This window comes from Urtica dioica, chromosome 2 (assembly GCF_054948205.1).
Source record: "Urtica dioica subsp. dioica isolate 48M chromosome 2, U.dioica_male_clone48M_v1_H2, whole genome shotgun sequence".
Taxonomy (NCBI): Eukaryota; Viridiplantae; Streptophyta; class Magnoliopsida; order Rosales; family Urticaceae; genus Urtica; species Urtica dioica.
The window spans coordinates 52,255,246-52,327,334 of record NC_142757.1 but is presented as its reverse complement, the minus strand read 5'-3'; the positions used below and the strand labels follow the sequence as shown (position 1 = coordinate 52,327,334).

Genomic DNA, 72,089 nt, shown 5'->3' with positions numbered 1-72,089 from the left:
TTTCGATTTGTTGTTGTAATCATATAAGACCTTGCTTGTACTATTGACTACGTGATAGTGAAGTCGTTTCCACTGGCTATAAGTCCCCAGATGTAGGTGACGTTGCACCGAACTGGGTAATCATATTGTGTGTCTTTTCTTTATCGCACTTATTGTTGTTTATCCATTATCTGTGTCTAAGCAAGTTGTCAGACACGTTGTCTATACATTGTGTGCGTCATCTTGTCTTTCTAACTAAACAAAATTTCAGTAATCGACTGAGTATGCACTGTGGGATGTTTCTGTAAAATTTATTAGTGTTTAATTATAGTCAATAATCACACCCCACTTTCCGGGGCTTGACAGTTCTGTATTTTTTTTCTTCTTGTTGCTTATTTAATTTTAATTTTCTTTTAATTAAGAAACACTAGTTTTTTTAGTAGTCTTAGAAAATAATCTTTTAGTAGACACTGGAGGCTTGGGAGGTACATTTGAAGGGTCAGTGGTTCGCGAGAGGTGGGTCGAGCGGCTAGCCGTTAGCTGTTGAGTGACTAGTCGTTGGCCATTCAGTAGCTAACCGTTTTCCGTTGGGTGGCTAGCCGTTAGCCGTTGGGAAGGATGGCCTTGAGGTCACGAGGTAGCCCCGAGGTCGGCTAGGGGCCATCCGGGGGCTCAGGGACATGGCCCAGGAGACTTCGGCTAGGGGACTTTGTTGTAATTTTTGCCTTGAAAAATCATTTTTCACTTGTGAAAACGATGCCATTACACATGATATTATAGTAAACAAATTAAACCAACGTCATTCGAAAATGAATTCCTCAAATGAAAAAATAATTGCAATTCACCTCGGATCTCTATGTTCAATAGACGATCCAAAAGTGAGCAGAGCCATAATGAGGAAACATCTATTCAAACTCGTCACAAACAAAATACATTTCTAGTCCTTAGTACTAGATGGGTTGTGCGTAACTAGTGATTTTTTTCTCCTAGACCCCTAACAAGGTGCGGCTGCATAATACAAAATACAGTATATTTGTGCGGCTTATTTACCTAGTTTAAGCCTCTCCTCAATTTATTTTACACTTTTTACCCAAATTTATTTTTTTTTCTCTTATTTTTACTCTGAACATTTATAAATTAGTTCTCTTAACAAAATTCACTTTAACCCCCTTTAAATTTGGAGTCAAGTTCCGTCCCTGCTCCATCCCTATGATAATAGTGTCTCAATCCTTTTGTGATAACAACCTTAAGAGTCTGGAGATTGAGAGAAAAATATAATTACAAGAGTGGCAAAAGATAAAGTGTACGAATGAATAATCTTCTATTAGCTTTTCTCAGTGTTCAACGTGATATTACCAGTATAAGTGTATAATTAATATATATTGGTCCAGTCAAAATGCATATAATAATATAATACTCTCTACTCTACATATATAACACTCCAAACAAAAATTAATATATATATATATATATATATATATATACAATATATATAGAAATTGCTCTATTTGCCACCAATTTCATAACATTTTCCCATTTTCCATAAAAAGAATAATTTTTCCCAAAATGCCACCATCTATGTCAACAATGTTGACATCTATTTTTGCCATTCACTATGAGATGTCAACATTGTTGACATAGATGTCAACAATGTTGACATCTCGGTGGTATTTTGGGAAAAATTAGTCTTTTGGTGAAAAATGAGAAAATCTTATGAAATTGGTGGCAAATGGGACAATTTCTCATATATATATATATATATATATAATCAATTTCATTGATGATCTTTTTCCATATTTAATTGTCTCAGCCCCGCAAAGGGATTAGAACATGCAACATATTTGATATCACGGAGACAATAAGATCTTTTTGGTACTTTGCATGGGCCACTAATTAATGTCTCTATCAACGATTCAAAAATCAAAATGCCTGAATATCAAATCATATTCATAAAAGAATATTATTTTTGCTCAGATAAGATTTTTTCCGCCTTTCTATCCACGCTTGCTGGCTTTCTACTATCACTAGAAATAACTTTGTTAGTTTAAGGTAGTGAAAGCATCTCTAACCACGACAAATTTTATGAGAGCTTGGCTAGAAAATATTTTTAAAAACATTAACGTAAACAATCTATTAATTTAGATATTAAACCCAACATATAGAAGGTTTTAAAAAATTACAAAAAAAATTAACTCAAAAATTTAGGACCAGACACTTTAGACTGATCTAAAAAATCAAAATCGTTTTAAATTAGAATGGCGGTTTAAAAATCGGATGATCTATCAACCTAATAAAATATTAATGATTGGATTTGTGTGTCTTCTCTATCCTCAAAAAGTGAAGTAAATACTATTATAAATGACTTCCGTGGCACTACTTCATTTCTGTAAGGTCTCCACATGAGTGAGGTTATAGATTCAATCCCCCGAAATAATGATTTGTCTTCATTATTTGACAAGAACTAAATTAGCATTGTATGCCGGCCGTAAGTTTAGAAAGTTTCTTTGTAAGCTTAAAAGTTTCATGTAATATGAAGTTAAATGTTTCATGTAATCAAGGTATACATTATAAATGTAATATAGTAAAAATAAAACTGTCATAAATGAATATTTCTTACAAATCGTGTATTTAATACTCATTTTTTTGCTTATAATAATTTAAGGAAATAAGTAAATAATATACACTCGCATTTTATCCATGATTTCCTAGTATCTATAATTTTTTTAAAAAAAATTGACTTTTTAAGGGCATTTGATGTCGGCGGAGATTAAGCACACGATATCCACTTTAGAAGTGGTGTAAAATTACCGGTAGATCAAATTAAATACCACAAAAAAAACACTTATTACAATTATTAAAAAAAATTAAAATTACCCGCCTCATTCTAAAAATATGAGTATATTTTAAAATGTGAAATCCAACCATAATAACATTCTAATAAATTAATTGATTACAATTATATCAGTACCTTTGGACGTAATATTTGGTTGATTACTTGATTGTAAACAATTGTTCCTTTGTGTTGAAGCTATTTAAATACTTAAGATTGAAGGTGATAAAAAAAGAAAAAGAAATAAAGCGTGCATTAAAGTCAAAGGTCCTGATAATCGCCCTTTTGCATGCGCGCGCGCGCGCGGGGATATAATCAGATGCAAGCAAGCTGCTCAAAGAACGTTATTACGAAGTTCTGAATAATCTCTCTCTCTCTCTCTCTCTCTCTCTCTCTCTCTCTCTCTCTTAAAGGTGATTTGCACGCCTCGATCGCTTTCTCTTTATATATATAGAAAGATGCTTTGAAACTATATTTTTGTAACTTGTAACACGGCGCAAGGATTATATTTAATTACCACTAAGACACACTAATTAACCGTTAACGTTATATTCCTTTGTGTTTTAACAAGAAGAATGACCGTTAATTAAGTCAGTTATTCCTTTGTGTTTTAACAAGAAGAATAACCGTTAATTAAGTCAGTTAATAACTGACTCGATATTATCAATGCATAGTAAATAGATAGATCACACGACCCCAAGGATCTAGCGGGTGGAACTATCTCTTTTATGTGTTAATGTTAAAATGAAAATAGTAATAAAAAAAAAAAATTAGGTACGTACGTATGCACGGTATTGAAATTCCTAAAGGCTAAAATGAAGGACATACATAAATATTTTAAATATGTTGTTTTAATTGTATTGGTGCCTTGCCTATTAAATGCATGACACTAGACTTAAACGATTTGTTGTGCACTAGAATATTATTTTGAGTCATATGTTAAAAATGAAGAAAATAATTCAAATTAAGATTTGACGCATGTGTTATACTACGAGAAAACTAGGCACGAGCTTGACTGCATATTTTTTATATTTTAATTGTTGGGATTTAATTTTAATTGAGGATTGTACGTCTTCTCGACGACCTCCATTTCCAAGATGAGATTCGCGCTCAACTCTTGACCAAGTTGCACACTCCACCATCTTGCCTTATAACTCAACTCATCTAAACGCTCATCAATGTTTACACCGCAACTTTCTCCCTCATATATACTCTTGCGGAATCGAGTCAAAACCACCCATATCTCAAACTTCCTTGCCCGAACATCTTTGAAGCTAAGGCGAAGAAGGTCTCAAACTCGCCCGTGAGAGATAAGTATGTCACATCTACGTTCTCTTCAAGTGCCCTATGTCATTCAGCTCATCTTCCTCAACGTTCTCTCCGGTTACCGAATCGGGAGCTGTAGCCGATAGCTGAATAAGAATGTAGAACTTTAGCTATTTTGTTAAGAGAAATTGTGGAACACAACTATTTTAGTGTTTTTTTTATGACAATCATATAACTTCATTAATATTATCTTAAGCATCATATTTCTATAATTTATTTTAGTGTTTTATTTATGACAATCATATATCACTACTTTGTCTTAAAACTAATTAAACACCAATAAGGAGAGATTTTTTTTCTTATATATTATTTTTTATTATAAAATGATATCATTAATTTTATTTACTTTTAAGAAAAAATTATTGTTTGTATACTAACGAGGAGAAAGTTATTTTTATTTTGAATTTTTTTGAACTATAAAATTATATAATTAATATTTAAGTAGTTTTTAAAAAAAAAAAAAAAACTCTTATTTTTTCATTAAATCTGAAGTTGCCACATATTTTTTCATACAATTTAACGGCATAAGTACCTATGGTGCAACTAAAACAAAATAATTAAATATAGGGAAAATAACACATTTATACCATGTGTTTTAGTGAAATGTCGAGTTTAACCCTCGGTTTTCAAAAATGTCGAGTTCATACCCTCTGTTTAACTAAAATGACCAAATTATACCATCTGTTTAACTAAAATGACGAAATTATACCATGAAATAGACAACAGTGTCACGAATATTCTTTTTATTGACTTTTCATTGACGTTGACTATAATATTTATATATAAACACCAATTATCTTTATTCATTCGCGTCATATATGTAATTTATTTAAAAACTAAAAAATAAACAACAGTCTCTTAATCGTGAAGAACACAGAAAGAGGCAAATGGGTAAACATCGATAGTTGATAGTCATCAAAATCGCATATTCGAACAGAGAATCCAGGATTTAGAGTTACAATTCGAACACGGAATGAAGTCATTTCTTAGGAGGTATGAGTTTTATTATTTAATTTCAATTTAAGGCTATTTTTATTTCAAAATTGAGAATTTGGAAGTTAGGGCACTGATTTAGATTTGATTTGATTTTTCTTATATAAGAGTTAATATCAATGAAAGGGAGATTTGTGACGCTGTTATTCATTTCATGGTATAATTTCGTCATTTTAGTTAAACAGATGGTATAATTTCGTCATTTTAGTTAAACAGATGGTATGAACTCGACATTTTTGAAAACCGAGGGTTAAACTCGACATTTCACTAAAACACAAGGTATAAATGTGTTATTTTCCCTTAAATATATAAGTATGTGTTTGAGAAAACAGAAAGTTTTTTTTGCCGCTATTAACTCTAATTTCTTTAACTAAACATTAATATTAAATCCAAGCAGATTAAAACTAGCACATTCTATTCCACACCTAAATTTTGATTTAGACGTTTTGATTTTGAACCATATAAATAATAGTAACTACCCATCAAATCGATCAAGTTAAGAAGAAAAAAACATGTAGTTCAAACAGTCACTAGTTTAAACTTTAAAGTTAAAAAGTTGTGGATTCGAATCCCCTAAAAAAAAAAAAAGGAAAAAAAAAGAATCGTTGGTACGTCCTGAAAAAAACCTGTTTTGTGACTTTTGTCAAACGAAAACGTCAGTACGTCCCATACTCCCATGAGAAAGCAAGTACCACCAGTAGCTACCTACAGAAAAATCATTCACCTAATCGGAATCAAACTCTGCTTTTCTTTTTTCTTTATTTTTCTTTTACTTTTTCTTCGAACAATCAACGCAACGGCAACCACAAAATAAAATGCATGCAAAAAAAATAAATAACTTGTCAGCGTATCGAACACAATCTTTTAAACCAACCCCACCTTTTGACGTAAGTGTAGTACACTGTGTAGGGCTTTTACCGATTTGATTTATCAGCCTAATTTATAAGAACTACCTCAGAACCAACAAGCATACAAATATCTAACATTATTCAAAAGCTATTATTGTAGCTTTGGTATGCATTAAATAGAATGTGAATATTAGGAGATAGATAGATATATATATATATAGAAAGATATGGAGATATATTCCAGATAGGGTCCATAAGTATTGCGTTGCTTGATCTATGTGACTTCACAGCATCAATATCTACCTGCCAAATCTAACGATCAAAATCTAGTATCTTTTCAATAACTAACACGTTGGCAGGGATACTAGATGAAAATAAATGAATCAAATCAATTATCTAGATTTGAATGATATTAAACTCCGAAACCTAAGTTTCACTTTCAAATCATTAATGTCATTACATTGTCATTTAGAGACGAATTTATGCTAAAGAGAATAGTATAAGTGGGTTTGAGCGTACGTGTCTCGTTCTTCTCCTTATATTTTGTTTAATTAGTTTATATTTTCGTACTTCAAGTGTTGGACCAATAGTTAATCGATTATTTATGTGATAGTAACTTTCGAGTTCACGACTTCGTGCCGTTTATAAGTGACAATCGTCGACTATGTTGCCTACACGATTATTTAAGATGTTTCCATGCTTTCGTAACTAGTTTCTTTTTAACTCTTAATTATGCTCTGTGGTTTTTGCTCTTACTGTATGAGCTCGACGCATTTTTCTAATAATTAGAGCTTGGGTTTCTATTTTGAGAGCCTTTCTAGTCACAAAGTTCATTCTAAGAGTATGTTTATAATAACATTCACTATTTTTTTTTTTTTAGAAAATAAATGATCATATTTCATCGTAGATGGAGTATTTTTAGAACTTCAGAAGAAAATTCAAAATGATCATGGATACTCTATTTCATTACGTTCGGTACTCGTATGAAAAAAAAAATTGAAAAGAAAGAAAAATGAGATCTAGATAAATGATCATATGTTAAATTCTATATTAAACTACTTCTCTTTGCACCAAATGACAAACTGTAATGAATGTCACGTAATATTTAATATTTCGTTATAATGGTAAAAAAAAATCTATAAATAAAATATTACACAAAATAGGTAGTCTAAACTAAATAGAGTAATAACGTAGCCAAAGTTATAACTATTTTAAGGATACTTTCAATTTTTGTTACAATGTAATATCGGTTATTTTGCTGAAAGTATGAACTTCATCTATTTTACTAATCAATTAGTTACAAATTTTTGTTTTGTATAATTTTTTTCAATAATCAAGATCTCAATTTTTTTATAATAAAATAGTCAAACTTCTATATAGTATATTGACAATTGGAATTTTTGTATAGTATGCACTCCAACAAATTCTTATTAATCTTTAGAGAATTTGGTCACGAAGGAACATAATCATTCAGGAAAGAGCCATGTTATTCATCACGATTTTTTAAGTGTGTGAAAAACTGACGATCCATTCATCAATTGACATTTGGATATAAAACAAAACAATAAATTATTAAATAATGTACCATTGGAGTCGTTAAAAATCGTGAGTCTGGACAAAAAGCATTTCTGTTCAGGAAAACAAGGTGTTGTTCGCCGACGACACAGTGAATCGGGCTTTTCATTGATGTTCGCGTAATAAAGACCTACTCCAAGTACGCTGCTAGTCTACCAAGCGATCCGAGTTCTACAACAACAATCCTTTCTTTGCCACACAGTCGTTTGGACTAACGTTAACTTTGATGTGGTTGTCGATGGGCTTATTAGTTTAATTTATAGAGATTTTGTCGGTGTCCCCATTGGAACGACGAATTGGTTCCTCGACTAAAGCCTATATGATTGATCACTGGCTCCGTCTTTCACTATAACAAATTTAACTTTTTGCGTCTATTACATTTAAAATTAAAAAACTTGGGGGTATTTAAAATCGCGCAAATTTTCAAAACAATTTAGACGCAATTTTTTTAGTCTAATACTACTATTCCCACGTCTAAACACACACGAGCCTAAGGGTCCCTTTTGTTGTATTGTTTGTAACTTGGTATATTGGAAGTTGTGATGAAGCCCGAATTGCCAACGTGTCATCAATTTTTTTTTTATTATCATAGAGCCTTGCATGAGTCTATAATTTGATTTATTTTTAGTGATATTTTTCAGTGTTGTAATGATCTCTACAAAGTCGAGTATAATAATCCCTGAACTGTTAATAGGGCTGCTCATTTTTGTTGCAAAATTTTAGTACATAAGTGCATGTATTGCTCAAGTAATAAAGTGATTTAGAAGTAAGATTGTCGAACCCACAATGACTAAGGTATTACTTACAAACTACTTTTCAAGGTTAACAAATTGAATCCAAAAATAACGAGAGTTTAATTATTTGCTAAAATTAAAATAACAATCCGGCAAATAAGACAATTTTCAAATGCGAGAGAAACAGGAGTTACAACATCACCACAGACCAACTAACCACAAATCTCTTTCCAAGTCATTGATGATTCTAATCAATTATCAGCTATTAGCTTTCAGTCTTAAATCCAATTAGAATTTCCAAAAAAAATTGAGAACGGAATTTATCGGCTACATAAAAGTCTATGATTTTTCTATAGCCCTATATATCATGCTACGTCGATTTTTTTTAAACGCGGCACGCTCAAGAAATAGTTCATCGCACTAGTGACTCTTATGGATGAATCAAGATGGAAAGTCAAAATATGGTTGGGTGGCGCATCAAACACTTGGCGTCAAAACAGCTCAACTCATGTCAAAGTGACCTTGCGTCGCGTCATGAGTCCTTGCAGTGCAGCTCGACATGCTTGCCCCGCAATGATGCTTGATTAGGCCATAACTTCTTGTTTCGGTGTCCAATATTCAAAATTACATAGGTGTTGGTTTTTGTTTTTTGTTTTTTTTGTTTTTTGAAAGATAGTCTTACTCAAACTTGCGTGAAAAGCATCCGAATCATCTTGAGCTGTTGTGATCTCGCTCCATTTATAAGTTTCAAAAGCTATAATCTTAATAAAGACCTGAAAAATTAAGAAAACCTAAAAAAAAAAGATAAAAAACACCTAAAAATTAGATTGATTCAAACTTGAAAAATACGCCTATCATTTGTCTTATAAAGCATGAGCATGGTCTTTATTCTTGTACGAACAAGATTTGGTGGCCTGAATTTATCTATTGTATATGGGGCACTATTGTTGCGGAAGCCAATTACCGATGAATTTTTTTTTTTTCCAATCATGGGATTTTCTCTTGAGAGTTATAACAATGCTTCTTTTTTTTTTTTTTTTTTTTTTTTTTTAAATAAGGTATTTAGCTAGAATACCGTCATTATGTTTTTAAACATTAAGCTGTTGCAATCGTCTATTTCTACCACGCGGCTTTCATCAATAATAGATAGAAAGTTACCATCTTAAAATATGCTAGACGTGACATACTACTGTATTTATCATATATATGATGATTCATATATGAATATAATATATTATAAGTAAAAGTCAAAATCATCCGATAGTAGATATATAATTCAAATTGTCAATTATATTGCATAAAAGTGTATTTTATATTATTTCAGCAAAAACCAAAATACTCATTTTTTCTTTCTTTCTTTGGCATTTCTATAAATTGAAATTTCCATTATTACAAACGAGTAGGTACTAACGGCTACTATCGACTTTCCTGCATCAACACAAGTGACACCAATTTTGCCAACAAACTTGGTAGTTTTAAATTTTAATGCTAATACTGACCATATTTATCTAAAACTTTGGAGTTTGAAAATAAACCAAGGTGTGCCCTTGGGGTTGGGGACTCTGAGATCGGCTCACTAAAAGGTCGTTTGTACTATGTTTTCAATTCGTCGTCTAAGTGAGCATAGTTTACTTTAAACTTAACTGTAACTCATTTGATAAAGCTCAACTTTAGGATAACTCGCAACCAAAATTGTTTGTATGTTAGAATTCGACACACAAATCCTACCTAAAACAGAAAATAAAATTGCAAAAAACAAAACTAGCACACACAAATTTATAGTGGTTCATTTTCAATGTGAAAGCTACATCCACTTTATCGTTGCAGATTATCGCTAAAATCCAAATTCGCAAATTATCGTTGTAAGGTCTTCAGTCGTTACCTCGGCGTCAATTAGTCTCCACACCTCTAACATTGTAAACCTGTGAAATCACTCGTTGAAAACCTCGTGAACATGGTAGTCTATGACCTCCAATAAAATATATAAAAATAGGCAAACATTACGAGGTTTTTTATTTTATTCATTTGAACTCTAAACGAGCTCGAACGGGTCTGCTAAACGAATCGAACTAAATAGAACTCGATTAGTTGAGGAGCAAGCCAAAAATCAGTTCGACTTGGTTCATTTACAGCCCGATATATATATATATATATATATATATATATATATATATATATATATATATATAACACGCGTCAATTAGGTTAGTTTAGTGGTATTTCATGAAAAAGAAAATGGCATGGATTTTTTCGTAGCAACGTGCAATTTTGAAAATTGAACATTTGTCCTTGATATATGGTTCAAATCCCACTCAATTCGAAACTAGTTGGCTCCACGGAAAGCAATACGAATTGCCTAGAAATAAACCGCATTTGTCAATTAGTGTCAATCGATACAATTCTCAAACTTTCTTTCTGAAAAGATGACAAAGCCACTGAACGGTAATAATAATAATAAAAGAAAAGAAAAAAGAGCAAAGCAAAATGCCATATTTTAGGACACATTGTTCTAGTATGAATGAACCAACAAAGAAAAGAAAGGATATTGAAATAAGTTTTCCCACTAAGAAAGCGACGAAGCTTCTTTCTTTTCTCTTTTAGAAATCTCTACAATTCAACTAGGCCCTCAATAATTGTGAAAAACTCAACGTAATAAATTATTTAAATAGTGCCATGTCATCAAAGGGAACTTTGAGAAATTATGCTTGAGCAAGTCGCCGTGGCGTGACAGAACCGGTGATCGCCGGTAATTACGGAGAGTTGCCCCTTTGACTCTTAGGTCAATTGACGTGTCAGTTATTATTTTATTTTGAACTTACTTTCCAAAAAGAAAAATATATATTACTCAAACCGAAACAATATGTATTTTTTAATATCTTCTTCGGCGGAGACCGTTGATTGCGGTTGAGAATAAAGCGTCCTGACATAGGGACCTAACTTTTTTGACCACTTCTTTGGTTGTCTTTTTTTCTCTTTCACATTTAATTTTTTACGTATTTACTTATTATTTTATCAAACGACAGAAACGCCATTTTTTTTTTAGTAAATTACACAAGATGACAAGTCATTTTCATTTTTCACTAATTTTAAATCCGGAAATTAAGAGTTGGACTTGGATTATGTTTTACCGGGACGTGTCGGTGGAAAAATATTCATAAAAAACTGGAGTTTCATTTAGAAAATGATTTGTGGAGAGTGTGTTTCAACGTCGTCTTGTCGGGTTTTCTAGCTCACAGTGTTTGCTACAGTTCAATTTGTGATAGATACCACGTTCCACGAACTATATATGAACAATATGACACGTATTTGAAATATTCGTAAATAGTTAGATACTATTATATAAAATATTATTTTTCTGTCTCACCGTCAGACTTCACACACTGTGCAAAAAAAGTATATTATCGTCCCTTATTATTTGCTTCCTTGCAGTTTATTGTTCTTGCGGCTTGAAGTTAATTTTGTATAATTGCGGAGTTTTTTAACTGTGATTTTAAGCTAGAATAGTGATCACTTGTAATTAACGAACTTATAAGTCAATATAATATTTTAAGCTAGAATATTTACATTGAAGCAATCCGATGATTCGATTTAATGAAAATAATAGTTGTAAATAAAAAATAGCAACGTGAAATCATCGGCGCCCGAAGGAAATGTGTACAATGTATTATTTATATTAACCATAGAAAATGTATATTGAATGAAAGATCACATTGGATTGATAAATTATTACGCCGAATTCAATATAAGGTTTTATTAAAAAAATTCTACCAAAGTTATAAAATAGCTACTCCTGTATTATTGATAATTATAGAAAAAATTATACATAAAAATTCATTCAAAACCAGCATAATATCACCAAGTCTCATAATAAAAAGAATTACAAAATAAAGATGTCTAAGCCACAAATCACATGTCAGTGAAAATATAGACAATTTGGAAGCGAATAGAAATTCGGTAATGGACGGCCTATACTAACAAAAAAAAAAATAGAGATATAGACCCGAATATCCGAATTTCATTTTCATTTGACATTTATTTAAAATTCCAAAATTAACATGTTCGCTACACTTTATACTATGGTATATTTTGTCAACTCAGCTGGCACTTGCTTCACATTGTATACGGTTTTTTTTTTTTTTTTTTTTTTTTTTTTTTTTTTTTGCCTCATATGCATTTTGTTGATTAGCTAAAAGTTTTAAAGCATAAATTATTCAAAGGTATAATTATACTTCTGAAATTGAAGATTAATGTAATGTGAACTTGGGTAATCGGCTATTCTTTATCTCTCTTTATTATTTTATTTTTTTTCCTTCCAATTATTTGTTCATTTCAATTATAGTGCCAATGTATACGCGTTTCCAAATTTCTTGTACCCTTCATACACGTGATTTTGCCAGAGATGATTTGGAGCAATATATAATAATGTCACGGCCAGAGCGAATAACAATATTATCAGACAACAAACATGTAAGTCAGTATAAATCTGGGTAATGTGACAATTTAAAAAAGAAAAAAAAGAAGAGAGAAAACCCTATAATCTCCTGAACTTTTACGGTGTCTGAAACTGAATCCTCCTAAGAAGGATATGAAGATGAACACATTTACTCGTTCACATGGAAAAACAGACAGACAATTCATTATCTCAATTAAAATAACTTTTTTATGTATTGTTTCCTATGCAAGACATGAGAATCTAAAAGTGTAATTTTTCAGTTTAAAACGTGTGTTCAGTTCTTATTTCAAAATATACAACCGGAAAGTAAGTGGTGAATGTTGTTATGGGAAGCCAGAATCAGTTCATTAATGCTTTTGGATGGTTGGTTGGGTATTCTTTAATTTTGTGGGCTCATTTATAGTTTTATAGAGTAGATATTTTAAAAAAAAAATCTTATTCTCTTATAAATTTTTAAAGCTAATATATATATATATATATATATATATATTATATATATATTTAAAGCTAATACATATATATATATATATATATGTGTGTGTGATTTTTAGTTGTAGTAATAGTATTATTACTTAGATACTAAAAGTATAACTCAACTAGTGCGTAACTCTCTCGTAGGCCTACTCTCTCGTAATATAAGTTATAACACATACGTATTGTTACAATTAGACTATTTTCTTATAAATTATGAATTTATTGATGTAAAAAAATTAGAATAAAAAGTACAATTAGACCACATGCTCTTTTCATCATTAGAGCTTTTCATTAGTTTTCCGACACCTGTTTGCATTTGCTATGTTGACCACGACGACGATCCAAAGTGACCGCGTCGAAATACTTCTTTTGCTGCTTGAAGGCCGCGACAATCAAGTTATTCACCAAGGCCATTTGGCTGAATGATCAAGATCGCCGAGTGATTCAAGAATGTTTCCGCAGAGTCATGATCATCATGGCAATCATCACTATTTGCCACGACGATCGTCACGTCCATGCTCAAATAAAGATTTTTTTTATAAGCCCATATGCGTATATGATAAATACAAACATAAACATACGGGGCTCTGTTGGACCGTTTCTTTTCCAAAGTCCGCTACGTGGTTTTTTTTACGTGGGAAAGAATTGTGGCCCTACGTGAGTATTTAGTGGTTTAATAATAATAATAAGATAATTCATATTGATTAATTAATTAAAAGGTAAATTCTTATTGTACCTTGATGGTGGGTCTATGTAAAGAGAAACCCTAGGGATTGGTCCTCTCTCAACCTATTACGTAGTTTTTCCCTGCCATCAAAAGAAAGCTCTAAAGTCTAAAGAGGTCAAGAGAGAGAAACCAATTCCGGTGATTATCCGCTGCCGTCACCGTCGATCTCGTCATGGATCGAGGTAGGTTTTTCTCAATCCCTAATGTTTTGTGAAAATCATCTAGTTCTAAGATCTTGGCTAATTATGATCGTTTAAATTATGCTTACAGGCTCGTGTTTTTTTTTACTTCCATGAGAGAGAGAGAGAGAGAGAGAGAGTTGTAAAAGCACCAGTTTTTTTTTTCTTTTAAAAAAGCACTCTAAACCTATAATGAAGGTACAAGCGCTTAAATTTTTGTTCATTTTCATCCATTTCTCCTTGAATATGAAATACTATTGTTTTGTGCTTTTTTCATTATGTTAGGCTAGTTTTCCAAAACATTTAGTCGAGATTTCAAAACCTCAAACATGTCATGATAATTGTGGTCTCCTTGATTTTGTTCAATAGTTATTTCTTATAAGTTTTTACTCTTGTTTAGAGCATATTCATTATTTTTTTATGTTCTTGTTTAGCTTGATTACCTAGATAAAATGTTTATTATATATTGCTATATTTATGCTTTATAGGTAATTGTTAGAAACATTGCTTGTTGGAGTGTGATTAACTAGGATTACAATTCATGTGAGTAATTTTTAGCGAAGATCATAGTCGAAATCGGTGGGATCATGCATGTTTAATCTTTATTGTTCTTTGTTCCGTTCGCTTTCAAATTATGATGCTTTGGTTAGGAAATATTGCATACAAGAATATTTGTGGAATCGTTTATTGCATTTGTTGAATCAATACATGTTGACATTTCAATCATTTGATTAGAAGGCTTATTTCATTTATAATTTATACACATTCTTCAAATTGTTGAATTAAACACTCATACCAGTGATTATATCAATCGAGTATTTTTGTATGTTGACAAATATTAAACAAAAGACCAGTCAACCATATTTTTTTAAGTGTCCAACAAAAATGAGAATGAAGGAATGAATTTGTAACAATTTATATAAAGACATAGAATAATTGAGAAATGTAATTAAAACTTAAATGACATCTATGTTTACTTTAAAACTGAAAACATAATATACACATTTAATTAAAACACACACAATAATCTTGATATTACAAGTTGTGTAAAATTTGTAATCATCCTCCATTCAATTGAGCTATTTTACAAACGCTCTCATTTTTAAACTTAGATATAGTATTAAATTTAGCACATTTTTCATACTCTATAAATAAGAGAAAACTTTGGAAGCTTCACAAGCAAACATTATTAGTTTCCTGAATAAAATATATTCTATAATTTCTTATACATTATTCTTCTGTGAATCTTCACACGAGGAACATGAAAATATGGGAGTAATTATTATTATTATTGGTTGTTTTTCTAACATAGGGGAACTTTTCTCTCTCTTTAGAATACTTTCTCTCTTGGAAAAAAAATCCTAATTTTGCTTGAAATAGTCGCCGCCCCTCTGGGCGAACAGTCCCAACCCGGAGGGGATGGCGCACGTCTTGCTCTCCACTAAATATGCTCTTCTTTCTCTGACGACGTTTCCTTTTTTCGTCCATCCGCTCCGTGTGGAGCCCAGGCGTTGCTCTTTGCTTTTTATGATCGTCGACGGACAGGTACCACAACAGATCTACAAAGAAATTCTTATTTTGTGATCGTCGATTTGGCGTTTTCAAAGATGGTGGTCTTTGGCTTCGTGAGGTCTTCGGAAGGGGTGGTCCTTGTCTTTGGGTAGTCCTCGTCACCGGTGGTCCTCGAGATCTGGTGGTGGTCGGCCTTCTCGAAGGCCTCTGTTCTTGTGGGCCCTCGTGTCGTTGATGTGGACGGTACTTCCTCTGCATATGTATGGCTGGGGAGGTTTGATGTAGAGCAAAAAGATCGAATGCGAGATGATTTCGAGAAGGATTCGAAAGTGATGTACATGAGAGGAGAGTTTTGGTTCGTGGGTTCAAATGTTTTTATTTTTGCTAGAGATTTATGTAATAGGATTTGCAAAAGTTTTTTCTGTTGGTCAGTCCACCAGTTCAGGGTGGTTTTTTATGTCTCAAAGATGAGTTAATTCTCTTTTGGGTTTAGAGTTCAAGGTCTCTATCAGTATTTTGACTGTGCAGACTTTTTAACGTCTTTCTCCACAATCGGTGGTCTTCGAGCGTGATGGTTCAAACATTAACCTTTGAAGGTATATTGAAAGAGCCGTTGAATTACTCGAAATTTGGTGTGATTTATCTTTCGTATGTCGGAACCTAACACAAGATGAGCTTTTATCCGATGTTAAAATTGAATCTTTATAGTCGTGAGGTGTCACCTTTTGATGTTAAAAGATGTACAATATTTGTATTTTTGAGTGTTATACTTTTTTCTAATAGAATAGTCTCGAGCTTTTATAAAACAAAAAATTGTTTTTTATAACCGCTTTGATTTAATGTATCGTCGTGAAATTCCGTATTCCCAAGGACACGTAAAATAACTATATAAATGTGATGTGATATAATTCACGGAAATAAACTAACTGAAACCAAAGTTCTCCATTCCCCAAAAAGCTCACTATTTTATTTTCCACTAGATTTTCTTCTTTGAAACAGAAGAATGTGACATAAAAAACATAGCGACAAACCACAAACAATTCCTTAGGTCTTAATAAATCTTTGTAATTTGGAAGATAAAAAGTAAAAATATTAAAAAAAGAAAAGAAAGGAATGAATAAGTTGGTCAAAAAAATGTGCAGCTCTACTTCTTCCCATGCATCATCGAGCGGTGAGACAAACTAATTAATTAATTAATAAATGAAGTGAATAGAATAGAATCACAGTTTGGGAAAAAGGAAAAAAAAGATGGGGTCAACAAGTTTTCCAAACTTACAGTTTCAGTTCCAACGAAATCAAACCACGTGGACATTGAATCATGTGTAAATAAAACCACAAAACGACCCTGGAAAAGAGTTGGGGACAATTAAGTCATCTACTGATATGGAATCCAAGCCAAAAAAAGACAATTCAGTCTTTTACTGATATGGCATCCAAGCCAAAACTTTTGTTTTGATATCTTGAAAATTATTTTTGATTTTTCTAATTTGAATATTTATATAAAAAACGGCATTCCAGGCTTGTTTGATAGTTAACTCAAATTATTTTTGTTTTTTATTTTTATTTTTAATTTGTTATAATTGTAGTATAATAATTTTTTACAATTGTTTTAAAAGTTGTTTGATAGGTATTTTAATTTTTTATTCAATTTTTTGTAGTTGTAGTGTAATAATCCACATAAAAATTATGTGTCGAGATATATACTAATTGAAAGTCTTTGCTGCGAATATCATTGTCGTACTTTTCTTTTTGATGATTGGTCATAGAGTCATCGGAAAACACCACGTTTGTCGTCGGAATCGGAATGACAACTGTCATATTTTGAAACTTAATTTTGACTAAAAAAGTGAAAACTGATCTACTCGACGAGAGGATCATGGCCCAATTTACGGTTTGCGAAATTGAGTTCCGGTTGTTGAGATATTAGAGTTTAAATTTTTCCCGTGAATTCAGTTTTTTAATTTTACTATTACAATTAGAAAAGCAAAAAATAGTTTTCAAATTATCAAACAAACCGGCATAGTATTTGTTTAATAGTTGTCATAATATAACCTTTTTTTTTACTATCTCCTCTTAACATCTCTTTCTCTCCTCTCAATATCATTCCATCTTCCTCACTTTCGACTATCAAATTTGTTTCCGTTCCCCAGGAAACTCAAGTTACAACTCTCGCGAAAATTACAACCGGGATTCCGTTTTAACGAACCGTAAATTGGGTCGTGATCCTCTCGTCGAGTAGATTAGTTTTCATTATTTTTAGTCAAAATTAAGTTTCAAAATTTGACAGTTGTCGTTCCGACTTCGGCAACAGACGTGGTGTTTTCCGGTGTTTTTGTGACCAATCATCAAAACGAAATGTACGACAATGATATTTGTAGCAAATGCTTTCAATTATTATATATTTCGACATCTAATTTTTCTTTGGATTATTACACGATAATCACAAAAAACTGAATAAAAAAACTGATATCCTTATCAAACAGTTATTTGTAAACAACTGCAAAAAGTTATTACATTGCAAGTATAAAAATTTGAAAACATAAAACAAAAATTGTTTGAGTGAACTCTCTAAAATTTTATTCTGAAGTCTGAAACTAAACAAAAAAAAATGTGGTTTCTTATTATTTTATTTTTTTTACATTTTATTTTCTAATTTTGGTTAGCCTACATGAAGTTGTCCACTCTGTCCATATAAGTTATAAGATACACATTTTAGTTACTTAGTATAGTAATTAAAAACATTCATTTTATTTTTTTCCATTTAAAGGTGACTCATTATTTTCCCTTATAATTTATTAATTTATTTTCTTCTTATTTACCTTAAAGACATTAAATCCACACCGACCCTTCCAGTAACAAGGCAGGGGACACACACCCACATGACTCTGCAAGACTGCAATATTTCTCAACCGTTTTCAAGCCCTCCAAAAGGGAAAATAATAGCCAAAAAAGAAATCAATAATTAAAACAATCAAATATTAAAAAAAAAAAATTATTTATTGCAGTTTGGCCTATTTTCTGGACAACCCTTTGTTTGTTCCTCAATATATAGACCCTTGAGCTCCTTAGCTTTTCCCCTACAAAAAACAGACACCTCTCTCTCTCTCTCTATCTATCTCATTTGGTGGGTTTATCAGAAAATATTTTGAGCTGATAAACATCCACTGATACACATACACACATATAAATACACATACACACACACACACTAAAGGTACAACACACATTGTATATGCTCTGAGGAAATGGCGAAGCTGATTCCTTTGACATTGTTGCTGGTTCTGACCATTCCGTGTGCTCTGGGAGGCCATGACTACGGTCAAGCGTTGACCAAAAGCATTCTGTTCTTCGAGGCTCAAAGATCTGGATATCTCCCACACAACCAGAGAGTCTCTTGGAGGTCCAATTCCGGCCTCAACGACGGCAAAGCCAGCGGAGTAAGCATATATTATTATTATTATTTTCTAATTATTATTATTATTTGTGAGGGGTAGTTTTGTAATTTTGTGGCTGTTTGAAGGTGGATCTGGTTGGAGGGTATTACGACGCCGGAGACAATGTGAAGTTCGGGTTGCCGATGGCTTTCACGGTGACGATGATGTCGTGGAGCATAATCGAGTACGGCAGCCAAATGGGTGGTATCGGTGAGCTCGCTCACGCCATGGACGCCGTCAAGTGGGGTACTGATTATTTCATCAAGGCTCACCCTGAACCCAATGTCCTCTACGGCGAGGTAATTAAGTTAAATTAAATTGGATTAAGCTACTTAAGTAGTGAAGTGAAGTGAAGTTTTTGTTTTTGCTTTTTTGTGTGTCATTTTCAATGGGGGATTTATGTGATGTTGGCTAATCTTAAAAACAAAAAAAAAAACTATGATTATTGTTTTTTTTGTTAATTTTTATTTTTTATAGGGTCGTTGTCTGTGTGTGAATGGGAATTTTGTTTATTTAATTTGATTTTTGGTTAGGTGGGAGATGGTAACACGGACCACTATTGCTGGCAAAGACCGGAGGATATGACGACGGACCGGCGGGCTTACCGGATTGACCCGAGCAATCCCGGGTCGGATCTCGCCGGCGAAACCGCCGCCGCCATGGCCGCCGCTTCTATCGTCTTCCGTCGCTCCAACCCCTCTTACTCTAATGTCCTCCTCCGTCACGCCAGACAGGTTTACACTTTTGTCCTTTTTTTTCTTTTTTTTTTTATGTTTGGCATTAAATTAGTTGCGTTATACTCAATTACCTTTTTTGTGTGTTTTTATTTGTACTTAGAAGAGATTCAATTAACTTAGGTTAACCTTTAACCGAAAATTTAGGTTAAAGGTTAACCGTTTAACCGATTTTTTTTAATTAGGTTAATCGAAATTAACCGAATTATTTTGATATATTTTATTTAATATTTAAATTTATTTAAGAAATTAATGCCTTTAATTTCATTATAATTAAATTAATTAGTAAATTGATATAATTAATTTTTTAAAAATTATTATAAATTCGTATATAAATTTTAATAAATTTCAGTTTAACTAAATTAAATTTTGTTAATAGATATTATCAATTATAATTAAAGTTAAATTAATTAATTTAATTTGAAAAATAATATATTTTTTTTTTTTTTATTTAATAAGTCTTATAATCTAGGTTAACCTAGGTTAACCGAAAATTAACCGGTTAAAATTAACCGAACGGTTAATTTTAACCGAAATCGCGGTTAAAATTAACCGTTCGGTTAATTTTAACCGGTTAATTTAGGTTAAAAAATAAATCAAAAAGATTAGTTTAACCGAATTTGCATCTACTTGTGTTATTAATTAATTTTTATTTTTTACCTGGATATTTTACATAACACAATTTTACCTGAAAATCTGGAAAGCTATGTTTTTAAAATTAAATTGATATGTATGAAAACTCTATTACAATTTACAAGTTTAATAAAGTGTTAATTGAACTCAATATTTTGAGATGTGTTGTGAACACAGTGTTCACAATTTATTATCATTATTATTATTAGTTATTTTTTTTCTGTCTAGAACAAGCGCTTTCTTTTTTACTGAAGGAATGCGCTTTTTGAAAAGAACAAAACTAAGTGCAGAGTCTACAATATTTTTTTTCTTTTTGGGTATTTAAAGTGTGGACCACTTAAATAAAGACTAGGGTTCTGTAACTTGACGCCGTCATCGGCGTAGGTTAGCTATGTAGGCGCGCTATACCGTGCGCCGAAATAACAGAAGCCGGAGATTTTATAAAAGTGCGCAACATGCGTACGTTAACATGACCACTGCAGTTATTAAGGCAGTTGTATGTGGGTCCCATTTTAACATACCATCCTCTCTCCACTCCAGTGTTCGTTCGTTTCTCACTGAAAAGCGACTTGCGTGTTTGATTTATTTTTCCCTTTTTTATTTGTACTTTGACCCCTTTTCTATTAAAAATACAATTTGGCCATGAAAAAGATGGTACAAGACGACGTCGTATTCAGTGGTATAAAATTCAGCAATATCTCAGCGCTAATTTTGGATCCCATTTATTACGGCGAGTTTTCTGTTGTCTTCTTTTTCTTTCTATTGTCATTAAAAAAGATCATTTTTTTTAAGAATATTCGTTCTTGGGCTAGCTAGATCGTGACCGAACACGTGTCAGCATCCGTAACCTGTGATTCTTCACGTGCCGCGTCACGTGTTAGTCCTGTCGGTGGGCTCGTAACGTCCACACACCCACAAACACACACACACACACACACACACACACACTCTTTCCTGATTTCCCAAAACTACCCTTTGTCTCATTCTCAACTACGATGGTGACACGTAAGCAGCATCTAACGGCTACTTTTTATTCTCTTTGCAGCTCTTTAGTTTCGCCGACAAGTACAGGGGCAAATACGACAGCAGTATCACGGTGGCGCAGAAGTATTACCGCTCCGTTAGCGGCTACAACGTGAGTGGGCTTTAATTGGGCTTTTCTTTTTTGGGCCTATCGTCATATGATTCTTCTAAATGGGCTTTTTTTTTTTTTTAGGATGAGCTTCTTTGGGCCGCGGCGTGGATGTACCAGGCGACGAACAATCAGTATTATTTGGGCTACCTTGCCAAAAACGCCGTGTCCATGGGCGGAACTGGGTGGAGTATGACCGAGTTCGGCTGGGACGTTAAATATGCCGGCGTTCAGACCCTTGTCTCCAAGGTAATGACGATTTAATTAACAAATACCTAATTATTTGAATTTTTTATTTTGTTTTTAAAAAATCAAATTTCTGATCATGGGAAAGTTCCAATTATTTTCAGTTGATTCTTGTGCTTCATTACAAATGAGGTCCAATATCCAATGAGATTTTCAAACCAGCTAATAAAAGTCACGTTTTCAAATGTCATTAATTTTTTTTCTTCGAAAAATTAGGTGAATAGTCGATTAAAACGTTTGGAATTGAGATATAGTCAATGTTAGGTAAATAGTCATAAACATAAAGATGACGTAGCTTAATAAATAGAAGTGGCTATTTACGTAAAATTTACGTCTGTAAATATATGAAAGTGACTATTTACCTAACATTTACGAAACGTTGGGTATTTAACAATGTCAAACTGTAAATGTGGTTATTTACTCAATTGATCTTTTTTTTTTTAACGATTTATATGATAATCAGAGCGTTAAAAAAAATATTGAAATTTCACTAATTTTAGACAAACTTTGATATTACATTTTGAATTTAAATTATTTTGTTTGTGGCGGGTGGGAATGTAGTTTTTGATGCAAGGAAAGGCGGGGCGGTACAAGGGAGTGTTGGAGAAGTACCAAGAGAAGGCGGAGTTCTTCATGTGCGGGTGCGTGGGAAAAGGGTCTAGAAACATCCAGAAGACTCCGGGAGGGCTCATCTTCCGGCAACGGTGGAACAACATGCAGTTCGTGACCAGCGCCTCGTTCCTCACCACCGTCTACTCCGACTACCTCTCCTCCTCCGGCAACTCCCTCAAGTGCGCCTCCGGCAACGTTCCCTCCTCTCAGCTCCTCTCTTTCGCTAAATCCCAGGTATCGATTTACGATCACTCTTATTATTTTCCTCTACAATCTAATCGTAAAAATATTAATTTTATACAAATTGTTCCAAGTGTGGTGGTACCTAAGATAGCCTAGTGGTAATTCCACACCACTTCTTGTGTGGAGGTCGTGGGTTCAATCTCCACTGCAGCAAAGCTGCCTTAAAAAAAAAATTGTTCCAAGTGTGTATACATACAAGTTATTTAAGGGAGAGATAAGCATACTACCTATTTTGTCTACCTATCTAAAAATTAAGAAAATAGTTCAAACTTAGCAGGCGCCATAATATATTGTGAGAGTTAAAAACTATATTTTTTAAGAAATTTAAGTAGTTTGACTAACATTTTTATCGAGGGTATGTCATTGGATAATTTTAAAGTAGGATTTCGATTTTTTGTTTTTGTTTTGATTATTGTAAATGACTAAAATGCTGTTAAAAAAATCAACAAGTTAGATCACTATTTTGCTCATAAAAATAGTTTAGGGACTAAATTACTCCAACGTTTAGAGACTAATTGCGTAAATGTCCGAGTGTTATTAGCTAAAAGCGATCTCTTTTTTTGGTTTGAATTAAGGTTGACTATATACTGGGAGACAACCCGAGGGCGACGAGCTACATGGTTGGGTACGGGAACAACTTCCCGAGGCAAGTGCACCACAGAGGGTCGTCGATCGTGTCGTACAAAGCGAGCCCGAAGTTGATAGCGTGCAGGGAAGGGTACGCCAAGTGGTACACGAGGAAGTCCAGCGACCCGAACCTCCTCACCGGGGCCATCGTCGGCGGGCCCGACGCGTACGACAACTTCGCCGACGAGCGCGACAACTACGAGCAGACCGAGCCCGCCACTTACAACAACGCCCCTCTCATCGGCATCCTCGCCAGGTTCGCTGGCGGGGCCCACCAATCCTACGCCCAGCTCGTCCCAGGTCAGTTTTCTCTTTTTTATTTTAATTTATTATTATTACAGCAAGTGGCTATTTAGCCATATGAAACGTTAGAAATTTCTGAATAGTCAAACGTTTCGTTAATTTTTTGGTAAACAGCCACGTAAATCTATTTTACGCCATCAAAATGATAAAACACGAAGAGTAAATTTCTAGTAAATAACGTTGATTACGTCATATTTTTTGCTATTTATGAAACATTTATGACAATTTACGAAACGTTGGTTACAACTCAAATGCTTATGTTTTTGTGGCTAATATCGCTGAATTTTGCCTTGACATTTTCAAAATTCTATGAAATTTATTAGTGTATTTTTTTAATCTTTCGAGAACCGTCAAGGACTTGACTGTATTTCATAAATAGTAATAATTGTAGGGAAAATATATAAATTCGCCTAATTGAAAAGTGGGTAAATATTTTACGGATCTAAAATATACAATTTTACTACAAGTCAAATGATCTGAAAGTTATGAATTCAAAAATCAAGATTATAGATGATTCAAAACAAGGGTAATAATTTACCCAAGACATGAATGAAAAAGCGGATTTTTATTCTAAAATGCAAGAGTAATTTTTTATTATTATTGCAGTGGATGTTCCAGCGGCGGCACCGAAACGGTCCGCTCCGACACAGTCGCCGAAAAGAAGCAGTAGGCCGGCTTCGAGCCCGATCTCGATAGTGCAGAAGATGACGAGCTCGTGGGTTTCGAAGGGAAAGACTTACTACCGATACTCCACCGTAGTCACAAACAAGTCCTCCAAGACTCTCTACAACATCAACCTCAAAATCTCGAAGCTCTACGGCCCGACTTGGGGTCTCACCAAGCTCGGCGATTCCTACACATTCCCTTCGTGGCTCAAGTCTCTCCCGCCAGGGAAGAGCCTCGAGTTCGTCTACATTCACTCCACTTCTCCCGCGGAGGTCTCGGTCTCGACCTACACTCTCGCCTAAACCGAGAGAGAGAAGAGAATGTGGTGCTGATATGGTAATGATTTGTGCAGCTATACAAATGCAGTCCAGAAGGGTCTTTTTTTTTTTTTTTTTTTTTTAAGTTTCTTATTTTCATCTGTGAGTTGGGTAGGTTTCTTAGGTTGAGAGCTTATTGGATCAAGAAAGAAAATAAGCTTTTTTTTTTTACTTTTTCAAGTCTGGTGAAGAAAGGTGCGAAGAGACAGTTTAAGAAAAGTGCTCATCCTCTTTCTGGCCCAGTACAATATATATTTATATAGACAGATTTGAGAGAGAGAGAGAGAGAGAGAGCTGAGAAGTGAAAGTGACTTCTCAGTTTTATTACAAGAAGTCTTTCCATTCCAGTTGTGTACTTTCATAGCAGCCTCGGATGTTTTTTTTTTTTTTTTTTTTAATTTTTTTTTTATCTGCCTTCTATTTTGTGATGTAATGTTGTAATCTTTACAACGATCGTCTTTTTTTTTTTTTTTTTTTTGGTTCGTTGGAGTTTTTTTTCAATATGAACATAGTTTGTGCAAGCACATCTCTGCTATATACTTCCTTCTTTTCTTTATATCGCCAATGAAATTTTTACAATCCATTTATTCGAAGGTATAAGAAAGAAATTAGTCTGGGAGTTGATAAATGTATGATCACAATTAAGATAACACGAGTCTTATCTCTTCAAAATCAACCTAAGTTGAGGTCACTTAATCTAAAGTCTAAACCTTAAAATCTCAGAGACAAATTTCCAGTAGTACACAGTCAAACAACCCAAGGCATACGACATCAACTTTGGGATTAAAATATTTGTAAAGAATCATCAAATAAGTTCATCTTTTTATCCTCTTATCATTAATTCAAACACTAGAATCCTTTTATAGTCGGTTTCGATTCGATCCCAGAGGAAGTACAAGGGTAGAAAAGCGCGAAGGCCTCAAGGCTAAAAACGACCACGTTGAAGTTATGTTCTTCACTCACCGAACCTAAACACCTAAAAAAAAGGAAAATATGAACAATATCATCTCTGTTTTATCGAAATGCGCGATTTATACATCCAGTTTCATAAATATCAAATATATTTCAAATACCACCATTTTTGTTTATTTTTAATTTTTTTTTACTCTTCAAAATACCCTTAATAAAATATTTTTTATTTATTATTTTATATATAAAAAATTAAATTAAAAACTCTTTATAAAAAGATAATGATTTTTTCTTAATAAGAGAAATTTTGATTTTTTTTATAAAACAGTAGATAAATATTTATTCTATTAAGGGTATTTTTGAGAATTCAAATTATTTTTTTATAAAAAATAAATTAAAAAAATGGTGTTTGCAATATAATGTATTTTGAGGAGAGACATATGTCATTTATATTAAATTGAAAGGATATGTCTGATATTTTTGAAAACCGAAAACATAAATCTCGCATTTCGATTAAACATGTGAGATATTGTTGATATTTTTCCATAAAAAAAATAGATCTTTTGAGGATCAGCAAAAAAAACTAGTTCTCTTCTTTGGAGGACGAGTGAGAAATCTCGTCAAATACATCTCTATATTCACTATATTAAAAATATATTTGTTTGAGACGTAATCAAGTAGCAGGTTTCACCTACCATCGATTTTTTAACAATATTTATAAAACAATAACAGTCGTAGCTGATATTTTACCGAAACCTCATCGAACTCGGATATATCAGAGCTATATCGCGGTATTTTGATCCTTGATTCGAACTAACAACAAAATTATCGAAATGCTTAAGAATACGAGAACATAAACAATCATCAAAACAAATCTCTCTCTCTCTCTCTCTCTCTCTCTCATTCTTGAGATCTAAAAGAACTACGCTGATGTTGTACTTGCTTCCACGAGCTAGAGCGAGCTCCGCCAAAATAGCGGAGGCCTCGTGGGCCGTTGACTTGGTGAACTTTCTAGGGACTTCACCATTGAAGTACGCCTCGACAATGTTGCCCACGTCCTCGTTAGACATCACGTCCCAAAGCCCGATACTGGCGATCACGACCACCCCATCTAGCTCGCTCCGATCCCACACCCTCACAATAGGTTTGTGACTCACGGTTCGCTTCACACGGTGTTCTTCTACACCGAACAGCATTCTAACATAAATAGACTAATCAAGCGATAAACCCTTTTTTAGTTTTTTAGTTTTTTTAGTCTTACATATGAAGATTACATAGACTATTTAATCATTATTTAAAAAAAAAAACTTATAAAACCTCTACAATAATGAGATCATTTAAAGAATTAAACACATGTCCGGTGACACCCTCTAGACTAATCTTTTTTGGTGTCATTTTTATCTTGTTTTTTTTTTTTTACAAGATTACACCATTATTTTCCATGGAAATCACAAACATACGATTTGAAAATACTGTACACGAGCCAATTTTTATGTACAAAAAAATTGTCGTTATTGCAATAGTAATTGACAAAAATAAATAAATAAAAAAAAACAAATGCTAGGGACGAAGCTGCTATTTTCATTTCCTTATATGTCTAACAATAGCACTTGATAGCACTCGACTATTTAAAAGAAGGGAATTGATTTTCGGCCCGATTCACGATTACAAACGATCCACTCACGTGTTGACATCAAACGCCTAAAAACATTGAAATTATAAAAAAAGCCAAAAAATAAAAATAAAAATAAAATAAAGCAATCCCAACGACACCAAATATTACTTATTCAATAATATCGGATAAAATAGCTAAACTTAATTAAATAGTCAAAAATACAAATACTAGATTTCAATAATTTTTTAATCTGTGATAATTTTATTTTTAAAGTAATAAATTGTTGTATAAATCATCATAAAATTTATTAATAGTGTCAAAATTATTTCATAAAGCTATCTTGAAAACTTAGAAACTTTAGCAAGATATGGCTATTTATCTCTCAAAGCTTTTGTTAGCTTATAAGAGCATCTTTAATGGTCATTTGCTTAACAATTAGAGGGACTTGCTAGTAAATAGCAAAAATTCTAAGCTACTTGCTTACCATTGTTTTGTATATTAGCTATTGATTTAGCTTAGCAAATTAGCTCTATAGAGCAAATTGCTTAACCATTAGCTTAGCAAAAAATGGGCGCCATTTTTTTTTCAACCAATGAGAACCATGTAACATGATAAGCTAAATATGACATTTAGCTTACCATTAAAGATGCTCTAAAAGAATAAAGTGATTATTAATAGCAATATCATCTCCTACCATTTAGGTGGTTCCACTTGATGACTCTTCCTCCTGATTTCTTCTCCTTCTCACTCACTCCATTGGCCTAACGAATAGATATAATCCAAGTTTTGTATATAATATAATCATATATTCAAATGATCGACTCAAACATCATATATCTACATCATAGCCGGACCTGGTTTTGCGAGAGGTGCAAAGGAGCTCCGTTGTCGCCGCGGCGGCAAAGAACGGCTCTAAAGTCGCCGGAGTCGTGAGCCACGACGACGACGAGAGACTTTCCGACGATCACCGCCAGCCCGTAGCCGAAGCCTTCGACGGCGGCGCTCAAGCTCCGACGACCGTCGTCCACCGCGCGGCGGACTCTCTCGCGGAAGGCTTCGGCCACGTGGGCATCGTCGTGGACGGCGTAGAGCATGTACGGACCGATCTCCTCCGCCGTGACCACTTCCTCCATTTCTCTCCGCCGTCCGATCACCGAAATCCACGCCTCGCCGCCGCCGTTCATCTTCAACTCCTCTCTCTGTCTACGGTCTTTCGGAATCAGAATCTTTTTATAAGCGTGATGATCTTGGGAGGCCTGCCACGTGTCTTGCATATAGGCCCTCGACTCGTGGCTCGTGGATTCAGAGGCCGACACGTGGAGTGACTAGGCGGGAAATGATGGTGTGAGTCTGGCTAGTTGAACCTCAAGTCCACGTGCTGGCTTTTGCGAGCTTTAATTCACGGCCTATTAGGCAATGTTATGTCATGTTCATGTGGACACTCTTTTCTATGGTTCTACTTCTTCTAGGGCACCATGATTGACCGGATTTCATGTTCACTATGATATATCACTACAAAATAAATAAAATAAAAAAATAAAAAAACTAGAAAGAATGCATAAGTTTATTCCACTAATCCCTAAAATGTAAAATCATCTCATCCTCCAATCCATATACTTTAGTAGTCAAGTCATGACTTGAAGTTAGGGTGGCAACTTTAAAAGATGAAAAGTCAGGAAGGGTAAATTTGAAAAAAAAAAAAAAATTCAGTTGGGATGAATTTAAAAATATAAAAAATTAAAGGTAAAATTTATAATTTTTAAATATTCAGAGAGGCATTTGTCTACCCTAGGCTCCACGTAGCTTCACCCTATGAGTTTTGAGTGAGGTTCATGGCCTTGGGGGACAATACTTTTAATGATTCCTTTTAAAATTATGGAATCCACTACACAAATTAAAACCCGCGGCACCATGTTTATGGCATTTCTTTTAGAAGAAATTTGAAAAATTTAATTTCCCCAAGCACAAGATTTTTCGGATGATCTTAAGCAGAATAAAAGAATACCATACAATATGGCCTTGACTAAAAACGTGTGAAAGCAAGAGGATCAGCTAATTGTCACTGAAAAAAACGTTTGGATTTAATCATAACAAATAGTGCCAAGTATATATAATTCAAGATTGATCTTTTCACTGAAAAAAAGTTTGGATTTAATTATAACAAATAGTGCCAAGTATATATAATTTAAGATTGATCTTGATCCAAACCGCTGCAAGGAAAATAGCTTATGAGAGCAAAAAAAAAAAAAAAAAAAAAAAAAAACTGTCACAAAAGATTAAGATATGAAGGGTAAAACATCCAAGTACACATGGAAATAAACATGAAAGAAGTCGAATTACAGAGGGTTTCATCAGCAATAATATAAGATTCAATTACATGACCAGAGATGTCCCTTCTGTTCGAAACATTTTGAATTTTTCTATCAATGGTTGTATTTACAGAAACAGAGCAATCAGAGTGATAACGATAATTCAAAGCAATAAAACGTCTAGCCAAGTCAGAGATTGCGAAGCAAGTCTTATTTGGCATGTGCCTTGTTAGCACTCTTGTACATTTCGTCAATCACACTCTGCAAGTAAAAAAATTCCCAGTTAGTACTTTCGTTTTCTAAACATTTTATTGACAGATATAAACTAGGATTTCTCGATCGAAAAGATAAAAAGATTTCGACCTGATAGTATTTGAGCAATTGAGGTCTCTTCTTCTTGTACGTCGGAGTTATAAGTTCACGTTCCATGTCAAACGGAACCGGGTCAAGGTGAACGGCCCGCACGAACTCAAAACCTTTCAACTGCAAACAATAACGAAGATTGTCACAAAATTAAATTCCCGAGAGGGCTTTCAAAAATCTCGAAATCTCGGTCGCCAGTCTTAATACAATGTTAGATGTTATGTCATTTAGAAGTTATCTTTACCTTTTTCTCTTTGCCAATCTTACTGAGCTCTCCCAGAATGTATTCCTTTGCTCTTGGGTTTTCGCAAATGGCAGCGATGTCGCCGGCTACATTGTTTTCTTCGGCCCAGCGTTTAAGTGCCGCCTCGTTAGGGGTAACAACAGCAACGAGGCACGACTCAAAGCTGTTACCGTATATCCAGATCTACGATTTGACGAAACAAAGGTGTCAAACACTAGTCTCGAGACCAAAGCTTACGATAAAGAGCATCTAATCAAATTCAAACCAAAATAAGAACTCTAGTTCATCGACGGAGGCAGAGAGAGCAAATGAAGATGAACTTACCGAATCGATATCGGAAAGGAGACCGTAAATGTTTTCCAGGTTCTCGACCGCGACATACTCTCCTTGCGATAGCTTGAAAATATTCTTCTTCCGGTCAATGATCTTCAAGCTTCCGTCTGCTTGCCACTCCCCAACATCACCTGATACAACAAACATATACGCGATGTGTTTATATAATGACTAGTGGACTAATTTTTTTTAATTTTTTTTTTCAAAAGAGTTTATAGAAACCTGTGTGGAACCAGCCATCGATAACGACCTCGGTGGTGAGGTCTTCGCGTTTGTAATAGCCAGAAAACAAGGTGGCTCCGCGCACACAAACTTCTCCGCGCGGGACTTCAGCGTTTGCATCGTATCCCATTTCGGGTACGGATTCAAGGCACACTTCGACGTTCGGTACCGGGGGACCCACCGTACCGAGCATTGGCATCTCGTTCGGAAGGGAAACGAACGTCCCGGCACAAGTTTCGGTCAAACCTACAGCAACAGAGATTGAGATTATCGTTACAAAGAATTACGCTCCGTCGTGGTTCTTTGTTTCGGAAAAAGAGATGATCATACCGTATCCTTGCAGAACATGAGCGCAAGTCACCACTTTTAAGAAAGCTTCCACGTGAGTGGATAGAGGTGCGGCTCCAGATAATATGAGCCTCACTTTCCCGCCCAACCCTTGCTTCACCTGAACGTATCAGTGAAAACTAAAGATGATTAATATGTGTTCAATGGTTAACAAGAATCAGAGGATGGATATATATATATATATATATATATATATATATATATATATATATGTGTGTGTGTGTGTGTGTGTATCTTCAGCACCTTTTCGAATACAATTTTGTCACATAGTGGAGCTGCTTCGATGTGCTTGAGCCCCTTTTGCATGCGATAATTCTTGCTGTTGGAAAGGGGAAAAGAAAAGAAAAAAAAAACTCATTTAGCAGAAGGTTGAAAGAATAATCAACTTCAGCGAATTCAATCATGAGAAAGGGATATAAGTTCCTCTACTTGGATATACAAACATATCCCACAAAATAAAATATTTAAGGACCATGTAAGCTTCCAAGAAGATTAGAGACAACAGACTTACAGTGAGTATGCAACGTTGAACAGCGTTTTCTTCAAGAAGCCGCCCGCAGAAATTTTTTGCGTCAAGCCTGAAAATTTATAACAGAATCATTATTTATACAATGGATGAAGATGATAAACTCTCCTCTGAACTGATCAAAAATACCAAAACCGAAAGAACAAGCTTACCAGCATAGACTCTATCCAACACACGTGGAACAGCACAGAAAATAGTTGGTTTCAGCTCCCCAATATCTTCAAGTAACAACTTGACATCCTGTACGTTACCACATTTTCAAAGTTATTGTGTTTATATATATACATATATATTTACTGTGTGGAGTAGATTTTGGTAATCACTTACCCCGCGCCAAAAGCCTATTGAAGCACCGTGAAGAATAAACAACTCTTCAATCACCCGGTCAAATATATGTGCGAGGGGTAGATATGAAAGATATACATCCTTATCATTCAACTACAGACGAAAAAAAGTGCACCAAATTATAGACGTGAATTAGCTTCGTCTTTATCCACCTGCGTTCTGTATAAATTATGCGAGGAAAAAAAAAAAAAACTGAAATTAGAAGGACATACCTCTTCTTTAACATTCTTTAGCAATGTCTTAACACCTGTTAAAAGAGAGATAATACTCTCGTTTGAAATCAACACTCCTTTAGGGTCACCAGTAGTTCCACTAGTATACATGATGGTACAAATATCACTTTTCTTCTTCTTCGGAAGCTCATAATCTTTATCGTTACCCTGGTACCGAAAATAAATATTCCAGAAAAAGTCAGTTTTTAAACAAAAGTCATTCGAAATGATTATGATGGACGATAAGTAGATCAGGTATATATCCTACCAGTTGCAAAAATTCTTCCCATGTATAAATTTTCGAGTCAGACTTTTCAACGGTTTCTCTTTCTTCGGTGGAAACATTGCCGAAGCTCACAATCGCTACAATACAAGTATCAATTATAATCGTTTATAAGCACAAGAGTAAATACTTAAAAAGAATAAGAAAAGAATAGGGAAGTGAATCAACAAAATCTACTTACTTCTTACATACTTTGTCGTGCTTGGAAATGTTTTCAACAGCTGCAGAAAGCAAAAACAATATGGTAAGTATTTAACTCTCTATGTTTTCTATGATGATTTTAGTTCCCAAATAGTTACAAGAATAGCAAATACCTCGGATATCTTATTTTCTTCCACAAAAGCAATTGACACTTCAGCATGGTTTATAATGAATTCGACAGCACCGGCACCTGTAAAACACACACACAGAAATCAGGCTAACCAAACAAGAAAACCACCATGGATTGCAGTGAAAGAAAGCTTATTCCATTTAATTCATGGTGGCCAAGTTTTAATAAAGGGACACATACCTAATGTGTCATACAAAGGAACACAATAGAGTCCATGAGCATTGCAAGCCTGCATTGTTTTCGCAGATATTAATTTTATTTTTCTTAGTAGTTTGATATGCAAGTATTAGGAAAACAAGTGATGTTTAACATACTGCTATAGAAGGGACAAAAAAAGCGTACACTTACACACAAGGCAGATAATTTGGCTTAATGATTCTACCAGGATGTTTATTTGGCAATAACTTTATATAGGGATCATATGAAAAAAGAAAGAAATAAAAAACAGAAATATAAATAAATAAGTGTGATCAAGATCAAGTTAAATACCTGCATGCTCATTATCCACTCTGAACTATTAGCACCATAAATCCCACATTTGTCTCCCTGAAATCAGAAAAAAAAATTGAATTCAGTAGTTCAATCTAAGATCAAATTAATATTTTTTTTTCCTTGTAACATAAATTCCATAAAGATCCAATTAGAAACGTACTTCTCCAAAACCACAACTACGCATGGCGTTTCCGAGTTTCACCACCAAGGCATAGACTTCTTCATAAGTCTGCCAAACATATTTACCAGCCTGCACAGAATTTTTTTTTTTTTAAATAAATCTTATGTTATCAAAATGTAAGCTTGAACACTTGACAGAAGAAAGAATATCAGGGTGTCGCTTTTACCTTTCCATTCACAATCTCACGTCGACCAAGCATCGGATTTTTCGGGTATTTTTCCACAGACGTCCTATACAATAAATACCCTCAGTTCAAACTCTTTATTATAAAAAAAAAAAAAAGAATTATTAAAAAACAATATCAAACATAAATGAGCTTTCATATTTATTTTCTGTAAATTGCGACTCAGAGCCTACTGTACGTCAAAGCAGCAATAAAACATAACTCGTAATAATTTCCATGGCTAAATAAAGTTCAAAATCAAACATGAAACAGGTCTGACCAGAGTATTCAAAACCATGGCTTTCCTAAGGAAATCTATTTAGTCTGACGAGATCAACGAAAATAGAATTAATGTAAAGAAATACCAGTGTCAGCGCCTATGGATTCAGCGCATTTAATAGCTCGTTCAGATTAAGCTCAACAAAATTAACAGTACAAACAATTCAACTTCACGATCGGAAACACTGCAAATTATGCGATTACTCAAGATTTGATTCAAGAAAAACCACATACATAGATATAGTGATCAATCACCAAATCTTTCATCTCTCTCTCTCTCTCTCTCTCTCTCTCTCTCTCTCTAACCAAGCAAAAATTGGAAAAGAAAAACAAGACTCCGCAAGAAAACCAGAGAGTGCGTATATATACCCATACATAAACATATATACATACCGGAAAACGTCCCAGCAGCAATCCAATCCGTCAATCGGCGGAGGAAAACCGTCCTTTGCGAAAATGCTGCGATAAACAGGTCCGACGGAAGGCCTTCCGTTAACGGCATCTTTGCCTTTCTCGACCTCGACGAGGTATTTCCTCTGAGCCATTTCTTTCTCTAGATCTCTCTCTCTCTCTCTCTCTCTCTGTAAATCTCTCTTGTGTGTGAGCCTCTGAGTTGAACTGAGTTCGGGTTTTTGTTTTGTTGCGAATGGGAATGAATGAATGAACAAATTTGTGTGAAGAAAAACCCGTTGGATTTATTCAACGAAAAAAGAGTCGATAAAAACAAATGAAAGAGAGTCGATAGCTAAGAGACCCACCAATTAGGTGCTTTTTGGTGGCCAAAACTCTTACCAAAAAATATATATACATAAATTTGTGATCACAAGTCACAACGCATTGTTATTAAATACATCTTCTATTATTATGGATATTTTTTTTATTATTGTTTTGACTTTTCAAAATAAGATATAAATTATTTATTGTTATAAATAACGTATTGGGCAGCGTTTATTGTTCAATTATTTTTCACGCTAGAGATGTTGTGTATGGGCTGTCATAAAATGATAAGACTACGCTATGAAACAAAATTTAAATAAATAACTGTATATAAGTATTGAAGGTATTTTTTTAATTTTGTAAAAAGGCATCTTATGAGAATATAATGTAAAAACTAAAAAGACTTAAATTATAAAATAAAATAAAAAAAGGTTAAACGAAAAAATCAAAAATCCTCAAAAAATAATATAAATTTAATTGTAACATATCTTCTGAGTTAGTATAAACGTGTTTTGAATTTACTTTTTATAAAGAAATTTTACCAATTTTGAAGGAAAGCCCTTCCAAATATGTCGCCATAACCCCGACCCTTAATTTCATCACTAGTAACGTATAAGAGAGTTATTTGACTTTATTTATCTTTTTTTTTTTTTTTTTTTCATTTCTCTCTTTCTTGCTTGCTCTATTTTCTTTCTTTAATTTGTAGCCCACATATGACATAAAGATATATTCGGACAAATAACGCAAATCCAAAGAATGAAAATAAATATATTCGGACAAATCCAATAAAATAAAGCTTCAAACATTTACGGCTTAATTATAAAATGATTGAATCAAAACATCCAGTACACTTGTAAATTAACCACTTATCTGCAAATAATTTTAAAAAAATTGAACGTCTAACCTTAAGCATCGACTCGTCGAGATGGGCCGTGGCCTCGCTATTAAGCCAAAAAAAATTGTCAAAAATCCATACAAAATGAGAGAAAATATTATAAAGAGAAAATTATAAGAAAGAAGTTTAAAACAATCGTTAATAAATGTATGTATGGTTAACAAAATTTAACACCTCAAATTTAAAGGACTTGAAGAGCAACTAAAATCTATGTAAAAACAGGTCTTAATTAGTTTTTTTTTTTGTTTAATTAGTAAAAAAAATTAATTTAAGGTTCTTATTATTATTATTATGTTCTACTCTGATTAGGCTGCAAAAAGATATTATAAATAAATATATAATAGTAATACCAAAATGATCACAAATTGGTGTATTTGTCAATTAAGATCTCTCCCTTTCGTCATACTCTCTCTCCCAAAATATTAAGACTTTAAGCTTTCAATATTCGGTGTCGTCTTCTCTCCTACATACAGAAACTTCGATGGTATCGACCAATAGAAGATTTTAGACCTAAGAGAAGGTGTTTTTTTATTTTTATTTGTTTCCTTCATGTTTTGATTTTTCTTTTGATTATGTTTCAATAATCCAGACTTATTTAATCAAGATTTTGTACCGCTGATCTTTAATCAGAGTGGTTTTGAATCTTTCTTTAGATCTGAATCTCAGATCTAAGATATGGTTTTCTTTGGGCGTGGATTTCATTCGGGCAAAACTCTTAAAACCGCAATATGCAACGAGCGAAGATCGGCATTTCTGCTCGTGATTCGTGCAATAATCTGATAATGACTGGTTACATGTATAGATGAGTAACTCATAAGTTATTTTGTTGTATTTATGATTGTTTGTGGTCCACTTTTCATGTTCTCCCTGTAAAAGTTTTTGAATTTCATTTACGCTATTCTTGTAATCTAAACATTGGATTTTATCAAAATATATTCATTTGAAGAGTCATTTATAAAAAATAAAAATAAAAAAGTAAATGCTTGCAAAATTGCAAATTGATGGCTTAACGATATTTTCATACAAAATTATCGATTATTGAGAACAAAACTAGTTTATTGAGAAAATGACACTTGAACATTAATTTGCGGATTATTTATACAAGATTAGTGGATAAAGCTGATCAACCGTGATTTTTATGAGTGTTATAAAGGTTATTGACTTGATGATAAGATACCTAATATATATTGCTTTAAAAAAAATAGACACCTAACATATACACACACACATACATATATATATATATATATATATATATATATATATATATATATATTCCGTGTGTGTGCTGTGAAATATTCACTTCCCTTCCATGGTTTAAAATATGTATATTTTTAGGCCAACTACTTGAATCATTCAATCTTTTCAATACGTATACATTTGAATATGTATATATTGAATGCCCCCATTTTTTTAACTTTGGTTTTTTATATAGCCAAATATACAATTATTCTATTTTTTTTAATAAATTTACAAGGTCCTTCAAAGCTTTATTATTTTTTAATCCAATCAACAACACTCTTTAGCTAAGTTTTTAGTTGGATTATGATTTCTGCACTACCATATCTTCAATTTGATTTTGAATCGAATCTCATCCTCTCTTTTTATTTCTTCTTACGCATACAAACAAAAGATCAATATCCTAGAAAAATTTGAGCCAGCAAAGCCATGTGTCAATCGCCGGTTGAGTAATGTCACAGTTTATAGAAGAAATAATATGAAAAATAGTTATATATTTTTATTGCATAACTGGCGCGATGAGTTTGAAAATTCAACAAATAAAAATAATAATAATAATTACAGGGATATTTCATTATGATACAGCCAAGAGTAGAAGTCCTTTTATGTTTATTCATATTTTTGTCATGTTTTTCTGTAGCTTATTCGTCAACTTTTCAAGAGTGAAATTTTGCTTAATTGAAGATCTTAGTCCTGCTGTCTACGAAAATATCATCCATATCTTTTTTTATGCTAGAAGAGAGAGAGTAGTGAAGACCACGATACTGTATCTCAGATCTATGACCAAAACCAGTCCAAGTACACTGGCTTCTATTAATACCATTTTTTTTTTATACTTTTGTTATTTTTGGGTACTTGATCAGTCAAAACACCAGATAATTGTCCAAATTTCAGCCTGCGACATAAATCGATTATAATTTGAGAGAGAATATTTAATCTCATTCCTATATCTCGTTTAGTTTTTACCGAAAAAGTAATTTTTGGAAGGTAATTAATGTGGAGGTATAATAAAAACAAATACAGAATAAAAAAATTTGGGAGAGGAAAATATGTGCATTAAACAGATCTTTAAGCACAAATTGGCTGAAACCTTTGCCTTTTTTTAACTATTTTTTTCTCCCAAGTCAGAGGAATTAACATATTCAATGATGAAAAGGCATAAAGACTCAAGTTTGCAGACTCTCTCACAAATTGCCGTTTTCTTTGGCACTCCAATGAATTACACTCTAGTTAAGATCCCCTTAGATCAGAGACTCTTCTTTTTTTTTTTCACGTAATCCCCTTTTGAAGATTGTCTCCGCGATGAATGATAATCACACGTTACTCACAAACTATTTACAAATAAAGCACAATAGTAACTAGTTTCTGAATTAGTTGTTGACGAAATTCTCTAAGGCAAAGAGACTGACTCAAGAATAAATCGGCGTATGTGAAACTAAAATCCAAACCATGTTTAGCCAAAAGAAAACCCTAGTAGAGTTTAATATAAGTTAGCAAGAAAATCTTCCGCGAATCTGGTAAATCGGATAACTTAATATGATTATATCGTTCCAAAGATATTAATACTTAAGATAGAATATTTTCAATTTAATTTGTGCGAGAAGGATATGTGACTCAAGTAACTCGATATATCTTGAATAACTTGTTGCAGAAACGTCTTCAACAACTTACCATTGTTTTGCCAAAATAAAAATTATGCCATAGAGGATCTAACACATTTGTGTAAATTATTTAATAATATGTCATGGAAAAATGAAACTTAATTCAACAATGATGTAACGAATAAAGATACGCAATCAGACCTTTATGAAATACTTTTTTTCCAATTAATTTGATGAATAAAGATACGCAATCACACCTTTATGAAATACTTTTTTTTTTCCAATAATTTGATGTTTATTGAGAAAAAATTTCAAGAACTAATTTATTATTAGAGCCAGTTGGATCATGGAAAATATATGGTGGTGGAGAAATTATATTTTTAGGTTGTTGCAAATTTTAATTAAGTCTTTCCGGAATCAAATCGAATCAATTGTTCAGCTTGGTGTTTTGGAGATTTTGCATCTAAGTGCGTCGAACTGGCGGACCTCGGAGGAGCGTTGGACGGTGGTTGACATTTCCTCACTTCCGTTGATTGCTGAATCATTCACCACCTCCGTTCGCAAGGTGGAGTTGAACTCTTCGGTGAGCAATGTTGGGGAGCGGAGGTTGGGCGGCCACCGACATCAAATGGGTGATTTTTGGAATATGTCGATCTTTTGGAATTTTTGTTTAGTTTTATATTATGTTATTTTTCATGTTGTTTTGGCTTATTATTGTGTGGACAAGTTATCTTTTTTGTTGGGTATTGTTTGGTTTACTTTTGATTGGAGTCGGATTAGCCGTTGTCCACCATTCGATTTTGAATTTACTGTCATCGAACTGCAGTTGATTGGATCCATCTATCGACCATTTAGGGTATCTTGAAAGAGCCTTACATATGCGCTCGATTGTTTCGCTTGTTGGAAGACTACACAAAATGAGCTATTATCTATATTTGGAGTTAGATTCTCTCATGTATTCATGGATATTTTACCTTTTTTCTAATGGAAAATCCGTACTATCTAAAATATAAATATGTTTTCTCAAACCCATAAATTTGAGAACGTGGCAACTCACAAATCTATCAATGAGCTGTTGGTTTCTTGGAGCATGACTTTTCATGTCCTCTTTTGAGTGGTTGTATTCAAGCCGATGTTAGGCAGTTAAATGAATTTTCGAGACTATTTATTTTTATCCGTTTCAACTAGAACGTCGTGTTTACTTCATTTGAAATGCATAAATCTTAAGGGTGTGCCAAAAAAAAATCGTTAATCAGATTGGACCTACGATTTTTTAAATAGTTTGTCTGGTCTAAAATGGCTTTCCTCAATCTGACATTGTCCAATTTTTTAAACTAGTTTAAAACATTTCGGTCTAATTTTGAATATTGAAACTATGGTTTAAACCGACCCAAAATAGCTCTAACATTTTATATTTATATTTCATTTTTTAGCTTACGTGCATTTGAAATTTGAGTTGATAATAATGGGTTTGATATTAATATATCAATTTTTAGCATGTCTATTTTTTAGTTAAAACAAAAATACGATGTCTACAACGGTTTATACCAAACCAAATTAGACCGGACCGGTCTTAAACGGGTATGTTTGGTTTGTTTTTCAATTTGATTAGAAAGCCTGTTTAAAGATCAAATGGAACTGTGCACAATGTTAAAGTATCATAAGGTTCTATCTTAAAATCAATTGACAATAGGAGGAGTAGCCCATGACCTTTTCATAAGGAGCATAAATGGTATATCCTCAGTCGATGTGAGACTTCCTGATACACCCATCTCACACCCAGGATTGAACAACTGGTGCATGAAGTTTGTAGAAACAAGTGGTCCAACATCAAGAAAGGGTTTGTCTATGATACCATGTTAAAGTATCATGGGGTTCTATCTTAAAACCAATTGACAATAGGAGGAGTAACCCACGACCTTGTTATAAGGAGCACAAATTATACATCTTCAGTCGATGTGGGACTTCCTGATACACCTCCTCACGCCCAGAATTGAACAACTGGTGCGTGAAGTTTGTAGAAACGGGTGGTCCAACATCGAGAATGAGTTTGGCTCTAATACCATGTTAAAGTATCATGATGTTTCATTTTAAAACCAATTGATAATAGAAAGAGTAACTTGTGACCTTTATAAAGAGCACAAATGGTACATCTCCAGACGATGTGGGACTTCCTGATACACAACCTTAATAAATTTCATGATTCTTGATTTTTTTTTTACAAAACATTCTCCCATCAATTTTAAAATATGATAGATCATGATACACAAGAATTATAATCCTCGTCAAATAAAACTCATTGATTAAATCAACAAAAAGTATCCCTAATTAGTGTTCAAGTGTGTAGGATTCCTGAGATTAGGAACTAAAATAATGCATCATACTTTGAGAATGTTATAGGGTCTTTCAGAATAGCTTCTACGATTGATAAGTTTCCCGATCAGGCGAGCCCTAAAAAACTAAAATATTAAGGTCACCAAACTGAAATGCTTGCACGATTGACATATGTTTTTGTCATACACGGTCGCGCTGTGACAATTAAGATTTTCGCAGCATAGTTCAAATAAAAGAAGGACTTTCTACAACGGAAAATGTTCGTTGTGCAAGCTTACACACATAAATTTTCTATTGTACAACCACTTTCTATAGTAGGTACGTAAAATCGGCTATATTTCTATAGTATGTACGTAACATCTGCTATATTTTTTCATAAATTATCACAAAATTATTGATAAAATTTTTATGATAAATATTTTGCAATAATAAAAATATTCATGTAGAAAATCAATAAAATAAATAAAGCTAAGGAGTTTTTTTTTTTTAAATCTAAAATATAAGAGATTTTTTAAAGGGAGAGTTAGAGGTGCGGCACTTTTAAATATCCAAATTTAAATTTTAACTTAATTACCTAATAATAATAATAAAAAAATCAATTAAGAAAACCAGTATACATCACATGAAAAACTATGCATGAATTGCACTATATTTTTAATATTAGAATCATTTGACTATAACGCTATCGGAAGAAAATTATTAAATTATTTCGAATAGTTTCTTCATTTCTAAATCACGAACAAAAATAAATGTCATTAAATAAAAAAAAAAAAAAAAAAAAGTGGGTTTTTTCATGATACACTTCAAAATTCAAAATGTCATATTGTGTAATTTTATCAAATATATGGGTTTCTTGTAATCAAATCTCTTTTAAAGTAACACAAAATAAAAGGACCTTATAATACATTGACTATATACCTTGTCTACTTATTGTATTTTTCAGCTTTAGCAATTTTTTTTAAAATATTTTATATAGAGTAATAAGGTCAAACATACACCATACGTGTTGAAAGAAAAAAAAAATGGAAAAGAAAAAAGAAACATACACTATACCTGTATCAAAGTTTGATCACCGATATAAGACACTTTTTTGGTTTCGGAAAGGACTTCTTCATCGTGCAACAAAATGGCCAACAAAATGTCAAAAGTCTATACATCCAATTGTTTGGCGACTTAAGTCGTCTAGAGATAACCATAAAACAAAAATCTGATGTAAAAACCAACCACAGTCGTCATTGCAATTAAATATTCCACACTTGAATCTTTGAAAATACATAAATTCGTTGAAAATTTCAAACCCGATATGGAGCTTATTAAATGTCAACCGTCAAGAACGAAGCTACTTATCAACAAGGGTTTTTGAACAGTCTTGTCTATTATTTTAAGTGCTATATAATATGGTTGTAAATTAATCTAGGATTTTAGTGTAATAATATATATAAATATGGTATCTAATACGAGAATATTACTAGTTATTCTTTCCAATCCGTGTAATTATGCCAACCACTAATAAAACTCGTTAGGATTAGCTCTTTTAATTAGAGCATAGGACATGTACAGTTTCAAAAAAAAAAAAAAAAAAACTTTAATATAATTTGTCTATAATTCACACGTTATTTTATAAAACTAAAATGTACTTCATAAAGTCGATAGTTAATTTCATTATATACTTGACTTTATTGATTTACCATTGACCATCTTACATTCCAAAAATTTATTCATCTTCCACATTTAAAGTTGTATCTTTTTTTTTTCCTTTGAACTAATTGATTCTAACTTTGCATAAAATTACGACCAATTACACAAATGACATGGAATTATTTTACATTCGGCTAATTCATCACCCTCTTACTAAAAATACAGACCTCACAATGTGGAGGTAGTGTCAGTCAAGCATTGACGCTAGACACTTTTCCTGCTAGATCGAGTGTGGGCCGAGCCAACACCTGCTTCGGCACGGTCCTCGCTCGAACCCATTGTTCGGGGTTCCGAGCACGAAATCAAATTGGTTTGGGACAAACCCGGTTAAAGATTACGATCACTCTCACCCCAGAATGAGAAAGGTAATCTTGTGGTTCTTGATCTATGAAGATACGTTGTTAAGTGTTCAATTCAAGCTCATAAGTAAATTGGGCAAAAAATTCATTTCATGCTCCAAATGGAATGAAGTGTTTCATTTCGTTCTTCTGATCGTATAATGTATGAACACCCAGTGAAAAAAAAGGGAAAAAATGGTGCTAAATAGTCGATTGAAATTCATCAATTTGAAAAATATTCATGATTTGTCTAAAGTTATTTGGAATAGCAAAAAAAAAAACGTAATTATCAGCTGTCTACAAGTTTTTTTTTTATGATGTCAATAATTTCTTTTTACAATGATAAATTGTTTATGCGTAAGTCAATATTTGTAGGGATAATTAGACATGTAGTTCATTTAAACCCTCTATGTTAAAATTTTAGTCGAAATTTTTAAAAATTAAAAAAATAGTATAAACTCAAGTAAGACGCTTGCGTCATGCCATATTATAGAGACGTAGGCATGAGTTGGGCTTTTTTTTTTATATATATTTGAATAATTAAATTGTAAATTTAATTAAAAATAGCATTTGATTAGTTGCAACAGTTTTTTCATATTTTTATTGACAGTGGCAAATTTTTTGAACAATATAAATTTAATTATTTTATTGATCATTTAATTTTAAGTGGCTATTTTTTAGAAAACGTTAGCGAACACGTTATGGAAAAAGAAGAAAAACAAAGTAGAAAAGGAAATACATGTGGGTGGTCTCTTCTATTTTGTTTTGTTCAGTTTTTCTCAATGTGTGGTGGAGTAAATATACGATTTTTTTCAATATAAATACGCGTGGAACACAACAACATTTATGGTTTTCTGACTTTTTAACTTAATTATTATTAACTATCGCGAGAATTATTATTTCTCTTTATGCTTAAATTGCAATCCCATCATATGGTTCGTTGACCAGCGTTATAAATCGCTTTCATAACTCGTTGTCCTGATTATGAATTTATCATTTATTATACCATCGGTCCCCAGAAAACATAATATAGTAGTAAGATTCGAAATGAATTAACTATTTTTATTACGCGAAAGTATTATGAGGCGTTTTTTTTTTTTAAACTATTTGACCATGCATTAATGTAGTGCACAAATGCTTTGTATAACTCGATATGTTTGTGGCTGAATTTCGCCGAAAGAAAGAATACTTGGTAAACGCTAAAAAATTTACCATTGCGAGTTATGACATTACATATATTTTATTGCGTTTTCAGTTTGACATAATATTATAAGGAAAGAGAAATTTAAAGACACGAGTATTAGAGATCGTATAACTATATTTTACACATTACCCTTTTGTTTCTTCTTTGTAACAAGAATTTTCAAGAAACAATGATTATAATGATATTCTGCTGAAACAATAATATAATTAAGCGATTTATTATGATTAGTCGACGTGGCACTACTCGCTCTAGGAAATTCATTTTAAAATATAATTGCTAATTTTTTTTATAGCATATATTCTTGTTTTTAAGCGTGCCTTACTATTCTAGTCTCTTCGAGCTCTCGTTTTACCCTTTTGCTCTAGTTCATAACGAGAATTTTCACATGAATATAAGGGATAGCATTAATACTTTGCAAAAACATTTGAATAAACCTAATAGGCCGACTATATATTTATGATATTACACATACTAAGTATCTCGTTTTAACTCTCCCGCATGTCTCCGAGGTGTATAATCACAAAATTGTTGCAACTACGTGCTAGCCGCCACAATGTTTTCATAGGAATAGTCATGACAAACCCACGACTAACACGGTGATTATATCGATTCTAAAGGCCAATTTTATCCTAGTGTTAAGACAAATAGATAGTATAGCCGAGACTAAAAATAATATTTATTGTAGTGACATTGTATATTCTTCGTCAGTAAATTATTTTAGTTGAGCGACACATGTTTAAATTTTGACATTATTGTGTAGAAAAATCAATTTCATGACATGATTCATATTTTTTTGGGAAAATAACACATTTATACCCTGTGTTTTAGTGAAATGTCGAGTTTAACCATCGGTTTTCAAAAATGTCGAGTTCATACCCTCTGTTTAACTAAAATGACGAAATTATACCCCATGTTTAACTAAAATGATGAAATTATACCCTGAAATAGACAACAGTGTCACGAATATTCTTTTTATTGACTTTTCATTGACGTTGACTATAATATGTATATATAAACACCAATTATCTTTATTCATTCGCCCCATATATGTAATTTATTTAAAAACTAAAAAATAAACAACAGTCTCTTAATCGTGAAGAACACATAAAGAGGCAAATGGGTAAACATCGATAGTTGATAGTCATCAAAATCGCATATTCGAACAGAGAATCCAGAATTTAGAGTTACAATTCGAACACAGAATGAAGTCATTTCTTAGGAGGTATGAGTTTTATTATTTAATTTCAATTTAATGCTATTTTTATTTCAAAATTGAGAATTTGGAAGTTAGGGCACTGATTTAGATTTGATTTGGTTTTTCTTATATAAGAGTTAATATCAATGAAAGGGAGATTTGTGACGCTGTTATTCATTTCAGGGTATAATTTCGTCATTTTAGTTAAACAGAGGGTATGAACTCGACATTTTTGAAAACCGAGGGTTAAACTCGACATTTCACTAAAACACAGGGTATAAATGTGATATTTTCCCTATTTTTTTTATATTACAAATCTCAAATGTGGACAATTTTTTAGAGATATTAGAGACAAAGAAGTCGACCCTTTGACTGAAGGGTAGAGATCGTAACACCAAGGGGCCGTTTGGTTTAGTTTTCTAAACTCGTTTTCTGTTTTTAAATTCTGTTTTCTGATTCTAATTTTTAAATTTAAAAAACAGATTTAGAATTACGTTTCAGAATATTTTAAATGTTGTTTGGTTATGTTTTCCATTCAATTGTATAGAGATAAAATAGAAAACAACTTTTCATTGTTTTCTGTTTTCTAAACAAATTTCAAAGAAAACAGAAACATGATTCTAAATCTGTTTTCTGAATTTATAACCAAACAGTTTTTTTAAAACTGTTTTCTAGAATTTACAATCAGAAAACAGAAAATGGATTTGGAAAAGTAAACCAAACGGGGCCCAAGTATTTCCATTGACTGACTGAACGGATTCAACCAATTACATACACATTACTCCTTTGACTCATAGATCAAAATGTCAATAACATTACATACTTGGAAAATAAAATGGGAAATGGCCGGATGTAGTAGTGTTTTCAATAGTTTGGACCAAAATATAGGGTAACATGTTTTTGGACACTTTTAGTAGTGTTTTGGGGAGAGATAATAGTTTGATACCGAGTTTGCCCTTTAATTTGTAATTTTGTTCATTCAAGCCCCCAAACCAAAACTTGCTCAATAATACGGTCTTGTTTATTGTGCCATGTACAACTCTCTCTCTCCCTCTCTCTCTCTCTCCTCTCTATTTCTCTGCGTGTGAAAGACGTTTCATCTTCCTTTCATCATCCTCCATGAGCTGCGTGTCTATGAAGTGAAGCTCATCTCTCCGGCCACCTCATCCTCGTCTAAAAGTAAGCTTCTTTCGGTCAACGTCATCGTCGTCTTCTCTCCTCTCTTTTTGTTTCTGGGTTTTCGTTCATCCTCGTCGGGTTTTTGAGTTTCTGGGTTTCGGAGAACATGTTTGTTCAACGTCATCTTCGTGCATCTTAAAAGAAAGCTTTTTTCGTCGGTCATCTTTGTTTTCGTGTGCTTGTTGTCTGGGTTTTAGGTCTTTGTCGTTCTGGGTTTGTTCGTGCCATTACCCGCCGTCTCTGTGTTGTTTGTTTCTGGGTTTGTTTGTGTGTTGTTCTTCGTGTTTTTGGACGTTTGAGTTTTTTTCGCGTTCTTGAATTGTAGACATACATGTCTACAGTCTCTGAAATTGTAGACTGTCCCTGTTATACGTCGTTATTGTAATTGTAGATATACATGTCTACAATTCTTGTAAATGTGGACATATCGATGTACACCTTCAGCTGTTGTAGACTAATACGTCTATTACAACTGAAGTTGTAGACCTATATGTCTACAATTACAAGAATTGTAGACATGTATATCTACAATTGGGTAATTGTAGATATACATGTATACAAATAGTCTCATTGTAGACATTTAATTTTTTTCATACACGATAATAACAATCAGATATGCGTTTTTGCTATGCAGGAATGTCAGTTGTAACAATTGTAGATATTATAGATCTACAGTTACTACAACTGTAGACGTCGATATCTACAATTGTTGTTAACTGTAAACTTATAAGTCTACCGTTTATTACAGTTTTTATTACAATTATACATATCAAGGGGAATTGGTGGCATAAATCATCAAACTCTTTCTCTGGACTCAATGAGAAAAATAATTTGAAATCCCTAAATAAGAAAAGGACCCCAAATTGCTTCTTATTTCTCTTGTCTGCTTAACTTCAAGTCGCGATCTTGCAGTCATGGGAGAGCTTTGCTACTGTGGCATTCCTGTTCGCGAGTGCGCTTCGTGGACAATTTTGAATCCTGGAAGGAGGTTCCACGGTTGCATCACAAAAAAGGTAATCTCTCGAATCACGATTGTGAATCGCGTCTTTGTTTTCGCCAAAAAGTCACCTCTTTGTGTTTGTTTTCTCAGGAAGATGGTGGGTGCGGGTATTTCAAATGGATAGACCCAGAAATGTGCTATAGATCGAAGCAAATCATTCCCGGTTTGTTGAGGAGGAAAAACATGTTAGAATCCGAGAATGCGGGACTTCGAATTCAAATTTTCAAGCTGAAGATGGCTCTGTTCGTTGTCATTGTCATTGTTGTAGTTTTTTACATGCTCTGAATAAGTTTGGTTAGTCATATAATAGCTGCTCGAATCAGATTTTAAGGTATCTGTTTTAAGGGTTTTGTAATGATGTAATGAAGATGATTTCAATGCAATGCAATGACAATTTTTGGTTTGAACTGATATTTTTGCAGTGTTATGGTGGTGATGAATTTACAATGTTATATTTCAGTGAGACAGGGTTAATGATAGAATTGAATTATTATAGTTGTATGTCTTTTTTACGTCTTGAATGCATTACATGATAGAAGTTGTTCAAATTGTAGACATCATTGTCTACAATTAAACTGATTGTAGACATTTATGTCTACAATTGTGGTGATTGTAGACATTTAATGTCTACAATCACTTCAAATTGTAGATATGTATGTCTACAATCATCACAATTGTAGACATCACTGTACACATCTGTAGACACAGCCATAACAAAACAAGAGCATACCGAAGCCATACAGTCATAATAAAAAAAAAAACATACGAAAATATATAGCAATGTTTAGGCATTCAAACTTCAAATTGTCATACAAAACCATACAAAAATATAAAACATAGTTTTAAAAATAACTTCATAGTTTGATATTGGAGTTCATGTAAACATAAAAATCCCAGCCCAAAGATGTCGGAAACTCGTCGTCAGATTCGTAGCCGGTCGCAAGTTTCACCGCCACATGGTCTCCTCAAACTTGTCCAATGCGCCGAAGAACATGAAGTTGTGGTCCACAATCTCTTCTTCGGGGACAAATCTTACAAATCCCTGCATATGTCAAGAAAAAAACATGAAACTCTACAAACAGTCCTCATATCACCAGAACTATATCTACACAAACATGTAATTGTAGACATTTATAACTATAGTCACTAGACATAAACATCTACAATTCTAGTGACTATAGCTATAAATGTCTACAACATAAATTATAACCTATGAAATCTTCAACACACAGAAAATGCAAATCAGAGAATTCTACAATCACATAAATAATAACCCAAATTCAGCTTTGCATGCCATCAAAAAGTTACCCAAAATGCTCAAAGTGAAGAAATGTACCTCATTTATAGTTGCTTTTCGTTTTCGGAGCTCAAATACTGATATCTCATCTTAATTTGATGCCGGCAATTCAGTGACTAGTTTTGGTTTCTTCACTCGACGAGACGTTGTTGGCTTCTTGGCGGGAGACTTTTTCGCTGGAGAGACTTTTCTTCAGCGGCGTCGGACCTTTCTTCGCCGTCCTCGAATTCTTCCGAACCGGCGCGCATTTTTTGGCCGTCATTTTCTGCAATCTAGCGTTTGAAAAAAGGTGATTCGTAGAGATTTGAAATAATAATGAAGATTAGCAACGAACCTGAGATATTTAGGAGAGATTAGCAACGAACCTGGAGATTTCGACGACGTGGATGAGGATTTCCGCGATTTCGGCGAAGTGGGTGAGGGTTTTAGAGAGAGAAAGAGTCGGAGGAGAGATGAGAGAGCGTGAACCAAGAAGATGAAAATGAGTTTCATTTGAGTTTTGAAATATTAACTGACGCTATTGTTTAATGAGGTATTTTTAAAACAAAAAATAAAGACAAGGGCAAATATGTACTTGCTCACTTAAACAACTACTAAAAGTGTCCAAAACAAGAAACTCTATATTTTGGTCCAAACTATTGAAAACACTACTACATCCGGCCATTTCCCAAATAAAATTCAAAATGCAACTATCTATCACCACACACATGCGCGCAAATGATAAAAAAAAAAAATGTACGTCGACATTATCAAACTAAAAACAAATAAGTAAAATATTGTGTGAAATTATCTACTCTTTGATATTACATAAAAAAAAAAATAAAAAAAATACAACATTTGTTATAAAATATATTAATTAGATCAACAGTAAATAAACGAAAGCAATTTGCTCAATTGGTTGGTAAAGCACTCACTTCCCCATCCCAAATGAGAAAAAAGATTCGAGTGACCTCAAAAACAATTTACTAAAAAGTAGTAAACAAACGAAATGGATAAAGAAGATAAAAAATGAACAACCTCATAGAAACCAACCTAACGTAATTATATATTTGTAAAAATAAATAACATCCGAAAACAAAGAAGACAAACTATCACAACTAGTTCGAGTTAAGCTTGCCGTCAAAACAATATAATCAGCATTCCTTCAAAATTCTATCTGTCTATAAAAAGTTACAAGCAATCAATCTATATAACTTTGACAAAACTTATTAGAGAATTTATCTCCTTCCTCTAGAAGAAGACTCGAATAAAAACACATCTTCTTTTTAAATAAACCGAGTCATTCCCGAAAGAATATTAGATCAAAATTTAACGTAGCAATTTAATCTTTGCTTCTTTTTCTTTTTCTTTTTTTTTTTTTTTTTTTTTCTTTACCGATAGAACAATGACTAAAGTTTCTTTCTCTACTTATTCTTGTTCTTCTTCCTTCCCTTTACTTGCTTCTCCAAGGTTTTAAGCCTCTGGCTTATAACCGAAGATGTAAGTGCTTTTTTGTCTACAACGGGTTTTGGAGCTTCAATTGTTTGACTTTGACCGCCGGCTGCGTTCTGTGCATGTTTCTCTGCCGCCTGTTTCAATTCCGAGTAAAACGCTGTAAAGCTAAACGGTTTAGCATCCTTGTCACTTGGGGGCGGAATCGGTATATCAGGAATCGCCAGAAACTTCTTTACCGCCGGTTTTTTAATCACTACCAAAAAAAAAAATTGAATTGACAGAAACATGAGATGTGAAAATTTGCAAGATCAACGCAAAGCAGTCGTGAAAGTGTAAAAAGCTAATATTTTCATTGCAGCGCAATCTTATCAATCAAAAGGGCTTACCAAGTCCATAACCGAGCGAAAACAAATTGGACGTAATCCAGTAGCAAAATATAGCCTGCATTGTAATATCAGATTTAAAATTACGTAGAGAATCCTTGTTTCATTGCACAAGGACTGATAAATAAAAGAAAGAAAGAAAGAAAGAAAGTAGAAATTTTTTGTATAATATTGCTACTGAGTTTTTCTATTATTTATTTATTTATATTTTAAATAAATAATCACCTTCGGAAAGCTCATAGTGAATGGAACTGTGAGAACCGCAAAGACCCTTGAGAATTTTTTCATGGTTCCAGCAACAGGATTTCCTTCCATACCTTCTTGCATGTTGCACTGAAAAAAATAAAGTTAGTAACTCGGATTGAGAAAATAATGACGGGTCTGACTTCCGTGCTAATAAAACTTACATAATTTGAAAAAAAAAAAAGAAACAAATACCTCCACTGTTAATAAAAATGTCATTGCAGTCAGAACTGGGAAAATATATAAAGCATCTGGCGTTGTTAGATCAATAAACCAAGCGGTTCCACCGGATTTAAAGGACGGAACTTTTTCTGCCATATTTGATATCTGTAAAAAAGAGACAATGACACCATAACTTCCTCAAGAAAAGACTCAAAAATTGGGAGGATCGTAAAAGGCAAGAATATATCTTACCGCAAGGAAGAAACTTATGAACACCGGGCCTTGAATGAGTAGTCCCTTGAGAGGAGTGAAGGGAGTAACACCATGCCTGCAATGCCCAAATTGATACGAATGTTGATTCCACTCTTATGCGTCATTGAACTACTAAGGTTTAAGAAAAAAAATATCTATATTATGATTCCAGGGTTATTTACGAAACAAAGTCACCTACTCCTTAAAAAGGTTCGTCATCTGCCTCTGGCCTTCGTAGGTCTCTAGATTCTAGGAAAAAAAATGGTAAAACTTATTTTAGAAAGAAAATTTAAAATGAATAGGCATAACATAAATGAAGCAATATGATTTTTTTTTTCCTTCCTTTTTTCCCTTAACTGATTAAAGGATATTAAAGAATAGTCATAAAATATGCATCATACCCCATTCTGCATTTGTTCTTTAAGCTCCTCCATTCGAGGCCTCATGAGCTGCAAAGCCAAGTAAATCAGGCAATTATATGACAAAAATAATTACATTAATGGAAAAAGTATAGTCAAAATAACTAAAATAATAATGATAATATATAAAAAAAAAAAAAGCACAAAAACATAAATCAAAGAAGTAGCAATGATAATTAACTATTTAAAAAACCCAAAAACAAAGAATGATTGTCGAGGAATAAAGACTTCCATTGACACTTCAAACCAAGAAGCACACTTGATAATCAACACATCTAGCAGAGGGAAAAAAAACCACTCATAATGATCAATTATTTGCATGAACTATGCTTGAAGAGGTCATATAGTTCGAAACTAAGCCACACGGGTGGCCGAAGAGATAAAAGTTTCCGCAAATCATAAAATGGTCAGTGTACAGAAGCGGTCGTTATGATAATTGAATAATAATATATGAACTTACAGTAAGCTTTGAGGTAGATTTAAGCTGATTAATTAATAGTGGAACAGTTGCCACACGAATCACGAGAGTCGTCAAAGCAATGGCAGCCCACCTGAAATGTAAAAAAAGAAAGATGTGAGTGCTTAATTAAAATCACATGTACATATATTTATTTATTTTTATCTAAATTTATCACTCACTTTACTGGAAAATTTAGACTTAAACCGAAATTAGAATCATGCACACTCGTAGCTCTCTCTCAAGAACTTTTGGCATACCACAACCCTTTAGGCTATGCTTTGAACACCGATTTTACGATGGAAAGTGACGATTTGCAAGGCGGCAAGAGGGAAGATCAAAATTCTATTGTTTTAGAAGGTGAATGATTATTTAGGGGGAAAAAAATATCATCCTGTCATTTTCATATTCTAAATCCCACACATTTGTCAGTTTCCTAGGATTTTCATTTTCCACATTTCCGGGGAAAATGAAACCCCTATTTTAGTTACGTTTCCATCTTCAGGACGATCTAGTCACAGGGTTTCACTTTTTCCCACAATTTTTATATCCCTCAACTGACTTCTCAATTCAAACAAAACAAGGAAAATACAGTGGATTCTCATTTTATTCCCCTCACATTTTCCAAAGTATAAACATAGCGTTCCAATGTCATAACTTTGACATTATATCAGAAGTTCTTAAAGAAACTAGATGTTCCAAAACTTCGAGTGAAGCTTGAAAAATCAACCGCCTAATCTTACCAAGGTCTCTAATTTCAGCACAGATCAAACTCCACGACAAGCATCTTTCAAAAATCCTAATCAGTTAATTTCCAATTAATAAATTGCGTATGCACATATAATGCTAACCAAAATCTACAGCAGAACATTGGTTCAGAGGTCATCAAGAAAAATATCAAAAGTCACAAACTTGACCTACACAACTAAACAAGCTGAAATTTTTTTGTTCTTCTAGCAATTTCGCATATACAATCAACACTCAACGAGGGAATAATAAACGATAAATGCTTTATAGCTCTCACCAATTCACGCCAGCATAAGTATGAACCCCTTCAATAACGTACTGCAGCATCTTCACCGGAAAGAACGAGTCCGCGGCGGCGATCGCCACCTCGTTCGCCGCCGCAATCTGAGCCGTGGACTGCACCGCCGAATCCGATATGACCTCAGCCACGTCGGCGATTATCCCAAACTTGTCCGATCCATCTTCCATCGTCGTCGACATAAATCGTCGGGACATGAGACCATTCGTCGAGCTCGGATAATACACAGAGTTCGAGAATCTCCTGTCTCCGCTACCGAACCTTCGATTCTGGAATAAAGCGCTGAAATTCGGCGGAGAAGCGCCCTCGGCAATCGGAGAACTGCAAGTTCTGCGGCTGATATCGCCGTCGTCCTCGGCGCGGTCGCGTAGAAGGTGAGATATCGAAGGGCGGTGACATTGCCGAGCTACGATTGTCGCTCTCTCGGATAGGCTTCGTCTAAAAGCCATTGCTGTGAGTTCAGAGCTTTATTGTGTTGAAAAACCTTAAACCCTAGCTAAAACCTAAACGTTTTGTCCGATCTCAGTAGCCGAATAGAGAAAGAGAGAGAGAGATGAAATTAATGGCACGCCCTAGATTCACCTTTCTTCTCTGCAGAGGCGCAGAGTCAAGGAAATCAGTTTTGACTCTCTCTCTATCGCTCTCTCTCATTTTCTCTCTCTCAGAACGGTGACGTTTCTCAATTGTTCGGCTTAGATTCTCATTGTTCTTGGGCCCAAATTATTTGGAATAAGGATTTTTATGGGTTTGGTCCCAGAATATCATATGTATGCACAGTACGTCCGGGTTGTCTCTAAATTGTTTCTTGGTAGCCGTACTTTCGTAATTTATTGAAAAAATAGCATGTTTAAAGTTTTTATTACGAAAATAGCTTTTTTAAGTTGTAAATGGTCACTTTCTTGATTTTTCTTGACGTTTACAGTTTTCGACACTATATAACTTTATTTACCGTGTTTACCGTTTGAAAAACAAATATATTTGAAAAGATATAAAACAACAGTTATTTCTGAAATATTACACTTCTACAGTTTAACTTCGGCGGGGCTATACATAATATAACCTAAAACTGGTTAAATTAAAACCTAAATCCAAAAAAATTTGAGAAATTGCTTAATTTGTCACCAATTTCATAACATTTTCTCATTTTCCACCAAAAGACTAATTTTTCCAAAAATGACACCTCTATGTCAACAATGTTGACATCTTATAGTGAAGGGCAAATATAGATGTCAATATGTTGACATAGATGGTGGCATTTTTGGAAAAATTAGCATTTTGGTGGAAAATAGAAAAATGTTATGAAATTGGTGGCAAATTAGGCAATTTATCGAAGGTGTCACATTATCAAACCGAATTTTCAGTTTGGTTATCTGTTTTGAGCAAAATTAATTATGCTATAACCGAACCAGATATGAATTACCGAGTTATTTTATTACACATACAAGAAAAAAGTTTGCTTGGTGGTAATGGGCTCTCCTTGTTTTATCAAATCCTTAATTATGTCTAAAATTGTGTCAAAAAGTGAACCGAACGGATCGAGTTTCAACCCTAACAATAAACCATCTTAATTAAATCTCAAATTTGAAATCGTGCTTGTTTGAAGATGGTAGACCCTCATATCATGAAATTGGCTTGTGTAACTCTCTATTATAGTTGTGTGTAGCACTATCTTCTAGCATTTTTGTTCTTTTTTAGTGCATCACTTGTCAAGTTGATGTCGATTCTACCAAAATTGATAGGAAGCAACAAGACCATTGAGTAGGAAAAAATATTTTAACTAAACATAATTGTAATCCAAGCTGCAAAAACAATAAATCTTATCCAAAACAATGAGAAAATATCGCGGAACATTGAATTAATCTAATGTGACTACGACATTACAAAAAATTAATTACTCGATCTAAAATCCTAACTTTATATGACTATGTAAGTATAAAATTTAACACCCAAAACAAACAAACATGTTATATATACAAATATAATAAAATGAAGAGGCAATGAAAAACGATAACAAAAAGTATTGAACTTTATTCTAGGATGGCGATAACAACGAAGACGAGGACACAGACGAACCCGACGTGGAAGTGCTTACATGGGATGAAGAAGAACCATCCGGCGAGTTTCGACACAATGGACATGTGGCATTCATTTTGAGCCACTCATCCACGCAATTTGCATGGAAATAGTGGTTGCATTCGGGTATGGTCCGGAGTGTCTCTTTGGATTGATACTCGGACAAACAAATCGGGCAAGTGTTGTCATTGGGCTTGGGTAGCCTCTTACTCTCACCTAGCTCTATCTTAGGGAACGACTCGATTGTAGGCCCATCGAAGCCCATTATGACTTGGGTGGGCTGCGGCGCCTCCAAATTTGCACGATCCGAGTAGGGTTGGCGACGATGTCCGATGCCCTTAACCCGACTGCATACATAGCTTGCAAGCCCAATGAAGCATAAGACGCCCGGAATTCCCACGCCAACGATGATGCCATATTTCGCACTTCTTGGCAACCCTGAAAAGCATACATATTTAGCGAGAAAACAAGGTGTGAGAGATTTTACAAACATGGTATTCGTGAGGAAACTAAAAGGTTTCAAAAATTCTGAGGTCACATCCCACAATGTTAATATGGGAGTGAAAATTATTAAGGTTACCTCGTTTTAAAAAAAAATATATTATAATACATTGTTTTTCATATCATTATTTTGAAAATACCTTGTTGCCTTTGTGTATTTTCTATTTTTCCCTAGCAAACCTTTGTTCTTTGCTTAAAAATAAGTTCATTTATAAATGGTAAATTTTTATTTGACATTATGTATAAATGAAACATACTATAAATAAAGTTAAATAGAGTAACAGAGTAAAAAAAAAATATAAATAATGTAAATAACCACTTTCAGACCTAAATATTAGATAAATTCTCACTTTCATATATCAAACGTTAGCTATTTAATTAAGATTTATGTCTTAAAGTGGTTATTCACTTAAAATTTATCAAACGTTGACTATTTACCAATGTCAAACGTTTAAATTAGCTATTTTTTAATTTCTAGTTGTTTATAACTTGAAAAACAAACAGTAAATATCAAAGGACAATAAATAAAGTAAATATGTTTACATTTAAGAAAGTTGTATACAATATTTAGATTAAAAACTTTATTGAATTTTGTTTAAATTAAATTTAAAATTTTCTACGCCAATTAATCTCTTCAAGATATTTTGAATTTGGCCCACACGCTCCGATCTCATCCAAATATCATTTTCTTTCTGTCATATGCTTACTGGTTTTCATTATTGTCTTAATATATAATACAATTAATAGAGTTAGACTTCATAATTGTAAGTTTCGTAACAAAATATAATATTATATATTTGTACATAGTACATACAGAAATCTTATGGACCCCAATGTCTAATCGCAAATCGTTACTCACATAGGGAAAAATATATATATAAAAATTTCCGCTGAAAATGTTGAACAAATTGCAATACGTGACATATGGCGATGCGTGTACTTTTACTTTTATTCTACAATGGATTTGTGAACTAAGACTAATTATGGGCACATGCTACGGGAAAAAACTTCTTGTTTAAAGAATCGCATTTTTTTGTTTCCAGTGTTTATGAAATTGAAATTTTTGGTATCGTTTATCGAAATTTTTTTTTATAAAAAAATATATTTTTTAAAAGTTTAATATCTTGAAAGTTCCCTTTCAATTTTTAATAGTCGAAAACCTTTCTTCCATTAAAACATAAATTCTGTCATATAAGAAGTGAAATTCTAATAATTTCCATTTGTCCAAATTTAGGAACTTTTATTTCGAACAATTTCCTTGCCGCAACGGCGCAACCCCCTCTCTCTCACTCTCTCACGATTACTTTGACTTTTGAAACTTTCATTCGGTCAAAAATTGTTTTTGCTTGAACTCTATTTTCCTAAAAGAATCTAACGTTAAATTTAGCAAATATTCTTTTCTCCCCACGTAAAAGAACCAAGAATAATTGTTGTGTGGGATTTTTCCCCATCCAAAAAACATCAAGGCCCAACTCAACCAAGGGTGCATGGTGACCCCGGCCCAAAGAGTAGAGCCCGGGATTAAGACAAGTCGAGCTCACCACTAAGGGGACCTCGCATCCTGGCGTCCAGGCGAGCTCGACCTCCAGGCAGGATCGACCTCCAGACGAGCTCGACCTCCAGGCGAGCACGACCTCCAGGCAGGGTCGACCTCCAGACAAGCTCGACCTCTAGGAAGGCTCGACCTCCAGACGAGCTCGACCTCCAGGCGAGCTCGACCTCCAGGCAGGGTCGACCTCCAGGCGAGCTCGACCCCCAGGCACGCTCGACCTCCAGGCGAGCTCGACCTCCAGGCAGGATCGACCTCCAGACGAGCTCGACCTCCAGGCGAGCTCGACCCCCAAGCACGCTCGACCTCCAGGCGAGGGTCGACCTCCAGACGAGCTCGACCTCCAGGTAGGCTCGACCTCCAGACGAGCTCGACCCCCAGGCACGCTCGACCTCCCGACGAGCTCGACCTCCAGGCAGGGTCGACCTCCAGACGAGCTCGACCTCCAGAAAGACTCGACCTCCAGGAGGAAGTCCAACCCACAAATTGTGAAGGCAATCCCAGCCCTGGTAAAACTAACAAAACCTGAGGATCCTTCCGGTAAAGCTCACAAAACCAGAGGACCCCTCCGGTAAAGCTCTCAAAACATGAGGATCCTTCCGGTAAAGCTCACAAAACCAGAGGATCCCTCCGGTAATGCTCACAAAACCAGAGGATCCCTCCGGTAAAGCTCACAAAATCGGAGGATCCTTCCGGTAAAGCTCTCAAAACATGAAGATCCTTCCGGTAAAGCTCACAAAACCAGAGGATCCCTCCGGTAAAGCTCTCAAAACCTGAGGATCCTTCCGGTAAAGCTCACAAAACCAGAGGATCCCTCCGGTAATGCTCACAAAACCAGAGGATCCCTCCGGTAAAGCTCACAAAACCGGATGATCCCTCCGGTAACACTCGCAAAACCGGAGAATCCCTCCGACCAAGTTTTCATAACTTTTCACATTCAAAATCCTATAAATACCTCCATTTTTCTCATTTGGAGGTAAGTTCTTCTCACACCTACAAAGCCTTCGCTTCACTCTCATCAGAGTCTCTCTCTAGAACTTTGAAGCACGACACCTAGACTAATGTTGAGCGTCGGAGTGTCCGCCGGAGGAAACCCCTCCGCGGTCCTTTAGCTCACTCTCTTCTCTATTTTCTCAGGTGACGAGTCGCCGGAAATCCTTTTCCGGCACGGCGGAGGTACAGGTGTTGGGACAACTTCCCCGTTCGACCACCGCGCGGTCATAGGGTCCGGCCCTAGACCGAACCGCGGACCGGTTTTCGTGTTGATCAATTTTCAGGCATTAACAATAATCATCCAATCAGTTAATTTATATTCAAGTATTTATTTATATGCATATGAATTTTGATGATTTGCTTTTTTTTTAACTAAAGGGCTTAGATTACAAAGCGTGAAAAAATAGATAACAAGCACAATGACAATATTACAATAATATTAAGGAGTTATACATTTTTCCAGTAACACGTACTGCCATCTATTGTAGATTGCTTTGTAAGGAACCATGTTTGATTGAGATCTTACGTTTAGATCTTATAAAGACAGTTAAAAATTATACTAATAAAAAATTTGATAATGCAGAAAGTAGATTCATGTCTGAATTATTAAAATATAAAAAATAGAGAAAAATGAGAAAAAAATATCCATTCGAGACCTAATCAACCAACGCTATTGCGTACGACGGAGACAGGTTTACACTGGTTGAGATGACAATGAGTCTGAGATTTGAACGACAATCACAAAGAGTCACAAAATTCTAGTTGATGACGAACTCGACAAAAATTGACCAATACATATATAAAAAACCTCCCCTAAGTCGATAGCCTTTCATTGATTTTACATAGTTATTTCATATATTTTTCTTTGTAAACTATTTATTTGAACGTAGGACGAAAACTATGAGAATTTTAATAATATTGTTATATCATATAATATGTTGAATTGGGAGTATAACTCATTGGTGGTAGGATTACGAAAATATATTGTAAATGTATTTTGAAATTTGTAGGTTTGTATCAATTAGTTTTGGTTTTTTTTTTTTTTTTTTTTTTAAGTTTTATTATTGGTCAAAATTATATGATATATTAGCAGTGCAAAACATATGTGACGTTATTGATCAAAATTATATAATTTAAGATAAATTTTAAGAGGTCATGCATTTCTGCAGATCATGAAACTTGAACACAAATGTTTGGTTCTCATCTCAAAAACAGTTTTTGAGTTAAAAAAATTGGAAACAAAAAACGAAAATGCGTTTGGTTTAATTTTCCGGAAAATTTTTTTAAAATTTTTTGCAGTTGTTTTGTAAAAGAGTAAAGAAAACTGAAAACAAATAAAATGTGTTTTCGGAAAAAAAAAAAAAAAAATTCTTCTCTTCTCTCCTCCTCCTCGTCTTCTCTTTTTATTTTTTTCAAAAACAAAAATGAAAACTGTACCAAACACTTTTTTCAGTTTTTTCAATTTCTCAAAAACAAAAATAAAAACTGTACCAAACAACTTTTTGAAAACAACTGCAAAATAATTTTTCAGTACAACTACAAAAATTAGAAAATAGATAACAAAAACTTTTTGAGTTAACTGCCAAACAACAACCTCTCTATCGAAGTATGTGTGAGATTTCTTTTTATATAATATATTATATTGCTAAGTTTTTTTTATAAAATGCAAGAGAGATTTTAAATATAGATTTTTTATTAGGATAATTTTTTTATTAGGTCCGGATTCGGAATTTGGTAAATGCGTACATAATTTCATATTGTTATAATGCGTTGTAACGCGGTTGTATTTTTATTTTTATTTTTTATGGGGAATATAAATTTACGTCAATTTGGTCAGTGGTTGTGTGTGGCTATGTTATAATATTGGGTTGTATAATATTCTCTTATTTACTTTTTGTCAATTCGCCTTTAAAATCGATTGGGACACGGAACGCGGAAATGCAACTTTATTCACGTTTGATGATGTACTCGTTTAGCATGTTTATTCCCATGTTTAATGCAATAAGAAAATAAATCACGCGTAATTAATACCATAAGTTCAATACCAAACTCATGACACACCTAATTCTAAACAATGCAAATGGCACTCTAAGAATGTATTACAAAAATATGACATAGAAGAAAAATATTGTTTCTGTTTTTGTGTTTAAATACTTTAAATATACTCAGCCTTCTGATCTTATTTTAATGTATTGATGTCGAAATATTAATTATAAAACGATAATGTATAGAAAAATTATGGGACTAAGACACTTGAAAACGTAGAATTTGCAATCTAATTAATATTTTAAATATGTTTAAAATTTAACAATATTTAGTAATGTGACTTTCATTAATCAGATTGTACTTTACATAATTGTCCTAAACATCTTCATTCGTTAATTTTAGTAAATATATGTAAATTTTTATAAATAATTAATTACCAAAATAAATGAAACTTTAACTAATTTTATAAAATAAAATTTGAAATAGACTTAATAACTACGACGCCCTATTTTATAATAATTATAGTATTTAAAAACTATCATCTCAGGGCTCAGCTCACATGTTTACTTACTTATTTTCATTTCAAATAAACATTTATATTCAACCTTAATCAATTTAAGTATAATTTTTTTTTTATCATGACTCGAATTTATCTAGTGGGACATAAAATTAAAATAATTGAAAGAATAAAGCAAACCGACTTAAATATTCTTTTAAAGCCAAATTTATTCCAACTAACAAATTCATACACCTACGTGTATTAAAAAAACAAATTATATTTATATCGAAATAATTAGAATTGGTCATAGACATAAAAAGAGTGCGTACCGGTAGTGGTCCCTCGGAGAGGGACTGAGCATCCGATTTCCGCTCCGGACCCGACCCGGGGCCCGCAAACGCCGCCTCGCCTTTCACACTCTCGACAAACCGGCATCTGCCACGTCAGCCTCACCGGCCCGTTGAGGTCCACGAAAAACAGCCCCGTCGGGCCCTCCCACGCCGGATCAGGCCGCATCTGCGGCACCCACGCCACCCCGATCTCCTCGCACCGCCGCCGCCGCCTCCCCTCAGCCGGCGACGGAGCCGGCGCCGGCGCCGGAGAATTATATTCCGGCAAACCCCGGTAGAGGAAAGGCTCGTAGATGGTGCGCACGGCGGTGGCTCCGTCGCCGAGGCACGGGACGGAGCGGCGGAACGGCGTGGCCTCCGGCGGGCACCGCAGGAACGTGAAGCTCTCGAACCCGTCGGCCGAACGGAGCGGTCCTTCGCCGGTGGTAAACTCGGCGAGGTCTCCGGCGATCAGCCGTTTCGGGAGGCAGTTTCCGGGGTCGGTGATCCACAGAGACTGGGTCTCGTAGTCGATTTTTTGGACGACGAAGATCAGGCTTTTGGTGGAGCCGGGGCGGCGGAGATCGATCACGGTCTGGCTTCGGTTGTTGCAGGAGAGGTCGAACCACCGGCCGGCGAAATCCACGTGGCCGCACCGGGGAGACTGGCGGCCCCGGAGCCGGAAAGGGAACCGGATTGGGACTGAACCGCCCGGTTCGCAACTGACTTCTCTGCAAGCTGTGATGTTGGCTGAAATGTGGTGAGCGAAGAAGGAGAAGAGGAAGAGGAATTGAGCTTTCAAAGCATTCATTTTTTTTTTCTTCTTTTTTTTCTTTTTGGGGTCACTGTGTGTCACTGTGTTGTAATCAGAGTTAAGTTATAAGTTGTGTGTGTTTGAAAACTAGTGATAGATTAATATTATACACTTGATTTTTCAATACTTTTATCATGACTTACGAGAGAGAGAGAGAGAGAGAGATTTGGTGTGGGGTTGAAAGGTCCATGCTAACTACAACTCAGAGAGTTTGGTCTAATATGTTGTTCACAACTAGATTTATTGGCCTTCACTATGTATATATATATACATAGTGAATAAGAAGTATAGGAGGAGGTTTATTTATTCATTTATCTAGTGTTTATAACTTCATTTTTCAACATGGAAAAATGAAACCCCATAGTAAAAAAAATATTACTCTTATAGAACAATATGGAGAAGTAAAGCCTGAGTCTCCCATGGCAAACCGAGTTGGATCCAAACATCAACCTCACGCTTGACCAACGAACTAAAAACGCTCGAAGGCCATGATCACATAAAGAATGACAAACGCTCAACCCTCTTGAAGTAGTACGACGCCTCGTGAGTCCAAGGAACCCCCCTCGCGAAGACCAAAAATAACAAGCAAATATCCTCGATTGTCGCACATATCTCGCCTTGCAAACATCGATTCAATGAGACCAAACATCCCCTCAGTCGTGGAAATTTAAAGGTTTGTTTAGAGGATATATATAGGAGGCCGAGGTGAAGTCATTGACCTATAAAACCGTACGTTACTAGGTCAATCAATGCATAAAAGTTATTTCAATGATAGGATGGACTAACCTGAAGTCCTATATGCCCCTTCAGGCCTCGGTCTCTCGCCCTTCAGACATTTTGACCCTATCTTATCGCATCTGCACCTTCGTCGAGATTAGCACAGTGACTCTCGTCCTTGCCCAACTTGGACCTCGATGAACGCTCCCCTCTCTCTCTCTACTCCCTGGCTACCTCACCCAAAGACTGTCGAGCAAGGACCCTCGCGCCTCGGCCCCTTATACCTTCTTACGTTGTCGAAAAGAATTTGACAACGTAATTTACTATTTTGTTAAAAATTTGAAATTTTGATTATTTTATTAAACAATTAGTATCAAATAGTTATTTGGTATAATTTTCGATTTTATGGACATTAATGAGTGACGTGTTATATTTATGATCTACGTTATTACATTTTCGCACTTGGGATTTGGTAAGTGGTAGTTAGTAACTTATAATATATAATAAATATGTATATATGTATATATCTATATGTATGCATGACGTGAATTCTAATTTATATGGAGTCTCTTCAGTCTCAGTCCAGGTTTTACTCGGTTCGATGGCGACAAAATAGAATGAGGGGCAAAAGAAAAATAGACATAAGATAATAGTAGGGGGAAAAGTCTCATTTGTTGATCGTAGAATATTATAGTAAAAAAGAGGAGAGAATGTAGACTTTTTAAAAGTAAGTTGTTCCTTGTTGGTCCTTCCAAAAAATAAAAAGAAAATCATGGCTGTTGGACAAAACGCTAATATGAACCGTGTATCAATTAATTTGAAATGAAATGATACACGGTTGAAATGATGACAACTCGCCACTTATTTTTTTTGTTGACTAATGTTGTTTTTTTAACGTCGTTATCAATTAATTTTTATATAGAACGCACAAACACTCTTAAATTAATTGGCGGACGAGACTCCGATATTGTCGCTGCGCTACGGGGCCGGACAAGGGGATTGCGTCGATTTATTATCCAAATTCTATCAGTTAACAAAGAATAAAACTCAGTCCATATTTAGTTAGTTGATTTAAGATAAACTCATATTTATTTAAAGAGAGATGCTAGGTTTTTCCTTTATGCCAAAAAATGGGGTAAAATAAAATTTTGTTTTTATTTTTGTTTAAACAAAGACGGTGAACTAGAACATTTTAATTAACAAAGATAAATCAATTAATAAGGTGTCATTATTTTATTGGTGCGACATAGAGAGACACGGTAAGTATAGTGACAGAGTATCTGGATTCTATAAGTTTAATATGGTTATAACTTATAACTTACAATCACAGTACAATCCATCGAGTATTTCTTACGCACCCTTGACGAACATACACGAATTCAGATCCTCTATTTCATTTTGGTGTGTGTCCATCCAATCAAAATAAATTAATTTAATTATTTTATATTATTTTTAAATAAATATAGATTTATTATTAAAGAAAATAATAATATATCTTATTTTGATTGAAATGACACACCTAGAAATATCAAAAGCGGGCAGAATATCCGAATTCAACATACATATGTCAGCAAAGTACACCATCTGATTTACTCAGTAATTAATTCCAAACCGCGTAGTGTAAAATATTATTATTTTGCTTTTTTTTTTTTTTTTTGTCCTTTTAATTTTACCACACGTAATTGCTCATTATATCCTCAAAAGTTTCCAATCAACTTTCATTTGCTAGCTTGCAGAGTCGCAATTAATAATTAAGCCCCACCCAGGTATAAATGTATAAGTAGTTTGTTTACAATTGGTCCTATTTTTCCTAATAATTTGTTTGAATTGTATTGAAGATTATTGTTATCAAATTTGAAACCTAACTGTCTCTGTTTGATCATTGATGTTAGATCAATATATATATATATATATATATATATATATATATATATATATATATATATATTATGCTATTGAAGCTTTCTCACCTTAAATACATAGAAAAAGCACATGATTCTCATTTTATGTTATACTTGATCTTTTTCCCAATATATGAAACAACGGTTACTCAAGGAAAATTTTGAATTGCAGCTTGTTACATTGAAAATTAAACTGAGTTGGCCAATCTTAGCTAACTCGGTATACCTCTTTCAAATTTCAAAAAATCTTAATCAGGATGCCTAAAGACAATTTATATTAAGAAATTAGTGAACTCATAAGTTAAGAGTAAAAACTACAAAATAAAAAATAAAATAAAAATAAAAAAACCTAAAAAAACGATCCTTGTTTTCCAACCACACATTGTCTAACAAAACCCTATATTCTCTCTCGATATGTTCTTCAAAAAATCCTATGCGTGCCATTTTTTTTATCTCGAGGATCTTCTATTGAAAATATTAGAGAAATGGGTGTTACATGAAGACTAATATCAAAATGTGGTCACGAACTCATAAAATATCCGGCTAATCAAGAGGTTCCCCAAAAAAACACAGCAATGCCACTTAACGAAATGCATAATTTTTTAGCATCACTACTTTCCGGGAAGTTTAGGAAACGCATATTTTTGCCCTCTTTTGGACTAGTATAAATAGGAAATGTATGCTTTTATTTGGGCAATGAGAGCGTTCCGGAATCGCATTGTGAGGCTTAGGAACGCATTTTGAGAGAGTTTAAACATTGGAGCGAGTTTATTGATTCTCTTGGATTCATCATCATCATCAATCTAATAGCATCAACTAAAACACGAACTAGCCATAATTAGGCAGACCTATATAAAATTTATGCCGTACTATTTGTTGTTATTACGCAACTCATTTTCCTTTAAGTTATTTGCAGGTTTTGAATCACGACTAATTCTCAACAAACATCAGTGACCATATCGCATTCTTATAGTTGCACGTGATGTTCTTGCTCTATGGTTTGCGAAATTCTCTTTACCTTGACACCATATCTGCATCTTAACTCCAATTCGTTAAAACTTTGGACGATCAACATTCTCGAACTCAATTTGTTGAAGAAGATGAAGAAAGCAAAGATTCATATCTCAGGAAGACGATTCCCAAGATGAGAATGTAGATTTTGAAGAATAAGCCTTACTAATGGCGTCAATAAAAAAGATTCGCAATGACAGGAAAACAATGACAGCAAAGGTTAGATCAAAATTAAGGCAAAGAAAGCTAGGGTCAAATATTAAAGTTATATATGACATTGGCCTCTGATATCTTGGTGCATTCTTCGTCATGTTCATTTATATATTTTATTTTTTTAAGTTGCTTTGAGAAACTTTTATCGAAGAGACAATAGTATTTTTCTTAAGCATTATGCAAATTTTTTTCCCAAGCACGTAAATATTAGTAACAGTGAAGATTTTTTTTTTCAAAATTAACCACCACAATCAGGATAAGTATATTAGTGGAATTTGTTAACAAATCTTAAATTTTTTGATATGTATGTTAACAAATCTTAGAATTATTGATATGTATGTCAAGAAATCCTAAAATTATTGATACATATGTCAACAAATGCATGATTTAATGACATCAATATCAACAGGATTTGTTGGCATAGATCTAAAAATACACTATCGAATCCGCATAAGGAAATTCTGATATTTTTTTTCATTCTTCAGCGGGCCTTGGCCCACATGTAATTAAGGTCATTGTCTACAAGAGAATAGTCGATCACTAATTCTTCTATTAGGTGCATGTGCACGGACAATAATTCCAAGCGTCTAACTGTTTTGCTTGAGTTAACATATGGGTTTCTTCTGTTGTTGCAATTCTAGGTTATTTGTAATTGAGATAACACAAACAATCGAACGAGTTATAAGTTATAACACAAACGCGTCAAGAACTAAAAAAATATTTATTTTGGTTCTTAATTATTAAAATGCATGTTATACTTTTGGTAGATTAATTATCGAATTAAGCATGTGATTTTTTTAATACTTCGCTCACGTTTGTCGTGATTCTCTTATATTCAAAATCCAAATTTGTTTCCAAACAATTAGTGTAAGAATGTGCTTTGTAAGTATATCCATGCATGTTAATTAATTATTAGATGCCTTTTAACTCAAAGAATAATATGATATTTCGTTTCGTGTTGATATTCACATGATTGTATGTGCATTGTTTCAAATGTGTGTGAATGTATGCAATCATATTAGCCTTGTAATTTATTCTTATACGCAAAGTTTTTTATTTACTACAAATTTCTCGGAAGCACATTTTATAATAATTATTATTACTATTATCATTATTATTAATAATCGAATGAGCTCATCACTTTGTTGCGTTGAAAGAAAGGTTATACCCAGCACTTTATATCTGGCCAATTCAATTGTAAAATGTAATTTAAAGATGTGATAGCATGTAGTCATTCATATGTATGCGTTTTATTTTATCAGGCAATTATAAATGATTTAGGTTAGTGGTTTTGTTAACCTCTAAAAATATGATCGCCTTAATTTGTTTTCATAAATTAAAATTAAACTAGCTGTATATTGTTCTATTTTTTAGTTGAGAAAAAAAAAAGTATACCCATTCGGGTTATCAGTCGTGCCTCTCCCATATTTCTTAAGGTCATATATAAAATTATAATATGTTGGATCTTCTATGACATGGTTAAGTTTCGCAAAATAACGTGTAACAATTATTTAAGTCAAAACTATAAGAAGTTGTTTAAGATTCGGATTACTTAGGCCACTTTTCTCCGACGCGAATAGAACTAGAATATTATGTCTTACTTCCGATTTTTAAGGACAGATAAGTATCGGATATTTGGTTATATTCTAACTTATCAGCATTCGCGGAAGATTAGGAATTGATCGAATAAAACTCACCAAGGGTTTATTTCGATCATTTATTTTTTTTATGTTTGGTCAATTCACGCGACCTTAACCTATAACCCATCTCTCTAGTCTAAGAGATATTCATTGACAACAAGTTTCAGGTGCTTGCTACTGATGTGCTTTGTGTGTGCGTAGTTTATGAGTGCGTGTTTTGCATTGACGTGTTATGTCAATCTTCGGAAGAGGATTGAGTGAATGAGAGAGTGAGTCTCTGATCCAAGAGGATTTTAGATTGCCATCTATTGGAAAAGTCAAAGAAGAGAGGTGTTTGAGATGGTTTCCAATGTCGGACGTACCTAAGTCATGTACCTTTGATTATGGAGATAGTGCATTGTTGTTCACTGCCGGACGTATCAGTACCTCTGAGTATGTGCTGTATCGTAGAACATGATTACCAATTTTGTGTGTTCTTTATTGCTTTATGCTTATTATTGCTTGTTTGATTGTTGGTTTATTTAATCGTGCTAAAAACAATCAGTTGTTCAACAAGTTGTTTCACCCACTAGTTGAACAATTATTTTACAACACGTTACAAGTGGACAAATGAACAAATGGCGTTTATGTTCTTTAAGATCGATCGGTCAAATATAATGTTATTTACAAAAAAAAAGGACTCTCTACAAATGGTGTTCCCAACAACCCTAATATTCTAATTAGTCGACCGTCCGGCGGGCATATTGAGGCACCAAGGGTGAGTTCCGGCACAAAGGACACGTGGCATTCAATTTGAGCCACTCGTCGATGCAGTCGGAGTGGAAGTAGTGAAAGCAATCTGGCAAAGTCCTTAAGGTGTCGCTGGATCGGTACTCGGAGAGGCATATCGGACACGCTTTGTAGTTGGAGCTGATGAGCCGGCCACTCTCTCCCACCACGCTCTTTGGGTACGATTGGATCACCCTCTCGTCTAGTCCGGGGGACGGCAAAACCATAATAGGGTTCGATTCGGAACCATTATTATCAATTGATGACGACTCAAAATCGTCGGGTAGTTCGTGTCGGCTTCTACTCCTAGAGTAAGCCCTACTGAGGTTGCTCGTCGCGGCCCGGGTCAGCTTGAGCCGGCAGTTTGTGACGAAGAAGACTATGATTGCTATCGCAAGTATGGCATAGATGAAGATTTGAGTTCTTATAGATACCCCTACACAAAAATCAGTATTTATTTATTTTATTTTATTTAATAGTGTACGTTGACATGATCCATATAATATAATCTATAAGAATTAACATATTACTGTGAGTTTATTCTGACCACTTCTTTAATGTTCAATTAATAATAAGTCCTTGTCATATCATGTTAATTGCAAGAAAAAGGAGTATATTGCTTAAATGAATAACAAATTTTTGACCTTCTAAAAATAAATATTAATTTAAATACGGAATCTTATATCAATTGTTTGCGAGTTCGTAAATATCTTATGGTATATGTAGATTTTGAAAACAATACAATTTTAAAATAATTTATACTTTGAGTGTCGCATTATAAACTTTTAAATAGTCACTAGTTGTGATGGAATTGCCACAAATTGGCAGTTAAATAAGGCTTTTCGTAAAGAACTAAATAACCAATTAATAATCAATAATCTACTTTATAGGAAACAGCATAAACTCATACTATAAAATACTAAATATACCAAATAACAAAAAGGCCATTATAACTTGCTAGTTGTTGCTAATTGCTATGCACGTTTTGAAGTTTTTAATTGCTTTTTCAGAATTTACATAAAAATCAACTAATATGTCAAAGATCATTCCCATGTTTACAAAAAAAAAAAAAAAAAAAAAAAGACTAAATCAAATTACTGATAATAATACTTGCAAATAATATGTATTTTATTAATTACCAGAATCTTTATGCTCATCGCATCCAACCTCCAAGCCATCTCCGGCGACGAGGCGGCAACGGCCGCCGCGGCTCTCGCAGTCGCCGCAGCGGGGCTGGTCCCACGTCAGCTGGACAGGCGACCGGAGAAAATACTCCCAGCTATATTGAACCCACCACGTGTTCGACGAAACGACCGGCACAAAAGCCACGCCCATAACCCCACAGCTCGACGGCGCCGAGCCAAAGAGCGCGCTCGGAAGCGCCACCACAACATATCCCTCGCCGCTCATGCACGGCACGGCCTCACCGAAACCCGCGAAACCGCCCGTACAGTTCAGGAATGTGAAGCTTCCTAGGGCTAGGGTTCGGGTCCTGAAAGGCGAGCCATCGAGCGAGAAGTTTCGCTCGAAGAATCGCCTCGGGAGACACCCCGAGGGGTCGTCGATCATCGCGGTCTGGCTCGAGTACGCGATGTTCGTCACGGAAAACTCTCCCGAAGGAAGGGACAGCAAGGGAAACGGCCACGTGTCGTTGCATGATAGGCTGAACCCTGGATAAACGCAACGATCGGGACTCGAGACTCCGAACGGAAATCGGACGGCTAATTTTGACGACTGCGAGCAAGTCTTTGATCTAGGGCACGACTTGGCTGTGCTCGGCTCTAGTGAGTTTAGGATTATGAGTAGTGTCTCTATCGTGAACGCTAATAATAACTGCAAGGACGAAGAAGCCATGTGTTTATTTCATCTTTGTTATCACAATGAATATATATATTATGTTTGTTTGTATACAGCTTCTTGATGTACAATACTGTTTTTTTTTTTTTTTTGCGCTAAATGTACAATATTGTTGAATCTTCGTGGAAGTTGTTGTTGTGATATGTTCTGTGTCAGCGGGTAAGTGACAGTTATTATTATTAGTATTATTTTTGTGTGTGTATGTGTGTGTGTCTATGATAGGATCTCTGTTGGTTTAAGAATTATTTATTAGATTACTTACTTTTTTCCACGATGAGTATTTTTGGTATACAACATTCGTAAAGTCAACTCAAGGGAATTACTGTTATTATATAATATATTGCAATTGCTTGGAAGATGTACCAACATTTCATTGCAAGTCGCCGATATTTATAGATTTCATATTCAACAGATTAATCTTGACTTTAACCGTAATGTCGACATTGACTTTTAGAATTTCATTTAGTAACAAGCCAGCTGATTTTCCAATAAATTGTGATGGTTTGTAATGTGTTTTCAAATTTTTTTATTACATGCGTGAAAATAATAGAATAAAAAACCTGAAACGTACGTAAAAAATATTTCACAAAAAAGTAGATTTTGATAACTCAATATGTACACAGAAATATAGACGGTCATGTATTAGATAGAATTTGAGGAAATACATAGAATGCGAAACAATATGATGGATTTCGTCGGATTTCACCGGCGTTGACGAACTTCAATGATGGGTTTCAGGGAGAAATGAGAAGACATATATATATATATATATATATATATATATATATATATATATAACGTTAGTGGGATATATATATATATATATATATATATATATATATTGTGAAATGATAATGTAAAATAGTCAAATTTCCCCATCTATATCCAAGTCACTTAGCGCTCCTCATTTGATCCCATTCCAAATGAAACCCTTATCATAGTACAATATTAGAAATACAAATTGAAAAAGTCTGCAATGTCTTTTTCAATCAAGCATTGACCATGCCTTTGCAAGCTAGCCAGGATTATTCCTAGTAGAACTCGAGACTATTGCGTTTGACAGATGATAAACACTAATTATTAGATTACTCTTAAGACAGTAAGAAATTACGGGACCAAAAAAATAATATTATGGTGGATGTACAAAATTAAAAATAAATCATCGTAATTTTTTAATATGGATTATTAAAATATAAAATTTTAATTTTTAATAAAATAACCGAAGTTACATTGTTCACTATTATTAAATTTTTTGAAGTAAAAAGTTTATTGATATAGTAAAAAATATTAGTGAAATTTGTTGTAACTAGCCAAGTTTGTCATTCTTATTGGGGGAATAGCCCAAGTTTCATTTTATTAAGCAAATAGCTCATATTTTCGGCTCAGACCATAACGCCCTTGGTAAATTCGCGAATAGGTTAATTTAATTAACCTACTGGAGTGAGTTAGATTAATTAATTAACTTATTGGTTGAATATTAGTTTAGGTTCTGATTTTTTTGTGAGTAAAATTGATTTACTAAATGATTGAATTCGGAATTAGGTTAATTAATTGAATGCTTTGAATATCAATTGACTTAAGTTATGATTGGCGGATCTCGCCGGCGACGTTAGGGATCAGTAACGAGGATGGACGATGATTGGTGACGACGCGGCGGCGTGAAATGGATCGGCGGCGTGAAGTGGATCGGTGACGTGAAATGAACGAAGATGAGAACGAGTTTAGGTTTAGGTTTTGAGAAAATTGATTTTTGCTCTTATATATGAGGGTAATTTAGGTAGTGAAATATTAATTGGGCTATTCACTTAATTTATTCAAATTTGAGCTATTCTCTTAATATTGGTGGGTTGATTGGGCTAGTATGCTCACTCTCCCAAAATAAATATTATTGATACTTAATATTGCACATTATTTAACGTAGTTTTAGCGAAATTTAACTATTTTACAAATTTAAGAGTTTTTTCAATCGACTATTTAACATTATTTCAAATATGACTTACATTCATAAAAATTAAGAAAGTTATCAATAACAACTTCTTATTTATTTATACATTAAGTTGGGGTTACTTGGTTGGGGGTAGGTGGCAGGTGCTCCCCGCCCCATCGTCAAGTGGCTCCTCTATTTGGAAATTTGTTTGTTTTTTTTTTTTTGAAACATTTTTGTTGTCTTTGTTTGGCAACCTTGAGAACACGTCATGTTGATCAATTCATATATGCTTTTTGATCACCACTTGGGGTCTATATGATTCTTTCGGCGCTTAAAGCTAATTGTAAGTGTTATTAAATCCCGAAAGAAAAGTTCAACGAGGCTCCAAATTTGTACACGTATTATCACGATGCAAATCTTCCCATAAGCATATGAACATGAAGTATTATAATTATGATTGACAACAGATACGGTCCGTTTGGGTCCA

General features: G+C 33.9%; 6 protein-coding genes across 6 annotated transcripts; 1 reads left to right on the top strand and 5 right to left on the bottom strand.

The window, feature by feature from the left end:
• Positions 1–18,673: 18,673 nt before the first annotated feature.
• On the top strand, positions 18,674–25,101 carry GH9C2 (glycosyl hydrolase 9C2). Its single transcript, XM_089607274.1, has 8 exons — positions 18,674–19,067; positions 19,151–19,363; positions 19,598–19,798; positions 21,477–21,566; positions 21,648–21,812; positions 22,371–22,655; positions 23,240–23,591; positions 24,201–25,101. Exons 1-8 carry the CDS (start codon positions 18,876–18,878, stop codon positions 24,560–24,562), a joined length of 1,860 nt encoding a protein of 619 aa, XP_089463400.1. The 5' UTR covers positions 18,674–18,875; the 3' UTR covers positions 24,563–25,101.
• A 1,121-nt stretch (positions 25,102–26,222) lies between these two features.
• LOC149405531 (putative protein phosphatase 2C 8) lies at positions 26,223–28,286 on the bottom strand. The gene is made up of 3 exons (XM_089607129.1): positions 27,956–28,286; positions 27,796–27,862; positions 26,223–26,666 (listed from the first exon to the last, which is right to left on the bottom strand). The coding sequence occupies exons 1-3, from the start codon at positions 28,283–28,285 to the stop codon at positions 26,233–26,235; spliced, it is 831 nt and encodes a 276-aa protein (XP_089463255.1). The 5' UTR covers position 28,286; the 3' UTR covers positions 26,223–26,232.
• Positions 28,287–29,385: 1,099 nt separating this feature from the next.
• Positions 29,386–34,487, bottom strand: LOC149405530 (long chain acyl-CoA synthetase 4-like). The gene is made up of 19 exons (XM_089607273.1): positions 34,126–34,487; positions 33,457–33,520; positions 33,270–33,359; positions 33,107–33,163; positions 32,798–32,846; positions 32,601–32,677; positions 32,468–32,507; positions 32,272–32,366; positions 32,004–32,171; positions 31,774–31,884; positions 31,599–31,686; positions 31,432–31,498; positions 31,164–31,239; positions 30,903–31,020; positions 30,573–30,818; positions 30,342–30,481; positions 30,018–30,200; positions 29,774–29,893; positions 29,386–29,671 (listed from the first exon to the last, which is right to left on the bottom strand). The coding sequence occupies exons 1-19, from the start codon at positions 34,275–34,277 to the stop codon at positions 29,621–29,623; spliced, it is 1,992 nt and encodes a 663-aa protein (XP_089463399.1). The 5' UTR covers positions 34,278–34,487; the 3' UTR covers positions 29,386–29,620.
• Positions 34,488–49,452: 14,965 nt separating this feature from the next.
• Positions 49,453–53,499, bottom strand: LOC149405529 (mitochondrial inner membrane protein OXA1-like). The gene is made up of 9 exons (XM_089607270.1): positions 52,804–53,499; positions 51,783–51,873; positions 51,305–51,352; positions 51,103–51,152; positions 50,904–50,979; positions 50,685–50,816; positions 50,472–50,579; positions 50,250–50,304; positions 49,453–50,116 (listed from the first exon to the last, which is right to left on the bottom strand). The coding sequence occupies exons 1-9, from the start codon at positions 53,271–53,273 to the stop codon at positions 49,833–49,835; spliced, it is 1,314 nt and encodes a 437-aa protein (XP_089463396.1). The 5' UTR covers positions 53,274–53,499; the 3' UTR covers positions 49,453–49,832.
• Positions 53,500–54,822: 1,323 nt separating this feature from the next.
• Positions 54,823–61,814, bottom strand: LOC149405528 (RING-H2 finger protein ATL20-like). Its single transcript, XM_089607269.1, has 2 exons — positions 60,755–61,814; positions 54,823–55,335 (listed from the first exon to the last, which is right to left on the bottom strand). The coding sequence occupies exons 1-2, from the start codon at positions 61,563–61,565 to the stop codon at positions 54,857–54,859; spliced, it is 1,290 nt and encodes a 429-aa protein (XP_089463395.1). The 5' UTR covers positions 61,566–61,814; the 3' UTR covers positions 54,823–54,856.
• A 5,955-nt stretch (positions 61,815–67,769) lies between these two features.
• LOC149405527 (putative RING-H2 finger protein ATL21A) lies at positions 67,770–69,672 on the bottom strand. Its single transcript, XM_089607841.1, has 2 exons — positions 68,958–69,672; positions 67,770–68,254 (listed from the first exon to the last, which is right to left on the bottom strand). Exons 1-2 carry the CDS (start codon positions 69,670–69,672, stop codon positions 67,770–67,772), a joined length of 1,200 nt encoding a protein of 399 aa, XP_089463967.1.
• Positions 69,673–72,089: the final 2,417 nt, after the last annotated feature.

Bases quoted from the DNA above. Each gene is read 5' to 3' on its own strand.
- LOC149405530 (XM_089607273.1), bottom strand. From the start codon at position 34,277: ATGGCTCAGAGGAAATACCTCGTCGAGGTCGAGAAAGGCAAAGATGCC. The intron at 33,360-33,456 runs GTAAAAGCGACA...AATTCTGTGCAG, and splicing joins GTGAGATTGTGAATGGAAAG to GCTGGTAAATATGTTTGGCA. The intron at 30,201-30,341 runs GTAAGTTCATCT...GTCAAATCGTAG, and splicing joins TCCTTTCCGATATCGATTCG to ATCTGGATATACGGTAACAG.
- LOC149405527 (XM_089607841.1), bottom strand. From the start codon at position 69,672: ATGGCTTCTTCGTCCTTGCAGTTATTATTAGCGTTCACGATAGAGACA. The intron at 68,255-68,957 runs GTAATTAATAAA...ATTTTTGTGTAG, and splicing joins CGATGAGCATAAAGATTCTG to GGGTATCTATAAGAACTCAA.
- GH9C2 (XM_089607274.1), top strand. From the start codon at position 18,876: ATGGCGAAGCTGATTCCTTTGACATTGTTGCTGGTTCTGACCATTCCG. The intron at 19,068-19,150 runs GTAAGCATATAT...GGCTGTTTGAAG, and splicing joins ACGACGGCAAAGCCAGCGGA to GTGGATCTGGTTGGAGGGTA. The intron at 21,567-21,647 runs GTGAGTGGGCTT...TTTTTTTTTTAG, and splicing joins GCTCCGTTAGCGGCTACAAC to GATGAGCTTCTTTGGGCCGC.
- LOC149405529 (XM_089607270.1), bottom strand. From the start codon at position 53,273: ATGGCTTTTAGACGAAGCCTATCCGAGAGAGCGACAATCGTAGCTCGG. The intron at 51,353-51,782 runs GTAAGTTCATAT...TTGGCTTTGCAG, and splicing joins AATCTACCTCAAAGCTTACT to CTCATGAGGCCTCGAATGGA. The intron at 51,153-51,304 runs GTATGATGCATA...TTTTTTTCCTAG, and splicing joins AAGAACAAATGCAGAATGGG to AATCTAGAGACCTACGAAGG.
- LOC149405531 (XM_089607129.1), bottom strand. From the start codon at position 28,285: ATGAACGGCGGCGGCGAGGCGTGGATTTCGGTGATCGGACGGCGGAGA. The intron at 27,863-27,955 runs GTCCGGCTATGA...TCTATTCGTTAG, and splicing joins TGCACCTCTCGCAAAACCAG to GCCAATGGAGTGAGTGAGAA. The intron at 26,667-27,795 runs GTAGGAGATGAT...TGTTCGGTGTAG, and splicing joins CAAGTGGAACCACCTAAATG to AAGAACACCGTGTGAAGCGA.
- LOC149405528 (XM_089607269.1), bottom strand. From the start codon at position 61,565: ATGAATGCTTTGAAAGCTCAATTCCTCTTCCTCTTCTCCTTCTTCGCT. The intron at 55,336-60,754 runs GTACGCACTCTT...TATGCTTTTCAG, and splicing joins TCTCCGAGGGACCACTACCG to GGTTGCCAAGAAGTGCGAAA.